The 63,695-nt window shown below is 52.5% G+C and overlaps 5 protein-coding genes across 5 annotated transcripts; 3 read left to right on the top strand and 2 right to left on the bottom strand.

Annotated features, from left to right (window-relative positions):
* Positions 1–2,978: 2,978 nt before the first annotated feature.
* On the bottom strand, positions 2,979–3,293 carry LOC128978499 (feather keratin 1-like). Its single transcript, XM_054396443.1, has one exon. The coding sequence runs from the start codon at positions 3,291–3,293 to the stop codon at positions 2,979–2,981; it is 315 nt and encodes a 104-aa protein (XP_054252418.1).
* Positions 3,294–22,943: 19,650 nt separating this feature from the next.
* Positions 22,944–32,483, bottom strand: LOC128978498 (feather keratin Cos1-2-like). The gene is made up of 4 exons (XM_054396442.1): positions 32,453–32,483; positions 23,604–23,700; positions 23,486–23,502; positions 22,944–23,278 (listed from the first exon to the last, which is right to left on the bottom strand). Exons 1-4 carry the CDS (start codon positions 32,481–32,483, stop codon positions 22,944–22,946), a joined length of 480 nt encoding a protein of 159 aa, XP_054252417.1.
* A 67-nt stretch (positions 32,484–32,550) lies between these two features.
* Positions 32,551–33,368, top strand: LOC128978497 (feather beta keratin-like). Its single transcript, XM_054396441.1, has 3 exons — positions 32,551–32,720; positions 32,825–32,841; positions 33,049–33,368. Exons 1-3 carry the CDS (start codon positions 32,551–32,553, stop codon positions 33,366–33,368), a joined length of 507 nt encoding a protein of 168 aa, XP_054252416.1.
* Positions 33,369–49,678: 16,310 nt separating this feature from the next.
* On the top strand, positions 49,679–49,993 carry LOC128978496 (feather keratin 1-like). The gene has a single exon (XM_054396440.1). The coding sequence runs from the start codon at positions 49,679–49,681 to the stop codon at positions 49,991–49,993; it is 315 nt and encodes a 104-aa protein (XP_054252415.1).
* Positions 49,994–52,448: 2,455 nt separating this feature from the next.
* On the top strand, positions 52,449–60,230 carry GTSF1 (gametocyte specific factor 1). Its single transcript, XM_054396439.1, has 7 exons — positions 52,449–52,824; positions 55,232–55,329; positions 56,230–56,356; positions 57,216–57,293; positions 57,872–57,932; positions 59,633–59,718; positions 60,181–60,230. Coding segments are annotated over exons 1-7 (828 nt in total). The 3' UTR covers positions 60,183–60,230.
* Positions 60,231–63,695: the final 3,465 nt, after the last annotated feature.

The following is a 63,695-nucleotide window of genomic DNA, read 5'->3' as shown; positions in this document are numbered from 1 at the left end:
CAGCAATTTGTAATAAAATATATATTCATATTTTTTATAGTTAATATTTCTGGCAGTGGTATCTTCACACACCACTGGAACTTAATTCTGAAGTCTGTTTACAGGTTCTGTCATGCAGTTGTGAGTGATATTTTCCACATATGAAGACAGTGAAACGATGTAAGCGCGGGTCTAAGAATTTCCAATACTCTGATTCAAATTGGTAATAAAGGTTCTGTGATCTGTGGTTTCCCACAGATGGGATTCTGTAGCAGATTATCCAGGACTCACAGCTTGCTCCTTTGTCCTGTATCTTCCCAGATGATGTGACTATAGTTCAAGTGGCTCTTGGCTCAGAGAGGGCTAAGGGCCTCTCTCTCTTGTGTGCTCTGTCGCCGGGCTGCAGCCTTTCTGTGGCTCTTCTGGGATTCAATTCTCTTGGAGTTTTCCCCTTTCTGCCTTGGTCGAGGAGCAAGGCCCAGCTGTGGTTGGCCTGTTAGGACAAGCTCTTCAGCTGCTCCTCTGGCATCATTTGGCTCTTGTTGCTTTCTGGGTGAGAACAAGGCACACTGCCTACCTTCTTGGCTGGTGTAAAACTGTCCCAAGACAATGAATGCCCTTTGGTAAGAGAGAAACCTGATAGCTGAACCTATAGGATGGGGCATATCCAAACATGGGCAGGGGCACACAGAGTTCATAGATGTGTTACAAGGTCAGTCACACATGCTATGTGTTTACATGGACCATCTGGAACCCAGGAAATGTCCAGGTTTGTACATTCACAGGAGCTTAGCCCATTGCCTGGGTTAGGGCATGTTTTGGGGTTTGACTCTTCAGGACACAGTTAGAGGTGTCCCAGGCTCACCAAGGCAACCTTCCACATCCTGTGCCATCATGGTCAGCAATAAATGCTAAGAGAAAGCAGGAGATGAGAGGCTGAGGGACATTCCTGGTTAAGGCATTTGCCTTGCAAAGCAACCACTAAGTGTCTTGAGGTTCTGCTGCCCAGGAGTGGCTGCACAGCACCTGATGGTGGCAGGAAGAGAAGAAATCTTCTCATTTTGCTTCTGCAGGCAGCTCTTTGCTTTTCTTCCTGAAACTGCCTTTGCTTGACCCACCAGAATTGCATCTTATTTTCTCTTCTCTTTCCAGTTCAGGAGAGGAAGTGACAGAGTGTGGTGGTGGGCAGCTGGCCACCACACAAAGTAAAGCCCCCACAGCCTTTTTGGTGTTTTATGGGGGGCTGGAGCCAGTGTCAGCCTGAGCTGCTCATGTCCAGCTGCAGCAGTCCCTGGCTGGCAGGCTGTGGTGCAGCTCAGGCAGTCTGCTGGCTGCACTGCTCAGCTCTGCATCTGGCTGAGCCTGGCAACAGGCTCATAGAGCCGAAGGCTTTGCCCTGGCATTGAGGCCCTGCTGTGCTGCGGAGGGGAGGGGAGGAGGGAAGAAATCTCCCTCTTCCTTTCTGGGGCTGCTGTGGATGGTTTTGTTGAGCAGGTTCCCAAGGTCCTTGCTCTCCCTTGCATGAGCTGTTCAGTGCTGTTGATGAACACTCTTGGGCTGTTAGATGTTTGTGAACCCAGAGTCATGCTGGCTAAGGACTGTTGGGTGGGACAAGAGTGAAATGTGTCCTGAGGTGTGCAGACCCTGGGTTGCTGCTTTCAGCATCTTCTCAGGGTTTCAGCTGTGTCTGTGTAGCCACAATTCAGTACTGTCAGAAGAACCTCTGTAAAACAGGAACCAAAAACACCACTGTGAGTGCCATGATTGATCCAGGGATCCACACTGGAGTGGAGAACACCATAATTGAGGCAGAGACCCAAAGCTATATGAGAGCACCATGGTTCAGCTGGCACCCAAACACCACCTACAGGAATGGCCCCGGGAATGCAAAAGAAAGAATGGATAAGAGGCAAGAGGCAGCTCTGACAGCTTGCAGGGGACAGGTGTGATGGCAACAGTTGAAAACCTGCTGTAGCCTGTACCATGCAGGCAGATAAGCAAAGGACTTCAGGGCAGAGCATTATGGCAGAGGAACCTTCCCAAAGCAGCAAAATCACAGCAAAGACTGAAGGTAAAATCCCAAGAGAGCGAGAGTCTCTCCCCAGCCCTCACCGAGAGCAGAAAGACTGTGAGCTCCTGGCAAGAGGCAGCTCTGGCTCAGCATGGTTGGGAACAAAGGTGACAGTGGCCAAAAACCTCACATACAAGAGCAGAAGCCAGGGAGCACAGTGAATGGGAAACAGGGTTTGGCAGATAGAATGGTGTGGCAGATATACGAGTGTGGCACAGGAAAGGGCAGGACGTGGCAGGTGGTGCTGTAGAAGCCCTTTTGGGCCACAGGTGTCTGGGGAACCAGCTACAAAAGGATGAGAGAGTCAAAGAGTGCTTGGGAGGTTTCCTGCATTGTTCCAGAGATTGCACCAGAGTGCTGCTGACCAATAATTGCAGACCTTCTGAAAGCAGAATTGGACACAAGCAGAGCAAGCTCAAAGTATTTCCACATGAGATGAACTTTGCGGAAGCAAAAGCGCAAAGTGGATGTTGTCAGCTCCTGACTCAGACTGCTCAGTGAGGTTGCTCTTGCAGTTTGTGAAGAGCATCTCCAGGAGAAAGGATGACAAAGAAACATGGGATGGGATGCAGCAGAACTTTAATGAGTCACATCTTGGAAATAGGCTGGATAGGGGTGAACATCAGAAAGCAGGGGCAGGAGGGACTCTGTGCTCCATGGCTGTGGTGGAGCTCCCAGCAGGTATCCATGTTCCTGCCCCATAGGGAGGCAGAAGAAAAGACGGAGGCCACAGGAGGGCCAGGAGAGAGTGTCAGAGGGCAAAGGCAGGCATGGCCAGCACTGTGCCAGAGCCCAGGCTGGCCCTGTCCTTTTGCAAGGGCTGCTGGGGTTGCTCAGCCCCTCGGAAAGCAGCAAGCGGATGCTGTGCCCAGGGCAGAAGCAGCTGGTGGGGCCCTGGGGGCCTTGCCCGGGGCCATGGGCAGCAGCTCTAGCAGGGGAGGCAGCTCCTGCCGCAGGAGCCACGGCCCAAGCCAGAGAGGCCAGAGAGGCCAAAGCCCCCAGAGCTGATGGGCACCCCCTGAGAGCTGAGGATGCTGCCAACGGCAGCGGAGGTGGAGGAGCCCACGGCGGTGTTCTGTGGGAAGGAGCTGAGGATGGGGCCAGGCAGGGTCACTATCACAGGGGAGGGCTGGATGGCAACGGTGGAGTCCTGGCACCTCACACAGCAGGGCTCATTGCAGCTGTTGGCCAGCGGGGTTGGGCCGCAGGGCTGGCAGGGCAGGCAGGGGGTGTAGCAGGACATGGCTTGGGCTGGAGCTGAACCTGCAGAGAGAGCAAGGGGGAAGCAGAGCATGAGGGCTTGCTGAGGACAAGTCTGAGAGCCCGCTGAGGACAAGCCTGAGAGCCCATCAAAAGAAAGAAAAGTTATGAGTTGGAGGTGAGGGCTGGAGGCTGTGTAAGGAATCCCACCAGCCTCACCTCCCCTCAGCCTAATCCAGCCCTGACAAGAGTGACCAAACCAAGGGAGGAGACTCAGGCATGCACAGGGTTACCCCCTTCCCCATCTCATGCCAAGCAGGCACAAGAACTCACATGGGACAAAGGAGCAACTATGGGCTCAGAAATCCCAAAGGAAGAAAAGTAGAAGAGGAAGGAAGACAAGAAAGAGCTTCTACTCACCTTGTTCCAAGGAGATGGAGGCCAGAGGAGTGGATGAGAGAGTGAGCAGAAGGAGTCTCTTTTATGCTGCTCCTGCACTGCCCCAGGCCCACAAGCACTGCATGTGAGCAGTCATTTCCCAGCAGACTCAGCTCCAAAGCCAAACCTCCCAGCCTATGGCACAGGTTGGCCTTTGGCTTCCTCCACGCTGCCATTTCACTTCCTTGTGGCTGAGGTGACCACTGGGCCACAGAGGATTCTTTGAAGTCCCAGGATGAGACATGCAAGGATTTACACTGCAGGAATGCATCACTGCAGGCAGAAGCTGTGCTCCAAGTGCTGGAGGGCAGTGTGTGGGCAGGGGACATGGGTGTGGGCAAGTCTGGTGAGGTTGTTTTCCATCACTCTTAAGATTGCACAGATCCCCTGTCAGGGAGGATCATCCTGGGCACACAAATGCTCCCAGGCCTGATGGCACCATGCCTCCTGCTCCCTTTACCCTTTCCTGCTTGGTGGGACAAAGTCATCCCCTCTGGTGGCAGTTTCTGTGGGTATCCAATGCCACCTTCAGGAGGCTGGAAAGGGAACACATCTCAATTACTCAACCAGCCTGCTGGAGTCAGGTCCCTCCTCCCTACACGAGAGCTGTGCTGGGGCTCAGGTCAGCCTCCTCACACCCCCATGCACTTGGGCCACACACTTTGGCCCCTGACCAGGAGCAGAGACTTTCTCAACACATGCGAACAACCCTGCAAGGCCCTTGGGTTGTGGGAACACTTGCAAGGAGGTCATGCCAAGGGCAAAAGCCATTTGGGCTGCCTCAAGTTGTGTACTCAGGTTCATCCCAGAGCTTGGAGCAGTTTTCCTGGGGTATGGCTGGAGCTGCCCTGGCCACACGGGATCCAGCCCTTCGTGGGACAGTGTGATAGTTTGAAACTGTCTCTTTAATTTTTTTTTTTTGCAAAGTTCAGACAGAGAAAGCAAAAGAGTGTAAATAAGTCATTATTGGGTGTAAGAAAGTAAAATAATGATTGTTCTAAACACTTCCATTGGATAGATAGAAATGTTTAAGAACTATTACTCAAAAACAAAGTGGGGCACTCCGCACTCTGCATTTGGCAGTCGGGACAGTTGCTGGGCTGTTTGGCTGCTGTTTCTTCTTCTCTTCTGGATGAAGATAACACACTGACCATGGCGAGCTAAGTTAACAACTTCTCTGCTTTAGCTAACTCTGCTTTCTGCCAGGGGGGCCTGGGGGGGAAGCGCCTGGGAGAGAGGCCCCTGGAAAAGGTCCCCTTTGGGGCCAAGCAAATGGAGCTTGGTTGTGGTTTTCTGTTGATTGTATATATTTGTAAATGTTGTGAATTTTGTATATTTGTACATAATCACTGCATTTCATCATAGATTGTAGATTTTGCTTGTAAATACAGCTTTCATTTGCTTCCAGACTGAGCTAGCCTGGTTATTGTCGTTGGGGGGGAAATTTCAGCTCACACTGACACAGACAGGAGCCTGCAGACAGTTGAGAGTGGGAGCAGCCCTGGGCAGGGAGAGGCTGTCCCTCAAGCTTGGCTGCTGAAGGCATTCCCTTGGCCTCCTGGGACTTGTGCCAGGGGCCTCCATGCCTGCAGGGCAGGGAAGTGAATCTCCTCCTTGATGTGCTCTGAGACTTCTTGTTCCAAGGGTGCTGCTGAGCACGTCACCTCCCTCAGCATCCCCAGGCATGTGCAACTCCCAGAGCCTGCTCTCTCTCATTTACTGGGGAGTTCCTTGCTTCCCTAATGCTTCTGCTTTGTGCTGCAGGCTGAGGAGGCCTTTGTGGCCTTGGCATGATGAAGCCCTAATGCCAGGACAATACCAACCAGATGAGACCCAGGGATGAGTCCCAGCCTATGTCTTTGCAACCTTTTCCATCACTCCATGGAGCATCCAGGAGAGCTGCTCAGCACAGCCTGGTCTCTTTGGCTAGGAAGATGAGGCCTGTGGATCTCTACCCTTCCACTCTCCAGGTTTCTCTCCAAGGCTCCCCCCCTCTCATCACCAAGGAGAGCTGAGGCCTCTGAGACTGCAGCACAGTTCAGTCTCCAGTCCTTCCTGTTACAAGCGGTTCTTCCTTTCCTAGTGGAGCACTCATCCATTCTCCTTTATCACACTATAATACTCCAGGGGCACAGCCCCTTTGCCAATCTTCCTCCTTTGCTCCCGGACTTCTGCATAACGTGGTTAAGCGCTACCGGCCCCTCTCTGGATCCCTGCAGTGTAACAGGGGTGAGTGCCTGCCAGATGGACTTTGTGGCTCTCATCACTGCCCATGCAGAGCAGCAGTTCTGGCAGATTTCACTCCCCTGTATTGCCTCTTCCCCAGCCTGTGTCTCATCCCTTGGTCTTGAAGCATTCTTACAGCAGACAGCACCAAAAGCTATGCTCAGATGAGAGGCACAACATTTGCTGACTTCCCTCACCCACCGGACTCAGGCAGGCAGCACTAAGACCATGAGGTTGCTCCTGCTCTCCCCTCCATAGATCCATGCTGACTTCTCACAGTCTCCTTCTTGTCCCTTCATGTTGGGAAATGGCTTCCAGGATGATTTACTTCATCATCTTTGAAGGGACCAAGGTCAGACTGATGTTGCTGTCATTCTCCAACCTCTCCCTCATGTCCTTCATGAGGGTAGGAGCCCCACTGCATTTCTTCCCCCCACTGCATTTCTTTAGCCCTCAGATGCATTCCCCAATTATGGTGATTTTCAAAGGGCATTGAAAGTGGCACTGCAGAGACACAGATAACTCTCCTGAGGACATGGTGTTAGATCTCACACACTCCTGTCTGTGCAATCTATATCGAGGATCCCACACCTCAGTCTCCTCTGCTCCAGGTAAGCCTTTCCTATTCTGAACTCCCAGAGAATGTCAGGAGCCTGACCACTTGGCATCACATTGTGCCAGTACAGAACAAGGCCAAAAGCCCTTGGAGTATCTGCACCTTTCCTGCATCTCCTCTCCCCAGTACAGCCTCCTTGTTCAACTTTTCTTCTCAACCTGCATGGAAGAGGAAGTTCTCGACCCCCATGTCAGCAGAGCACTCAGAGACCAGGTGTGCTTTGCCTTTCCTAATCCCAGCCCTGCAGACTCAGCATGACAAACATTCTCCCTAGAGCAAAGGGGAACAGACCAGAAGCCACTGGCACAGCCAATCCCTTGGCGTCTCAACCAAGCAGATGAAAGGAGCTGGCCTGGCCAAGCAGGCATCTGAGACATGAGGAAGTGAAATGGCAGCGTGGAGGAAGCCAAAGGCCAACCTGTGCCATGTGAACCCAGAGTAAGGACTCCACACCTGCTCAAGGAGGCATGTCTGAGGTGTGGTCTGCCTTGGAGGTGGGTAGGCTTAGGCCAGGAGGTGTTTTCATATTATAATGCCATTATAATGAGAAGAGTTCACTACAGTTCATGGTTCCCTTGGCAACACCAGGCCCTTAGTCTCTCTTAACTGCCGTTCCGTTTCTCCATTCCAAAGTGATCATTGCACACAGAGGGTCGTCCATCAGACTTGGCAGGGACAGACCCCTGGTACCATCTAGGTCTCTCCCACAGAACCTGCACCTGGAAAACCATGGAGACTGCATTCCAATGCACAGGCTCAGTCACTTAATCAGTAACATATTATGGAGTGAATGCAAAACTCATGCTAAGAGCTTAGCCTGAATTTCAGTCCTTCTCCTTGGGGCAAGGGGGTCCCGATTCCTGATGTGCTGGGTTACACCCATCCTGGATGGGGATGAAAGAACCCAGCCCCCAGGTGGACAAAAGAAACTTGATCCAGGTGGGACTTGGTTCCTCCCTCCCAGGAGGAGGGGTCCCCTGGCTCAAAGGTGGTCTACTCCACTCCCCCTTCCTGTCCAGCAAGCCTATCAAAGGGTGGACATCTCACTGCTTGCCTCATCTGCTTGAAAGAACATCGCTGCTGCTGCTGCTGCTGCCTCCTGCACTGACCATGTGGCTGGGGCCTACTTCTTCCAACTGAATCCGCTCACATCCAGGGCAATACAAAGCCATCCAGGCTTGGCTTTGTATATTTTCCCATTTACCCTCATCCCTTACCTTTGTGAACCCTCCCTGTTAGTGATTTTTTTTTTTTTAATGTACCTCTTCCGCTTCCAAACCAATTCCAGACTATTTCTTTTGTGAATTTACCTCTCCCCTCCCCTACCCCTTTTTTTTCCTTTCCTCCCTCTCTACCTTGCCGGGAAAAAGGGAGGGGGGAGGAATCTCAATCTCTTATCATTTGAGCTCCTAAACTCCAGTCAGAGCTCAAAACAGCACAATATTTTTGGCAGCCAACATGGGGCTTGAAAAATAATATTTTGTTTGAAAAGTAATACTTGATTGGGAAAGAAAGGTTTGGAAGTAGAGATGTTAATTTTACAGACTCTTATAGTTCAAGTTTTTGGAAGGGCTGTTGGCTGGATCTTTGGGACACGTGTATATACTACTGATTTACCATGTGATGTGGTTAATGATAGAGATGCTGCTCGACTGGGTAAAAGCCTTACCCATGCAGTTTTGCCTGTACCTCCTGAATTCCATCAACTTTATTGGCAGAGGGAACTTCTCAAACTTCTCTGACAGAAAGAACTTTTCTGAAGCCTATTATGAAACTAACCGTGTAGATCAGAATGTTTTTGAAGGACAATGGCACTCTATAACAATATGTTCCATAGGCTTAAATGTAATCTTGATAATCAGATCAGCTCTGGCCGCATGGGGAGGGGGAGGTGCTAACCCATTAAGAGCTCTCTGTAGAGGGACAATAGGCTCAAGGAAGTCTTTTGTAAGCCTTGATGGCTGAAGGGTGGAGAGCTGCAAACACTCTAGACACTGTGATACTGTTTACAAAAACCAGAGGGAGGGGTCTGGCTGCAGTGACTGCTGTCCAGCCCGACTGGGGCTGGCCCAGCCCGAGCCCCAGCCCGAGCCCCAGCCCGAGCCCCAGCCCGAGCCCCAGCCCGAGGGTTTGACCCCCCAACAACAACTTCACACCTAACCCCTGATGCTCCTACACACAGTTTCTCCAGCACCGGTCACCACACGCAGGAAAAAGGTGCAAAAATCAGCTCCAAACACGAATGGTGAAGAAGGCACCTCAGCAGGACTCAGCACATCTCAGAACCCACCAGCAGATGAGGAGGACTCAGATCAGGAGATAACAACCATCACATCTCTGCCCAGAAAAGAATTAAGGCAAATTCGTCTGGACTACGCACAGAAAGAGGGTGAGACAATACTAAACTGGACCCCGAAATGCTGGGATGAGGGTGCAGAAACTGTAGAGCTAGATAAGAGGGAGGCAAAGCTCCTAGGCTCCCTGTCTCGTGATGCTGATCTGGACAAAGAGCTAGCAAAACTCAATGGAACACACACTCTCTGGGCCTGGATTATTGATGCTATAAAGGTATCCTACCAGAGAGGATTTGCCCTGGGCCCCAGTTAAATGGATAGCTGTGGAACAGGGCATTCGGTACCTGAGACAGATGGCTGTGCTGGAGCTGGAGCCAGCTCCCCTTGGATCCAGATGAGGTGCTCATGAAATGGTCCTTCGTAAAGAAACTCACCCAGGGTGCCCCTCAAAGATATGCACACACACTAGGAGGGATGCTCCTGACTGGGCAGGATGGAAGTCCTAAAACTGTGTGAGTTTGCTAGTGACCTGAGGGAATATGAGGACAGTGTCAATCAGAGGCCCATAATCTCAGTCATAAAGACACTGTCAAAGAGATTAAGGCCTCCATGTCTGAATTGCAGAAGGGGGACGACACCTCTTTTCCCCCTTCCCCTTCTCCTTCAGAATGGATCCATGTTTCAGCCATCAGGAATAAACGTCCTTCTCCTCCTAGGAGATCACCCCAAGCTGATCAGGGGATGTCAAGGGGGTCTCTGTGGAGAATTTTCTGTGACCATGGAGAAAACATGGACAGCTGGCATGGCCAACCGATCTCTGCCCTCTGGGCCAGAGTACAGGAACTGCAAGGTGGCCACAATGGGAATAGCTTGCCCAGGAGAAGGGCAGCCCCAGTTTCCCAGGGTGGTTGTTCTCGTTCAAGAGACTCTTCTCCCTGTGACAAGTGTGGGCATGGCTGCCAGCATTAGAGGTGCCATGCCTCCAGCCAGCCAGAGGTCAGGGACAACAGAGTGTACTGGGATGTGTTTGTGAAATGGCCTGGCACTTCAGAAGCCCTGAAGTACCGAGCTCTGGTGGACACAGGGGCCCAATGCACCCTGATACCCTTGAGCCTCAGAGGGACCGAGCCCATAACCATTCAAGGAGTCACAGGGGGCTCACAGGATTTGACTGTACTGCAGGCTGAGATAAGCCTGACTGGGAATGAGTGGGGAAAACACACCATAGTGACTGGTCCAGATGCACCTTGCATTCTTGGCATTGACTTTCTGCAGGAGGGATGTTTTAAGGACCCTAAGAAGCACAAGTGGGCATTTGGGGTAGCAGCTGTAGGGACTGCAGACAGGGAACAGCTCTCTGCTATGCCCGAGCTGTCAGATGACTCCTCCGTAGTTGGCAGCCATAAGGTGCAGGATTTGAAGTTACCAACTGCTCCTCACATAGTGCATCACAGGCAATACAGGACCAACTCTGCACCCAATACATCAACTGATTCAATGACTGGAGAGCCAGAAGGTCATCAGCAAGGCTCACTCACCCTTCAACAGCCCAATATGGCCAGTGTGGAAGGCAAATGGGGAATGGAGATTGACTGTGGACTACCGTGGCCTGAATGAAGTGACTCCTCCCATCAGCACTGCTGTGCCAGACATGTTGGAGCTCCAGTACGGATGGGAATCAAAGTCGGCCAAGTGGTATGCCACAAGAGACATTGCTAAGGCTTTCTTCTCCATTCCCATTGCAGAAGAATGTAGGCCACAGTTGGCTTTCACCTGGAGAGGTGTCCAATACCAGTGGAATTGTCTCCCCCAGGGGTGGAAACACAGTTCTACCCTCTGCCATGAGGTGATCCAGACTGCATTGGAGAAAGGTGAAGCCCCTGAGCACCTACAGTTCATTGATGACATCATTGTATGGGGTGAGACAGCAGATGAGGTCTATCAGAAGGGTAAGAAGATAACTGATATCCTGTTGGAGGCTGGCTTTGCCATAAAGAGAAGCAAGGTAAGGGCCTGCCAGAGAGATCCAGTTTCTGGGAGTTCGATGGCAAGATGGCTGTCGCCACATCCCTCAGGATGTGGTGAATAAGGTAACCACTATGGTGCAACACACTAGTAAGAAACAGACACAATCCTGCGTGGGGCTTGTGGGCTTCTGGAAAATGCACATTCCCTGGTGCAGTCAAATAGTGAAACCCCTCTTCCATGTAACATGGAAGAAAAATAGTTTTGTGTGGGGATCTGAGAACAGGTAGCATTTGACCAGATAAAACGAGAAGTGGTCCATGCTATGGCTCTGGGACCTGTTCGAAGTGGGCCAGAGATCAAGAATGTGCTGTATACTGCGGCTGGTGAGAGTGGTCCTACATGGAGTTTGTGGCAGAAAGCTCCTGGTGAGACAAGGGGCAGGCCCCTAGGTTTCTGGAGTAAGGGGTACAAAGGTTCCGAGGCCAACTACACTGCAACAGAAAAGGAGATCCTAGCTGCCTATGAGGGAGTCCAAGCTGCTTCTGAGGTGATTGGGACTGAGTCACCACTCCTTTCAGCTCCAAGGCTTCCAGTCCTGACTTGGATGTTTAAAGGGAGGGGCTCAACCCCACATCATGCCACAGATGCCACCTGGAGTAAATGGATGGCCCTGATAACTCAGTGAGCTTGAATGGGGAACTTCAAACGCCCTGGCATAGTAGAAGTGATCACCAACTGGCCAGAGGGTGCTGACTTTGGGATGCCACCAGAGAAGACAGTGACCTGTGCTGAGGAAGCTCCCCCATATAATGACCTCCCTGATAATGAAAAGGGCTATGCTCTATTCACAGATGGATCTTGCTGTCTTGTAGGGAGCAAGCGGAGATGGAAGGCAGCTGTCTGGAGCCCAACAAGGCAAGTGGCAGAAGCAAGGGACGGAGAAGGCGAATCCAGTCAGTATGCAGAGGTAAAAGCTGTCCAGCTGGCCCTGGATATAGCAAAACGGGAGAACTGGCCGGTGCTTTACCTATATACTGACTCCTGGATGGTGGCAAATGCCTTATGGGGGTGGCTGAAGGAATGGCAGAAGAACAGATGGCAGAGGAAAGGAAAGGCTGTCTGGGCTGCAGACCTGTGGCAAGACATTGCTGCCTATCTGGACAAGCTGCCAATAAAGGTACGGCACATCGATGCACACATTCCCAAAAGCAGAGCCACTGAGGAACACCAGCACAACCACCAAGCAGATCTGGCTGCTAAAATCTCCCAGATAGACTTGGACTGGGAACACAAGGGTGAGCTACTCCTAGCTCGCTGGGTCCATGACACTTCAGGTCACCAAGGGAGAGATGCCACATACCGGTGGGCTCAAGACAGATCAGTGGACATATCCATGGTGGCCATCTCCCAGGTTATTCATGAGTGTGACATCTGTGCTGCCATAAAGCAAGCTAAGTGCCTGAAGCCTTTGTGGTATGGGGGGAGATGGTCAAAGTATAAGTACAGAGAGGCCTGGCAGATCGACTACATCACCCTTCCTCAACCTCACAGTGGCAAGCAGTACGTACTGACCATGGTGGAGGCAAGCACAGGGTGGCTGGAAACCTACCCAGTACCTCATGCCACTGCCCGCAACACCGTCCTGGGCCTGGAGAGGCACGTCCTGTGGAGACACAGCACCCCAGAGAGGATCTAATGGGGCAATGGAACCCATTCCAAGAACCATCTCATAAGGGTCTGGGCAAAGGAACATGGGATTGAATGGATTTACCATATCCCATACCATGCACCAGCTGCAGGGAAGGTTGAATGCTTCAATGGCTTGCTGAAGGCCACCCTGAAAGACATGGGGAGTTAGATATGTGGGAGCAGGCCTTACAGACCCCCCCAGTTGAGGGAGGCAACCCCTCAAAACAGGGAGGAATGGGTACAGGTCTCCGTTAGGAGAAGCATGGGGAATCCGTCCCAGCCCTCTTCACCTTCCCATTGCCCTTGCACAATAAGTATGAGGCCCTGCAGGTTGAGGGCAATGTGGACAAGAAGACAGAACAGGAACCATCTGAGGGGATGCCTAAAGCAAATCAGTCCCCACCAACCATCAGGACCAGTTCCATAAAGAAAAAGAGGAGGGTAATTGTTGTTGGTGACTCTTTCCTGAGGGGAAGAGAGGGTCCTATATGTCGTCCTGACCCATCCCACAGGGAAGTCTGCTGCCTCCCGGGGGCCCGGGTTAGGGACATCACCAGGAGGCTGCCAAAGCTAATCCATCCCTCTGACTATTACCCATTGCTGGTAATCCAAGCTGTAAGTGATGAGATTGATAAGAATGGCACCAGGACAATCACAAAGGAATTCAAGGGTCTTGGACAATTGATTGATGGGGCAGGAGCTCAAGTGGCGTTCTGCTGAGTTCCCTCAGTGGCAAAAGTATACACTGAAAGGAACAGGAGAACCCATGCCATCAACAGATGGCTCAAGGGATGGTGCCAGCAGAGGAATTTTGGGTTTTTTGATCAAAAGACAACTTTTACCACACCTGACCTGCTGGACCTAGATGGGGTGAATCTATCTAGAAAGGGCAAGAGGACTCTAGCATAAGGGTTGGCAGGGCTCATTGGGAAGGCTTTAAACTAGGTTTGAAGGGGGTGGGTGATCTCTGGAGAGGAGAGAGAGGGACATAAACTAGAGTTAGTCAAGAAATCAGCAGCCCAGCTGAAGTGCAGGTACACCAATGCACGCAGCGTGGGTAACAAACAAGAGGAACTAGAAGTCTTGGTTCACCAGCAAAACTATGATGCAGTTGCCATTACATCTTGACATGCTGTTCTCAACTAGAGAAGGGCTGGTGGGAGACGTAATAGTAGGATGCTGTCTAGGGTGCAGCGACTATGAGGTAGTGGAGGTTTCAATATGCAGGGAAGTAAGGAGGAGCAATAACAGAAGCTTTATTTTGGACTTCCAGAGGGCAAACTTCACCTTATTTAAGCAACTAATTCAGAGAGTACCCTGGGTAGCAGCCCTTAAGAACAAAGGAGGCCAGGATGGCTGGACCTACTTCAAACAGGAGCTCTTGAAGGCACAGGAGCAGGCCGTGCCCATGTGCCAAAAGGTGAGCCCAAGGGGAAGGCGACAGGCCGGGGTGGGCAAGCATCTCTGGAAGGAATTAAGGGGGAAAAAAGAGGAGATATGGCCTCTGGAAAAGGGGGAGGCAACTCCAGATATGTTTAAGGATGTTGTTAGATCATGTAGGAGAAAAATTAGGGAGGCAAAAGCCCAGGTAGAACTCAAACTGGCCACTGCTGTGAAAGATAATAAAAAGCATTTTTATGAATATATGAATGCCAAAAAGAGGGCAAGAAAAACGTCCACTCTTGATTGGACCTGGAGGGGAATATTGTAACCAAAGATGAGGAAAAGACTGAGGTACCTTTTTTGCCTCCATTTTCAACAGCAAGGCAGGAGGACTGCAGGATAACTGGCCTGCTGAACCAGTTGATGGGGTAATGGAGCAGTATAATCCCCCTGAAATCCAGGAGGAAGTAGTTAGGGACTTGCTGAGCCCCTTGGATCCTCACAAGTCCATGGGACCAGATGAGATCCATCCAAGGGTGCTGAGAGCGCTGGCAGATGAGCTGGCCAAGCCCCATGCTATCATTTACCACCAGTCCTGGCTCATTGGAGAAGTCCCAGATGACTGGAAGCTGGCCAAGGTGATGCCCATCCACAAGAAGGGCTGGGTGGAGGAACCTGGAAACTCCAGGCCTGTCAGCCTGACCTCAGTGCCAGGCAAGGCTGTGGAACAGGTCATCTTGGGGGCAATCATAACACACCTGCAGGATAGCCAAGGGGTCAGGCCCAGCCAGCATGGATATAGGAGGGGCAGGTCCTGCCTGACTAACCTGATCTCCTTTTATGACCAGGTGACCCCTGGTGGGTGTGGGGCAGGCTGTGGATGTAGTCTGCCTGGACTTCAGGAAAGCCTTTGACACCATCCCCCACAGCAAACTCCTGGTCAAGCTGGCAGCCTGTGGCTTGGACAGGAGCACTCTGGGCTGGGTTAGGAACTGGCTGGAGGGTCAGGCCCAGAGAGTGGTGGTGAATGGTGCCCAGAGAGTGATGGTGAATGGTGCCCAGAGAGAGGTGGTGAATGGTGCCACTGCCAGATGGCATCCAGGCAGTAGTGGTGTCCCCCAGGGATCAGTGCTGGGCCCAATCCTGTTCAATATCTTTGTTGATGATCTGGATGAGGGGATTGAGTCCATCATCAGTAAGTTTGCAGATGACACCAAGCTGGGGGCAGGTGTGGATCTGTTGGAGGGTAGGAGGCTCTGCAGAGGGACCTTGCCAGGCTGGACAGATGGGCAGAGTCCAACAGGATGGCTTTTAACAAGTCCAAGTGCCAGGTTCTGTACTTTGGCCACAACAACCCCAAGCAGTGCTACAGGCTGGGGACAGAGTGGCTGGAGAGCAGCCAGGCAGAAAGGGACCTGGGGGTGCTGGGTGACAGCAGCTGAATATGAGCCAGTAGTGTGCCCAGGTGGCCAAGAAGGCCAATGGCATCCTGGCCTGCATCAAGAATAGTGTGACCAGCAGGAGCAGGGAAGTCATCCTGCCCCGTGCTCAGCACTGGTCAGGCCACACCATGAGTGCTGTGTCCAGTTCTGGGCTCCTCAATTTAAGAAGGATATTGAGACACTTGAACATGTGCAGAGAAGGGCAACAAGGCTGGGGAGGGGTCTGGAGCACAGCCCTGTGAGGAGAGGCTGAGGGAGCTGGGGGTGTTTAGCCTGGGGAAGAGGAGGCTCAGGGCAGACCTCATTGCTCTCTACAACTCCCTGAGGCGAGGTTGTTGGCAGGTTGGGGTTGGGCTCTTCTCCCAGGCAAGCAGCACCAGAACAAGAGGACACAGTCTCAAGCTGTGCAGGGGAGGTTTAGGCTGGAGGTGAGGAGAAAGTTCTTCACAGAAAGAGTAATTGGCCATGGGATGTGCTGCCCAAGGAGGTGGTGGAGTCACCATCCCTGGAGGTGGTCAAAAAAGGATTGGATGTGGCATTTGAAGCCAGGGTTTAGTTAGTCATGAGGTGCTGGCTGATAGGTTGGACTTGATTATCTCTGAGGTCTTTTCCAACCTTGTTGATTCTATGATTCTATGAACCTTTAGGAACGGGGGTAAACACCTAGCTCAGGCCACTTGGTTAGTGAATAGCAGAGGGTCTGTAAAGTGAGCTGGTCTTGCCCAGTGCAACCTGCTGCAAACAGTAAATGGAGATGGAGTTCTTGTAATCTATGAGAAAAACCTACTTGGGAAAATCAGTATGGGTTTTCCCTGCTGCTGGTGGGGGCCTGGTCACACACACTGGGTCATGCTAGAGACTGGGGATATTCAATGTGTCCCACAATGAAACATGACTTTGGCTGAAAAGGTATAGCCTGAGAGGGTGACACTGATTCATGTAACATAATCACTGTATATTAGTTATAAGTTGTGAAAAGTTTTCTTTCCTAGTTTGATAACAACCTGGCATCCAGGATCCAACATGAACCCACCACACACAGGCACCAGCCTGGAGGACTTCTGCATCATCTCACCTGCACCTGTTCCTACTCCCCACAGCAAAAGACTGTTCCTGTTTCTCCACAGCAAGACTGTTCCTGATCCCCCTTGTGATGGTTTGAAACTGTCTTTTTAATTTTTCTTCGCAAAGTTCAAGCAGAGAAAGCTAAAGAGTGTTAATAGGTCACTATTGGGTGTAAGAAAGCAAAATAATGATTGTTCTAAACACTTCCATTGCATAGAGATGTTTAAGAACTAATACTCAAAACAAAGTGGGGAGTCTGCAGTCTGCAGTCAGGGCAATTTGCTGGGCTGTCTGGTTGCTCTTTCTTCTTCTGTTCTGGCTGAAGATAACACACTGACCTTGGTGAGCTAAGTTAACAGTCCTCTTTGCTTCTATCTAACTTACTGCTTTCTGCCAGGGGGGTCTGGAGGGGGGGAGGTGGCCCCTGGGAGAGAGGCCCCTTGGGAAAGTCCCCTTTGGGGGGAAGAAAAGGGAGCTTGGTTGTGCTTTTCTGTTGATTGTATATATTTGTAAATGTTGTGAATTTTGTATATTTGTACATATTCATTGCATTTCATCATAGATTGTAGATCTGCTTGTAAATACAGCTTGCATTTGCTTCCAGACTGAGCTAGCCTGGTTACGGTTGGTGTGGGGGGAATTTCAGCTCACACTGACACACCCCTTCAGAGACCAACACTTTTTCCTGTTTTCCTTATTCTTCTCCACATTCCTGCCCAGCTCAACACCACCTGCATCAACTGGCACCGGAGAGAGAGACTGCCGTGAGAGAGAGAGAGAGACAGATGGGATAAAGAAGGACTTGCAACAAGAACTCTAACTCAGCACAATTCATGACTGGCTAGAGACTGTGACAGGAAAGTGGAAGTAGAATACAGGGGTGGACTGTGCTGGGTTACACCCATCCTGGATGGGGATGAAAGAACCCAGCCCCCAGGTGGACAAAAGAAACTTGATCCAGGTGGGACTTGGTTCCTCCCTCCCAGGAGGAGGGGTCCCCTGGCTCAAAGGTGGTCTACTCCACTCCCCCTTCCTGTCCAGCAAGCCTATCAAAGGGTGGACATCTCACTGCTTGCTCTCTTTCTTGCCTCATCTGCTTGAAAGACCATGGCTGCTGCTGCTGCCTCCTGCAGTGACCACGTGGCTGGGGCCTGCTTCTTCCAACCGAATCCACTCACATCCAGGGCAATACAAAGCCATCCAGGCTTGGCTTTGTATATTTTCCCTTTTGTCCTTATCCCTTACCTTTGTGAACCCTCCCTGTTACTGATATATATATTTTTTAATTATTATTTTTTGTTAAAAATGTACCTCTTCTACTTCCAAACCTATTCCAGACCATTTCTTTTGTGAATTTACCTCTCCTCTCCCCTATCCCTTTTTTTTTCTCCTTTCCTCCCTCTCTACCTTACCGGGAAAAAGGGAGGGGGGAGGAATCTCAATCTCTTATCATTTGAGCTCCTAAACTCCAGTCAGAGCTCAAAGCAGCACACTTGCTGACAATGGTGAGACAAATGAGCCTCTTCCGACCTCTCCTTACACTGGGTAAGCTCAGGGCTGGATGCAAGGAGTCAGGAGTGAAGATGACATTGGCAAGAGAGAGGCATCAACTGCCTGGCAGAGGCCAGGAGAACCCATCCTGCCCACATTTCACCAAGAGAAGCCCTGAGTGTCCTGGGCTGCCTGATAGAACCATGGGAGTGACCCTGGCTTAATTTTTGCAGCTGCTGTTCTGAGGGCAGCTACTGGACGTGTGCAGAGTGCAGGATTCCCTGGCTGACCAATTGCATGCTGTAAAGAGCAAAACAAGAACCTTCCATGTGTGCCAAGAACAACATCCTGACATGCTGGCACCTCTCACTGGAGAATGGGTTTAGCTTATATTCCTGGTTGGACTCTATTGGTTCAGTGATACAAAGAGTATGCAAACAGCCACTGCAAGCTGTAGCACACACTGGGGGTTGGGGCTTCTCTAGGGACTTCTGTTAGCAGTTTCTTCTGTTAAGGGCTTCTGGGACTTCTTCTGTAAGTGGGACTCTGAGACTCTGCAATGATGAGGGTTCAAGAATGCAGTAATAGAGGACTACTGAGAGGACTTCTGAGGGTCTCTGCTCTCTGCATTTCTGGAATCTCGTTATGCAGCAAAGGGGTTCATGCCTCATTCATCACCCAATGGCATCCCAGTACCAGGGGCTGATAGGACTACAACAGCAGCCCAAAATGGGGATGAGATACTTGATGTCAGCTGCTCACCTGTCAGGACTTGAGTTGAATCTGCTGCTGGGTCATGGCAGCTTCAAAATGAATGTGCTGGCTGGAGCAAAGCATCATGGGGCTTATAACATGAGAGCCTTCCTTTCTCAGAGTCTGCTTCTGGTTTCTTGTTTGGGCTCTTGGGACTTTTCTGCTGGGCTGGCTGTGGGCTGGGGTGTGGGAGAGTCCTTTTGTTGCTGTTTCTGCTGCTTCTGCAAACAGGCTAAAGCCACTGTGCATTGGATCAGCTCAGTGAACTCACTAGCTCAGCACGGGCGTTTTGTGCTACTTTCCCACCTATCTTAAAGTGGGAAGAGCTTGTTTGTGAGAGGATACTGTGTGAACTCAGGACAATCCATTTTGGTGCCCAACATGGGGCACAAAAAAGGTTGAGGTAAAGAGAAGCAAGATAACAAGAAGCAAGATAAGGAGAGGATTCTATTAAGGCTTGCTAAGAGAATTCTGCACATCTTGCCATGGTGATGCATTTGCTTTCCAGGGGCAGCTGGGGCCCAGCCCTGGTTACATCACTGTGATGGTTTAGAACTGTCTTTTTCATTTTTCTTTGTAAAGTTCAAGCAGAAAAAGCTAAAGAATGTAAATAAGTCACTATTGGGTGTAAGAAAGCAAAATAATGATTGTTCTAAACGCTTCCATTGGATAGATAGAAATGTTTAAGAACCACTACTCAGAACAAAGTTGGAGCAGTCGGAGTCTGATCTCTCAGCTCCCTTGCTGGGCTGCCTGGCTGCTGCTGCTGCTTCTCTTCTGGCTGGAGAGAACACACTGACCCTGGCGAGCTACGTTAACAGCCTCTCTGCTTCCCTCTCTCTGCCTTCTGCCAGGGAGGTGTGGGGGGAGGCCCCTGGGAAAGAGGCCCCTTGGGAAAGTCCCCTTTGGGGGGAAGCAAAGGGAGCTTGGTTGTGCTTTTCTGTTGATTGTATATATTTGTAAATGTTGTGAATTTTGTCTATTTGTACATATTCATTGCATTTCATCATAGATTGTAGATTTGCTTGTAAATACAGCTTGCATTTGCTTCCAGACTGAGCTAGCCTGGTTGTTGTTGGTGTGGGGGGATTTCAGCTCACACTGATACAATCACATACAACCTCATGCACTCTTTGTGCTCTGTGTGCTCTTGATTCTGGTGGTGCTCAGCACGTCAGCACCTCAGGGGCATGGATTCGTGCTATCCTGTGCCTGTGCTGGATACTGTCACATTGTGATCACTCCACTGCTGCTTGGTGCAGCTATAATCTTACCCCATTAATGGGCCAGGTTTTGTCCAGAGAAACACAGGTCTCTCTCAAGAATACCACCTGGAGATCTGCACCAGGGCTGGATGATTGTGAGTGACAGGGACAGGGGGAGTATGGGCAAGTACCTAGGATAGTGGTCACCTCTGAGCTCCTGGAATTTCACCTCTGAACAACAGCAAAATCTTGACAAGCTGGAGAAATGTTTGGAAGAAGCCTTTTGTCAGTCTGGAAGTTCCCAAGAGATAGAAATCACTTCCATATGTGATCACCACAGCCGCTGACCCTCAGGCCCAGTCTCACTGAGATTCTGCCAGATGTCCCTTCATGGCCTCAGTAGACATCTGCTGAGATGAGATCAGAAGGCCTGGGATTTGGAAGGCCCTGGGAGAGCAGGAGCCCCACAACGTCCTGGGAAGCAGACAGGAGATAAGAGGAAGAGAGGGGAGAGGAGAGGTGGCAATTCCTCTGGCCCTAGCTAAGCCTGTGGCAGGGGAGGAGGCTCAAGCAGACAATGACCCCAGAGGACAACAGGAGAGGCAATGAGGGATCCCCAGCTGCACCAAAGGTGCATAGCAGCCTGAATGGTTCTGTGCAGAGAAGAGAGCAGAGCTGCAGCTCCTGCTGCTCAGGGCTTGGCTACCACTGAGGCCATCTCTGTTCCTCACTCTGCACACCCAGAGAGGTGGGCAAGCACCTGGAAGGAGACACAGCCAGGGTGGCTGACCTGGATCGACCGAAGGGCTCTGCCCTGCCATGGAACACGACACAACAATAAAACTGGGGATAGGCTTTCCAAAGTACCTGCTCCTCTGCATGTCATAGGATCATAGAATGCTCTGGGTTGGAAGGGACCTCCAAAGGTCATCCAGTCCAAACTCCTCTGCACGCAGCAGGGACATCCTCCACTAGATCAGGCTGCCCAGAGCCCTGTCCAGCCTCATCTTGAATATCTCCATAGATGGGGCCTCAACCACCTCCCTGCACAGCCTGTTCCAGTGTTCCACTACCTGGTGGTGCAGATCTTGTCCCTAACATCCAATCTAAATCTAAACCTGCTCTGCTCTAGTCTGAAGCCATTGCCTCTTGTCCAGTCCCTGCAGGCCTTTGTCAACAGTCTCTCTCCATCCTTCTTATAGGCCCCTTTCAGGTACTGGAATGTCTCCTCAGAGCCTTCTCATTGCTGCTCCCCTTCCCTACCTTTGCCCATTGATTCCTGGCAATTTTTCCAGGGTGAGGGATTCAGGGAGTGGCACAGGGCAGGAAGAGGCAGCGAGCATGAGCTGAGTGTCTCAAAGGTCCAGGACCTCTCCAGAGCAGCAGGTTGACCAGCAGCAAAGACTACAGAGGCAATTGCACTTGAGGCTGTGGAGCCACTGAGCTGCTGCAGGACATAGCTGGGCAAGATGAGACTTGGCCACTCAGAGCCCCATATGTCAGCTGGCTGGGTGCCAACTGCCACTGCCTCTCTGCACGATTCCACAGTGGGCAAGGAACAGCCCAAAAGCAGGGGCAGAGCAAGCTGCTTCTGCACTATCATCAGAAGAGGAATAAGTCGCAGCAGTGTTCCTCCACATGAAGGCCTCAGCACAGTCCTGGGTTGTATGAACAGAAGGGTCACCAGGAGATCAATCCTACTCTCCTCAGCACATACCTGCTGGCACCTGGAACGTTGTGCTGACTTTAGACTCCCATGCAGTAAACAGTTGGAACAAGTGCGAGGGTTCAGTGGAAAGTTGTTGCAATCCCCCTGATTCAGGGGCCATTGGCTGACAAATTTACAAACCCCATTAGTGCTCTAGCAATGGGATTCCAGAAATGCAGAGAGCAGAGAATCTCAGAAGTCCTCTCAGAAATCCTTTAATACTGCATTGTAGAATCCCCAGCATTAGAGTCTTAGAGTGTCCTTAACAGAAGTCCCTGAAGCCCTTAAGAGACAAAGCAGTTAAATAACAGAAGTAGAAGTCCCCAGCAGCCTTAACCCCCCAACTCTGCTCTATTGCTCAGAGTGGTTGTTTTCTGTACTCTTTGTTAGCAATCACTTAACCAATAACACCTTACCACATACATAAGCTAAAATCTTGTCCTAATAAGAGGTGCCAGTGTGTCAGGGAGGTGGCTTCTGCAGCATGTTCCAATCATGTCAGGATGTTGTTCTTGGCACCCATGGAATGTTATTGTTTTGTTCCTCACAGTGTGCAGTTGGTCACCTAGAAAGTATTTCCCAATCCCAAGCACTCTGCATGAGTCCCAGCTCCTGTTTGCAGAATAGTGACTGCAACAGAAAGTGGCAAGGATGGTGGGAAGGCCTCAGCAGTACGTTAGGCTGGAGAAACTGAGAGCACAGGAATTGCTGAGCATGGAGAAAAGAGAGAGACCAAAAATCATCTGGGAAACCAAAAATCAGCTGTGGAACATCTCTAATGATTTAACCTGGAGCCATTCGACCCAGCCACGGATAGGTAGAAAAGCTTAGAAAGCAGAAGATCACCCAACATGTGCTAACATAATCCAGTGTCAGCAGTCAGTGCAAACTATCCCTAACAAAACACTCCACAAATTCGCAAGCAATATCTCTGCATCTTGGCAGAGCATCTACAGGGAAAAGGATGGCACAGAGACATTGGCTGTGATGCAGTAGAACTTTAATGGGTCCAAAAAAAAAGGGAAATTAAATTCTCCTGAGTGGAGGCCACGGTGCAGGGAGCAACCAGGACAGAAAGGAGTCTGCAGCTCATGGCTGTGGTGGAGCTCCCAGCAGGTGTCCATGTGCCTGCCCCACAGAGGGAGCAGGACCAGCAGGGCCTCCTAGGCTGCCTCTGTGGTGCTTCCAGGCCAGGACAGCAGAAGAGAAGGAGGCCACAGGAGGGCCAGGAGAGAGTGTCAGAGGGCAAAGGCAGGCATGGGCAGTGCTGTGCCAGAGCCCAGGCTGTTCCTGTCCTGTTGCAAGGGATGCTGGGGTTGCTCAGCCCCTCGGAAAGCAGCAAGCGGATGCTGTGCCCAGGGCAGAAGCAGCTGGTGGGGCCCTGGGGGCCTTGCCCAGGGCCATGGGCAGCAGCTCTAGCAGGGGAGGCAGCTCCTGCCACAGGAGCCACGGCCCAAGCCGGAGAGGCCAGAGAGGCCAAAGCCCCCGGAGCTGATGGGCACCCCCTGAGAGCTGAGGATGCTGCCAACGGCAGCGGAGGTGGAGGAGCCCACAGCGGTGTTCTGTGGGAAGGAGCTGAGGATGGGGCCGGGCAGGGTCACCAGCACAGCAGGAGGCTCAATGGCCACAGTGGAGCTCTGGCACTGCCTGACACAGGGCTCATTGCAGCTGTTGGCCAGTGGGGTTGGGCCGCAGGGCTGGCAGGGCAGGCAGGGATTGTAGCAGGACATGGCTTGGGCTGGAGCTGAACCTGCAGAGAGGTGAAGGGAAGCAGAGCACAAGGGGTAGGTGAGCAGCAATTTTCACCTCACTGTGATGGAGACAAGTCACGAGAGGAAGACTTTGGGACATTGAAGTCAGACCCAGGGCTTTATCCTTCCCTTTGGCCCATGATCCACCAAGCACACTGAGATCCTCACCCAGCTCAGAGCTCAGCTCACCCAAGTCCCTGCCACACCATCTGCGTCCTTCCCTCTGCCATATCATGGAACCTAGCAGCCCAGCCTAGGTCAGGCTATGCACTTGGGAATCCAGAGGAGGACAAGAAGGAGAAGAAGAAAGTGTTCCAAACTCACCTTGTTCCAAGGAGATGGAGGCCAGAGGAGTGGATGAGAGAGTGAGCAGAAAGAGTCTCTTTTATGCTGCTCCTGCACTGCCCCAGGCCCACAGGCACTGCATGTGAGCAGTCATTTTCCAGCAGACTCAGCTCCAAAGCCAAACCTCCCAGCCCATGGCACAGCCTGGTTTTTGGCTTCCATCAAGGCTACCATTACATTTCCTCATCTCTCAAATGCCCACTGGGCCAGGCAGGGTCCTTTGAAGTGCCAGGATGACTTGCCCAAATCTTTCCAGTACATGAAAGATGACTACAGGTAAAAGCCAAGGCCCAGGTGGAGCTCTGTGGATTGGGCATTTAGGAATGTGCTTATGGATCAGACAACTTTTTGTTCCTCCCACTGTCTGCATTCCACCAGGACATGGCCACACTATTTGGTTTCAGATGAGCAGGAGCACACAAAAAGGCTGCTCTTCAAGCCCCCCTGGCAGTGCTGGGTATGTAGGTCCTTGCAGCATACAGTGGCTCTTGGGTGTCCCTGGAGCTGTGTGCTCAGGCACAGCCCTGTGCTCAAGGCTCCTTTTCCTCAGGCTGGGATGGAGCTGCCCTGGCCACAGGGGATCCAGCCCTGTGTGGGACAGGAGCCTGCAGACAGCTCACTGCTGGCTGTGCCTCATGCCAAAAGGCTGCCACATGGCCAGGCCAAACTGAGACTGAGACTGGGACTGGCCCTGGGCAGGGAGAGGCTGTCCCTGAAGCTTGGCTGCTGAAGGCATTTCCTTGGCCTACTGGGACACGTCCCAGCTGCCTCCATGTCTGCAGGACAGGGAAGTGAATCTCTTCCTTGATGTGCTCTGAGACTTCTTCTTGTACCCAGGGGTCTTCTGAGCTCCTACCTGTCCTGAGCACCCTCAGGCATGCAGCACTGCAGTGTCCTGCCAGCCTCCACTCCTTGGGGAGCTGCAAGACCTTTCCTTGTGCCCCCATGGTGCTGATTTGTTCTGCAGGCTGAGGAGGCCTTTGGCACGTGGAAAGTGGAGGTGTGCTAGGGTCCTAATGCCAGGATAACGTCTGTCGCATAGGACCCTGGGATGTGTTCCAGCCAGTGGGAAGATGTCTTCTGGAACCCTTTCTTTCCTCACTGGAGTACTTAGCAGAGCTCCTCAGCACAACCTGATCTCATTTGCCAAGACCCTCCCCCACAGGCTGATCTATACAGAGGTGGTCTGTGGGATCTAAGAGCATAGCATAGCTCAGTCCCCAGTCCACATCACTGTAAGAGGTTCTCCTTTGCCAGTTGCAGGACTTCCCTTTTGTCACCTTATTGAATGCCACAAGGCTTCTCTGGGTCCATTCTTCAAGCCAGCCTGGGTCTGCTTGTACATCAGCTCTGTTCTGGAGGACATTTTCCTCCATCAGTCTTCAGCTGCTCTTGTTCAGTTCTGTCTTGCTCCTCGTGCCTTTTGCCTCTTTCTCAGAATGTTTCTTGCAAGAGTCAAGCCCAGCTGAGCTTTGCTTTATTGTTCTTTGCTCAGCCATGTGCCCCTTTGCTGGACACCGGTTTGATGATGCCTCTCTTACAAAAGAGCCACGAGTCCAAACCATTTCATTGTGCCTGTGGTCCCAGCAGTGCTGAGCAGAGGAGAGGGATCACCTCCTGCCACCTGAGAGCAGCCCTCACGACAGGGAGGACAGAGCCAGGCTCTGCTCAGGGATGTCCAAGGACAGCACAAGGGGCACTGGGGGCAAGCTGAAAGAGGAGGTACCAGGAGAACAGAAGGGAAAACTTTGTCACTGTGAGGGTGCTGGAGGCCTGGAGCAGGCTGCCCAGAGAGGTTGTGGAGTCTCCTGCTCTGGAGACTTTCAACCCCACCTGGATGTGTTCCTGTGTGACCTGCACAAGATTCTATGGTCCTGCTCAGCTGGAGCTTTTTAGTAGGGAGAGGAGAAGACTGAGAGGGGATTTAATAAATGTTTATGAATATCTGAGGGCTGAATGTCAAGAGGGAGGGGACAGGGACAGGCTCTGCTCAGTTGTGTCCTGGGATAGGAAAAGAGACAATGGATATGAACTGCAGCACAGGAGGTTCCACTATAAGGAGGAGCTTCCTCAGCACGAGTTACTCTCTCCTCTGGAGGTTTTGCACAGCTTGTGCCTTCTGGCCAGTTTGTGATCACCTCCACCAAACCAGGCCTTTCGAGATTTCCCATTTGAGCTCTCTGTGTTATCAGAGCCATCCACTTAGACCAGGTAGCATCTGTTGCATGATGTGGTGAAGAACCTTTGCCTTTGAACATGCAATTCACAACTGGCAATCTAGGAGCTAGAAGAAGTTGTGACTCAGTTCCAATCACTTCAGAAGCAGCTTTCACTCCTTCATAAGCAGCTAAAATCTCTTTCTCTGTTGGAGTGTAGTTTACCTCTGAGCCTCTGTAGCCACGACCCCAGAAACCAAGAGGACGTCCTCGTGTCTCCCCTGGAGCTCTTTGCCATAAGCACCAGGTTGGACCATTGTCACTCGTGGCCGTGTACAGAATGTTCTTAATGTCTGGACCAGCTCGGACAGGTCCCAGACCCATTGCTTGGACTACCTCTCGCTTGATCTGGTCAAAGGCTGCTTGTTGCTCAGGACCCCATTGGAAACTGTTTCTCTTTCGAGTCACATCATAGAGAGGTTTCACAATCTGACTGTATCCAGGAATGTGCAGTCTCCAAAATCCCACTATGCCTAAGAAACGCAGAGTTTCTTTCTTGTTGATGGGATTTGCCATGGTGGAGCCTCTGTTTATCACATCCATTGGGATGTGACGGCGACCATCTTGCCACCGCAATCCCAGAAACTGGATTTCTCTGGCAGGTCCTTTCACCTTGTCTCACTTGATACTGAAACCAGCTTGCAAGAGAATGTCAATGGTTTTGTTACCTTTCTCGAAGACTTCTTCAGCAGTCTCACCCCAGACGATGATGTCATCGATGAACTGAATGTGTTCTGGAGCTCCACCTTTCTCCAAAGCATCATGGATCACTGCATGGCAGATGGTTGAACTGTGAATCCACCCCTGGGGCAAACGATTGAATGTGTACTGAATGCCTCTCCAGGTGAAAGCAAACTGAGGCCTGCATTCCTCCGCTATGGGAATAGAGAAGAAAGCATTAGCAATGTCTATGGTAGCATACCATTTGGCCTGCTTGGATTCCAGCTCATATTGGAGTTCCATCATGTCTGGCACAGCTGCACTCATGGGTGGAGTTACTTCATTCAAGGCACAGAAATCAACTGTCAGACGCCACTCTCCATTCTGCTTTCTCACAGGCCAGATTGGACTGTTGAAAGGTGAATGAGTTTTGCTGATGACCTTCTGAGTCTCCAACTGACGAATCAAGTTTTGAATGGGCACCAAAGAGTCACGGTTGGTTCTGTATTGTCTGTGATGCACAGTTTGAGAAGCAACCGGCAGCTTTACATCCTCTATCTCATGTTGTCCCACAACTGCAGATTCATCTAAAAGCTCAGGTCTAATGGACAACTTCAATTTCCCTCCATCAATTTCTACAGTTGCTATTCCAAAAGCCCATTTGTAACCCTTATGGTCTCTGAAACACCCTTCTCTCAGAAAATCAATTCCTAAAATACAAGGTGCATTAGGTCCTGTTACAATAGTATGTTTCTTCCACTGCTTCCCAGTTAAACTTATGTCAACCTCTATCTTAAATAATTCTTGAGATCCACCAGTGACTCCCTGAATAGTTATAGATTCTCCCCCTTGATAATTTGATGGTATTATGGTGCACTGAGCTCCTGTGTCAACCAAGGCCCTGTACTTCTGAAATTTTGAAGTGCCAGGCCACTGGATGTACACATCCTAATAGATTCTGTTATCTCCATTATCCCTTACCTCCCCCTGGCAGAAGGCAGGGCACCCCTAATGGTGGGGATTACCTCCACATGTACAGCTGGCACCATGTCCAGCACCAGAATTAGGATCACTGTTGGAGCTATCAGAGTTGTTCTGGGAAACTGAGGAAGCGACAGCTACCCTCCTGGTATTGCTACCTCGGGATCTGCCCCTCTGCAGCTCCCGTAACCTCTTGAAAAGATCAGAAGTTGGTTGACCATCCCATCTGTTCATGTTCTCACCAAACTGATCACGCAGAGTTATCCAGATACTGCCACGTGATTGCCTCTGCTGTCTGTTTTGGTTTGACCTATTCTGGAATGGCCTTCTTGGAGCACGTCTGTTCCTAACAGCTGAAACTTGTATCCATCTGGAGGAAGAGGAATCAGCATCATCCCCCTTCATCAAGTTGGATGTGGAGGTTTTAAGTTCCTCCTTCAGCTCTTTATTGCAATTCTTTATCTCTCCAGTCAGAGTTTCAATGGCTGAAACCAAAGAAGTACGTGCAAGACTATCCTCCAATTGCCTCATTTGGTCAGCGAAATGGCCAACAGTGGGAGGCACTCCACCATAATTTCTTGCCACAATCCTGCTTGCCAGAATAGTAGCATAATTAGGAGGAGCAAGCTTAATGAGCTTTTTGGCAAGGCCTGTTCCAACAGGAATTTCATCAGGATTCAGAGTCTTATGATCTCCATACATTACTTCTCTCACAGCAAACTCTCTCAGACGCTTGATTCCCTCATCTATTGTGGTCCAAGGCTTAGGGTTCCATGGTAAATCATCTCTGCTGGGGTACCTCAGCGAGACTGCCAGTAGGAGGCGTGCCCACAGAGAAACTTTACCAATGCACTTGCCCAGATGCCTGTCTATGCCAGTATCCTTTGAGAGCATCCCCAACTGACTTGTCACCTACCACCAACGCTGGAGCTCCTATATCAAAGCACCTCACCAGCCAAGACAGGACTGGCTCAGTGTCTCCTCTGATGTAATCCTTCCTCACATGTCCTGGCAATGTTCCCGGAGCTACTGGCAGACTTCCTGCATCTGCTGCTACTGGCTCTGAATCAAGGTTATTGGCAGCTTTCTCATAGGCCTTCTCTTCCCTGCACTTAATTGTGATCTCCTGGACACTGTAATCAGAATCAGAACCTAATTCTGAATCTCTCTGAGCTTTTCTATGTTTCCTTTTACGTCTACACAAGCTGCTAGAGCAAATAGCTCCATGTCTTTCTTGATACAGTGCTACCAGTAGCCATATAAATACTACAACAAGAACCAGATTCAAGCTTAGCATAAAAATCAATTTAGGGTTCCATTGGTTCACATAACCCTCTGCAAGAGGAATAGCAAACTCAAATGCTTCTGCTGGCAGATTTGTAGTTGAGTTGCCATAACTTCCTAGCCCAATAAAACCAGAACAGAACTCAACAACTTTCAGTAACTTGTTCTTACCCCAAAGAAACAGCTTATATGCCACATATCTCACAATCTTATCTGTCATGGCAGAAACGGCCCATTTATAGATCATCACACTGATAACAGAGTAAATAAAATGCCAAAGAATCCAAAACATCTTCATTTTGCTTCCTAATCTGAGCAGAAATAAATCACACAATCAATTGCCCCACCTTGGGTGCCAAAATAATGACTTGTAACAGTGTGAGAGCTGAAATCCCCATCCCACACCGACAATAACCAGGCCAGCTCAGTCTGGCAGCAAATGCAAGCTGTATTTACAAGCAAATCTACAATCTATGATGAAATGCAATGAATCTACAAATAGACACTATCACAACATTTACAAATATGTACAATCAACAGAAAAGCACAACCAAGCCCCCATTGCTTCCCCCAAGGGGCCTTCCCCAAGGGGCCTCCCCCCAGCCAGAAGGAATCCCCCCAGACCCTGCTGGCAGAAGGCAGAGAATCAAGAAGCAGAGAGGCTGTTAGATTCAGCTTGTCAAGGTCAGTGTGTTATCTTCAGCCAGAAAAGAAGCAGACAGACAGAAGCCCAGCAAGCAAGCCGAGACTGCCCAATTCCCCAACCTTGTTTTGAGTAATAGTTCTTAAACATTTCTACCTCTCCAATGGAAGTGTTTAGAACAATCATTATTTTGCTTTCTTACACCCAATAGTGACTTATTTACATTCCTTTCTCTGCTTGAACTTTGTGAAGAAAAATTAAAAAGACAGTCTTGAAACCATCACATCCACCTCAACATGAGGAGGAACTTCTTCACTGTGAGGGTCACAGCCCTTGAGCAGGCTGCCCAGAGAGGTTGTGAAGTCTCCTTCTCTGGAGCCTTTCTAGCCCTGTCTGGATGTGTTCCTGTGTGACCTGTGCTGGATTCTATGGTCCTGCTCTGGCAGGGGGATGGACTGGAAGATCTCCAGAGATTCCTCTGTGATAGGACGGGGTTAATTTGTGTCTGATCAGAAGTACCCAGCTGGCTGATAAGAAAGGCTAAAGCTATGAAACACAAAAGGCTGCAAGTTCTCTGTTTTATAAAGAAAGTAGGGCTAGGTATTAATTATTCTGCTTCTCTACCCCAAATGCCCTTCAAACGCCTGGCAGAGGGCAGAAGGACCTGGAGGAAGATGAAGACAAGTGTTTAATTGGGGTTAAATTAAGGAGGTGGGAATTATAAAAATATATTTATCTTTTATTTTCCCAAGAACCCTGCTCCAAAATGCTGTGCAAAACTGATGAAGAACATTCACAAGTTGTATTCGGTCGTGAATTCTGCCACGATGCTTATAGATAGTTTAGTACAAGGTGGAGAACTCAGAAAATGGAAAAGGCTAATCCACAAACAGCTTCACCCCACTTACAAATCAGAGGCCAGACAAGAACTGTAGGGAAATTATGAGAATGCTGCTTTCACTCACAAGACTGGAGTAGGAATTTGAAGAGGGTCCCTAGGTCACAGGCTTCAGAAACTGCAGGGTTTGTCATCCAATTTGTGGGTAACCATGGCTCAGATCCAAAAGGGGACCCACCAGAAATCAAAGTGTCCACAGATACAGCTGCCACAGTTAGCACTGTTTGAACAGTGCCAGGAAAAGCCACAGGATCACTTCCGGCAGGCAGGATCGCTCCCAGGCAGGCAGGATGGCTCCTGGCAAGCAGGATGGCTCCCAGGCAGGCAGGATGGCTCCCAGGCAGGCAGGATGGCTCCAGGCAGGCGGGATGGCTCCCAGGCAGGCAGGATGGCACCCAGGTAGGCAGAATGGCTCCCAGGCAGGCAGGATGGCTCCCAGGCAGGCAGGATGGCACCCAGGCAGGCAGGATGGCTCCTGGCAGGCAGGATCGCTCTTAGGCAGGCAGGATGGCTCCCAGGCAGGCAGGATGACTCCCAGGCAGGATGGCTCCTGGCAAGCTGGATGGCTCCCAGGCAGGCAGGATGGCACCCAGGCAGGCAGGATGGCTCCCAGGCAGGCAGAATGGCACCCAGGCAGGCAGGATGGTTCCTGGCAGGCATGATTGCTCCCAGGCAGGCAGGATGGCTCCTGGCAGGCAGGTCTGGGGAGAAGCTTGGTCAGGGTGCCAAGCTCCAATTTCACCATGAATCCAGAGCAGAGCAAGTGGAGTCCAAAGTGAGAGCCCAAATAGCTGAGCCAAAATGAGCAGGCCCCCAAAATGAGCGAGAGCAGCAAAAAGTGAGAGCACCAACTGATTTCTGCTCACTCTATTTAAGATATTCCTAGAGAACTGTCCAGGCCAATATGTGAAGTACCCTGCTGATCGTATTTCCAAATCCCAGCAGAATTCCCCATTGGTAAATAGCTGTGAGGGGCCTCTGCCCTGGCAGCAAGAATGGGCAAAATTCCCTGTGTCCAGGGGGAGAGGAAGGCAATTTTGTACCTTTGTCCTCCCCCATTCAAACCTCTGCTGATGGAGGTGGGGTAAGGGGGTTTGGAGCACCCTGAACAAAGAGGAAGGCAATTGTTGCGCAGGGGGTGCCATGACCCCCGGGCGGGCTGCGTGCATGAGCAGTAAGGGACGTAGGCCTCCTGAGACTTCTTGGCCTGACCTCACCAGATGCTGGCCCCATTTCACCCAGGGTACCTCCAGTGGCAGTGCTGCTGGCAGATGCACCAATCCTCCATTGAGCGGCAAGGACTCCTGATGGGATTGGGCTGCTGGTTTGGAGTGGTGGTAACGTGAGTCTGGCTCTCTGTTTTGTGCCTGGGTCTCTGTTTGTGCCTCTTTGGAGTGGTGGCAATGTGAGTCTGGCTCTCTGTTTTGTGCCTAGGTCTCTGTTTGTGCCTCTTTGGAGTGGTGGTAACGTGAGTCTGGCTCTCTGTTTTGTGCCTAGGTCTCTGTTTGTGCCTCTTTGGAGTGGTGGTAATGTGAGTCTGGCTCTCTGTTTTGTGCCTGGGTCTCTGTTTGTGCCTCTCAGAGCCCTGGGTAACGCAGGTCTGGCTTTCAGTTTGTGCTTTGCTTTCTGTTCAGTGTCGTGCTCCAACGTGACACAACCTCCCCTGCCTTTTAATAAAAGGAGCAGCCTGCTCCAGGGCTCCAGCACCCTCACAACAAAGAAGTTTCTCCTCATGTTGTGGTGAAATCTTCTCTAGTCAAGTTTGTTTCCATTGTTCCTTGGATTATTGCTGTGTACCACTGAAAAGAGCTTGGCCCCTCCCCTTGCCCCCACCCCTCAGCTATTGATAGACATTGATCAGATCCCTCTCAGCCTTCTCCTCTCCAGATTAAACACCCCCAGGGCTCTCAGTCTCTCTTCACAAAGGAGATGCTCAAGTTCCCTAATCGTCCTCGTGGCTCTCTGTTGGATTCTCTCCAGCAGATCAGTTGTGCTGAGGAATGACAGGAGCTCAACTGACTGGCATCAAATCCTGCCAGGCAAGAGCAAGGCCAAGAAGAAGGAAGCAGCCCAGCAGACCTTCTTGACGTCCATGTGGTTTGCCTGATCCAATGCCAAGAAGGCTTTGGCTTTCCTAACCTCAAACCTGCATACTCAGACAGCCTTGGTCTTCCCATCTTGGGACTTCAAAGGACCCTCTGAGACCCAGAGGTCACCTCAGCAATGAGGAAGTGAAACGGCAGCATGGAGGAACCCAAAGGCCATGGGTTGAGAGGTTTGGAGCTGAGTCTGCTGGAAAATGACTGCCCATGTGCAGTGCCTGTGGGCCTGGGGCAGTGCAGGAGCAGCATAAAAGAGACTCCTTCTGCTCACTCTCTCATCCACTCCTCTGGCCTCCATCTCCTTGGAACAAGGTGAGTTTGGAACACTTTCTTCTTCTCCTCCTTCTTGTCCTCCTCTGGATTCCCAAGTGCATAGCCTGACCTAGGCTGGGCTGCTAGGTTCCATGATATGGCAGAGGGAAGGACGCAGATGGTGTGGCAGGGACTTGGGTGAGCTGAGCTCTGAGCTGGGTGAGGATCTCAGTGTGCTTGGTGGATCATGGGCCAAAGGGAAGGATAAAGCCCTGGGTCTGACTTCAATGTCCCAAAGTCTTCCTCTCGTGACTTGTCTCCATCACAGTGAGGTGAAAATTGCTGCTCACCTACCCCTTGTGCTCTGCTTCCCTTCACCTCTCTGCAGGTTCAGCTCCAGCCCAAGCCATGTCCTGCTACACCCCCTGCCTGCCCTGCCAGCCCTGTGGCCCAACCCCACTGGCCAACAGCTGCAATGAGCCCTGCTGTGTGAGGTGCCAGGACTCCACCGTTGCCATCCAGCCCTCCCCTGTGATAGTGACCCTGCCTGGCCCCATCCTCAGCTCCTTCCCACAGAACACCGCCGTGGGCTCCTCCACCTCCGCTGCCGTTGGCAGCATCCTCAGCTCTCAGGGGGTGCCCATCAGCTCCGGGGGCTTTGGCCTCTCTGGCCTCTCTGGCTTGGGCAGGAGCTGCCTCCCCTGCTAGAGCTGCTGCCCATGGCCCTGGGCAAGGCCCCCAGGGCCCCACCAGTTGCTTCTGCCCTGGGCACAGCATCCACTTGCTGCTTTCCGAGGGGCTGAGCAACCCCAGCAGCCCTTGCAACAGGACAAGAACAGCCTGGGCTCTGGCACAGCACTGCCCATGCCTGCCTTTGCCCTCTGACACTCTCTCCTGGCCCTCCTGTGGCCTCCTGTGGCCTCCTACTCTTCTGCCTGGCAGCACCACAGAAGCAGCCTAGGGAGGCCCTGCTGGTCCTGCTTCCTCTGTGGGGCAGGCACATGGACACCTACTGGGAACTCCACCACAGCCATTGGGCTCAGCCTCTTTTTTGTTCCCTGCTGCTCCATGCTCTGGGGCATCTGCTCTTGTTTCCAATATTTGCTTCATTAAAGTTCTGCTGCATCCCAGCCCTTTCCTCTGTGTCATTATTTCCCCTGCAGATGCTCCCAAGTCTCCCAGGGAGGCAGCAAGTGCCCAGCACTTGGCACCTGGTTGCTGGGGATGCTTCTGCTCTGACTCCTCCCACAGGTGCATCTCTCAGCACTCTCAGCCATGCTCAGGGTACCTCTGCTCTCTGAAGCTCTCTCCCCATTTGGGGCTAGAGAGAATTCACCACCACACTTCACAGAATGGTTGGGAGGGAGCTCTGCAGACCATGGAGTGCAACTCCCCTGCCAGAGCAGGATCCCCTAGGGCAGGTCAATACCCTGACTTACTCCAGGCATGAGTGAGGTCTCCCCCCAGAGCATTCTCTGCTCCACACTCAGCAGCCCCACACCCTCAGACTCTTCACCAATGGCTCCAGACCCCTCACCATCCTGGATGCCCTCTGCTGGCCTTGCTTCCCTTGGCCAAAGCCTTCAACAGATTCATAGAATCATCAGTTCACTGAGGTTGCAAGAGACCTCCAGGATCATCTTGTCCAACTGTCAGCCTGAATCCTGCTGGCTCCAGCACTGAAACCTGTTCCTACCTGACACAGCTCCAGCTCTTGGAAACCATCCAGGGATGGAGACTCCACCACTACCATGGGCAGGCCTTGACAACCGTTCTGTGGAAGAAATTATTCCTCAAGTCCAACCTAAACCTCCCCTGGAACAACTTGAGCCTCTCATCCTATCACTTGCTAATAGATAATAATCACTCATGTTGCACACGTTGCTCGTGTTGCACCTGTGTTTGAGTGGTTCTTTGGGGTTCAGGAATTAGCACAGATACCACAGGTGCCATCCAGGCACAGATTTCTTTTATTGAAAAGGCAGATGAGCTTATGTGAAATTGTAGCAAGGCACAAACAGAGAGCAAGGCACAAACACCCTGGTTGGAGTCTGTTATAGACCACCCAAATAGGAAGAAGAGGTCGATTTATTATTCTTCAAGCAGCTGGAGGCTGCCTCAAGATCTCTTGCCTTTGTTCTTGTGGTCAACTTTAACCTGCCAGACATCTGCCTGGAATTGTACACTGCAGAGAAGAGGCAGTCTAGAAGGTTCCTGGAGTGTATGGAGGATAAGCTTCTTATCCCAGCTGTTACATGAGCCTACCAGGGGTTCAGCCCTGCTCGATTTGCTGTTTACAACTAGAGAAGGGCTGGTGGGAGGTGTGGTGGTGGGAGGCTGCCTGGGGTGCAGTGACCATGAGATGACAGAGTTTTCAGTATAGGGTGAAACCAGGAGGGGCAGCACCAAAACCTCCACCCTGGACTTCTGAAGGGCAGACTTTGGCTTATTCAGGGTCCTTGGGAAACAGCCCTTAAAAACAAAGGGGTCCAGGAGGGCTGCACCTACTCGAAGAAAGAACTCTTGAAGGCACAGGCACAGGCTGTGCCCATGTGACTGAAGAGGAGCCAACAAGGGAGACATCCTGGATGGGCAAGGAACTTCGAAGAAATTAAGGGAAAAAAAGAGGGATATCGCCTTTGGAAAAAGGGGAGGTATCCCAGGAAGAGTTTAAGGAGGTTGCTAGGTCTTGTAGGAAAAATATTAGAGAGGCAAAAGCCCATTTAGAACTTAAGACTGGCAACTGCTGGGAAGGACAATAAAAAATATTTTTATAAATATATTAATGGCAAAAGAAGAGGCAAGGACAACCTCCACTCCTTGTTGGATGTGGAGGGGAATATAGTAACAAAAGATGAGGAGAAGGCAGAGGTACTTAACACCTTCTTTGCCTCAATCTTTAATAGTAGGACAGGCTGTCTTCAGGACAACTGGCCTCTTGAACTGGCAGATGGGGCCAGGGAGCAGTATAGTCCCCCTGTAATCTAGGAGGAAGCAGCAAGGGACCTGCTGACCCACTTGGATCCTCACAGATGGGATCCATCCTAGGATGCTGAGAGAGCTGGCAGAAGAGCTGGCCAAGCCACTCTCCATCATTTATCAGCAGTCCTGGCTCACAGGTGAGGTCCCTCATGGCTGGAAGTTGGCCAAGGTGATGTCCATCCACTAGAAGGGCTGGAAGGAGGATTCTGGAAATTCCAGACCTGTGAGCCTGACCTCAGTGCCAGGCAAGAGTATGGAGCAATCACACAGCACCTGCAGGATGGTCAAGGGATCAGGCCCAGCCAGCATAGATTTAGGAGGGGCAGGTCCTGCCTGACCAACCTGATCTCCTTCTAAGAACAGCTTGATGGAATTGATTTAGGGACCAGAACTCCAGACATTGCTTTATTAATAGAAGATGTTTTATCTTTGGTGGGTCATAAACCCTGGGAGCAGAATGCAGCTGTGTGGAAAGTAAAACACAGATAGGTGACTCCTAACGGTCACTGTGACCTGAGGGAGTTACGCAAGGACCTGATAACAGGAACTTGGTAGAAGTTGTAACAGCGCAGATGCAGAGCCGCAGAGTCGTTTATCTCGTCTGACCTTTGTCTAAGCCTTGGTCAAACAAATGCTTTCATGTGATACTTTATCTCTGTAGCCAATCATGAGTTTACAGCTGTCGCCTGGACATACTAATGACCAATTGCAAGCTGCCTTCTGATTATGTTAACCTATATAAAGAAAAAACTTTATACAATAAACAACACTTTGCTTGTATCAAGCTGCACCCTGTCTCTTAGTCGCGGTACAGCTCACCTCAGTGTTTCCAGTCAAGATGAAGATCAGAGTTTGTGAACACTTGAGAAACTCTTGCAGCTAGATCTGCCTGATGGCTGTGTTGTTCCTCAGTATCTTTGCTCTTAGTGTCACGGTAGGGCCATGACATGGCCCAGTACAAACCCAGACAGGCCTTAAGATGTCTCTACAAGGTCCCTTTCTCTCCCCTCCTTCCTGCAGAAAAACAGGGCAACACAGGAAAAAGAACAAAGGGGACAGGACTCCTGCCTGGTAAACAAGCTGTTTGTCTGGGGTGAGAGCACGTAAGCTGACCACTGCTCCCCCCCAGGCTTCTGCCTTTTATGGGTATAGCCTGGCAGAACACCTTTCCATTGGGCAGCTACAGGTTAGCTTCAGTGTCCCATTGGACCAACCGATCTCTGGCAAGATATATATATACAAGTGCCTTGGTAGCCAGCCTTGCCTTGCCTTGCCTTGCTTCAAACCTTGCTTCAAGCCTACTTGGACCCATCTTGTAGAAGCTGCCTCAAGTGCCTGGTCCAGAGCCTGGGATACAGCCATGAGCCATACACATGCAAGCTGGAGAAGCCACAAGCCTAGAAGCCAGATCTGCCCAGCCTGCTTCCCCTTGCCACCAGCATCGTGCCGTGCCTCAGTTTACCCAGGAACCAAGCAAGCGCCCGACACGAAGAGCGTTGTTAGCTGCCCACCGTCTGCTGAAGCTAGATCAGCCTGGGACCACGTGGTGAATTCTCCCTGCCGGCAATCTGCCCTGCCCACGCTGTACGAGAGTACCCCAAAGCTAACACAGCAGTAGCTTACCAGTCACGTGAAAACAAATCCACTTACCCGTCACACGAAAGCAAATCCAGTTACCTGTCATGCAAAACCAAATCCACTCACCTGTCACGCGAAACCAAATCCACTTACCCGTCACATGAAAGCAAATCCACTTACCCATCACATGAAACCAAATCCACTTACCCGTCACATGAAAGCAAATCCACTTACCCATCACATGAAACCAAATCCACTTACCTGTCACATGAAAGCAAATCCACTCACCTGTCACGCGAAACCAAATCCACTCACCCATCATGCGAAACCAAATCCACTCACCCGTCACATGAAAGCACATCCACTCACCCGTCACGTGAAAGCAAATCCAGTTACCTGTCATGCGAAATCAAATCCACTCACCCTTCATGCGAAACCAAATCCACTCACCCATCACATGAAAGCAAATCCACTCACCCGTCACATGAAACCAAATCCACTTACCTGTCACACGAAAGCAAATCCAGTTACCTGTCATGCGAAATCAAATCTACTCACCTGTCACGTGAAACCAAATCCACTTACCCATCACATGAAACCAAATCCACTTACCCGTCACATTGTGATGGTTTGAAACTGTCTTTTTAATTTTTCCTTGCAAAGTTCAGAACAGAGAAAGTGAAAGAATGTAAATAAGTCACTATTGGGTGTAAGAAAGCAAAATAACAATTGTTCTAAACACTTCCATTGGATAGATAGAAATGTTTAAGAACTATTACCCAAAACAAAGTGGGCACTGCACATTCTGCGTTCGGCAGTGGGGGCAGTTGCTGGGCTGTCTGGCTGCTGTTTCTTCTTCTCTTCTGGCTGAAGATAACACGTACTGACCTTGGCAGCTAAGTTAACAATTTTCTGCTTAACTAACTCTGCTTCTCTGTCCAGGGGCGTCTGGGGGGAAAGCTCCTGGGAGAGGGAGGCCCCTTTGGGAGGGTCCCCTTGGGGGGAAGCAAAGGGAGATCGGTTGTGCTTTTTCTGTTGATTGTATATATTTGTAAATGTTGTGAATTTTGTATATTTGTACATATTCATTGCATTTCATTGTAGATTTTAGACTCTGCTTGTAAATACAGCATTCATTTGCTTCCAGACTGGGCTAGCCTGATTATTGTCAGTGGGGGGGGAATTTCAGCTCACACTGACACACTTTATATATTTTTGGCGCTCCAACTCGGGGCTCGATTGCTTGTTTCATTTATTTCTGCTCAGATTAGGAAGCAAAATGAAGCTGTTTTGGATTCTGAGTCATTTTATTTCATCTATTATCGGTGCAATTGTCTACAGATGTGCCATTTCTTGCATGATAGACAAGATTGTGAGATATGTGGCATATAAGTCATTTCTTTGGGTTAAGAACAAGTTACTGAATGTTGGTGAATTCTGTTGTGGTCTTATTGGGCTAAGAAGCTATGGTAACTCAACTATGGATCTGCTAGCAGACACATTTGAGTTTGTTACTCCTCTTACAACTACAGAGGGTCCTTGGAACCAGTGGTACCCTAGATATCTTGTGCTAGCCTTAATCTTAATTTTGTTGCTTCTGGGAATAATCATATGGCTACTGATAGCACTGTGTCAAGAAAGACATAAGGCTACTTGCTCTTCCAACTCTGCTGTGAATGTGAAAACCAAGCCAGTAAATTTGGTGGCCACTGTAAGCAGAAAGCGTAAAGGAGCTGCAGGAGGAGATGCAGATGCTGCAGGAGATGGTGCAGATGGAGATGAGGGTCCTTCTACTCAGGGTCCCTCTGTTAAGAAAGATCCTTCTGGTGAGGAAGAGAGGGTTAGCCTTAAACCTCTGGTAGATCTCTTGAGACCCCACATGGATGATGGAGATGTAGGTCAGGATGCAGACCCTAGTAGATTAGCAACTGCTGGCAGTGCCTCTGAACTCAAGGAAATTCAACAGAGGATTACAACAGGATTATGGGGACAGCGACCTCAGGATGATGATGAGGAGGAGGATGACATACAGTCAGCTAATGCACCCAGACAGGAAATTAGACATGTGAGGAAGGATTACATCAGAGGAGATAATGAGCCAGTGCTGTCTTGGCTAGCCAGGTGTTTTGATAAGGGAGCTCCAGCATTGGTGGTAGGTGACAAGTCGGCCTCTCAGTTGGGGATGCTCTCAAAGGATACAGACATAGACAGGCACCTAGGCAAGTGCATTGGTAAAGTTTCTCTGTGGGCACGCCTCCTACTGGCAGTCTCGCTGAGGTACCCCAGCAGAGATGATTTACCATGGAACCCTAAGCCTTGGACCACAATAGATGAGGGAATCAAGCGTCTGAGAGAGTTTGCTGTGAGAGAAGTAATGTATGGAGATCATAAGACTCTGAATCCTGATGAAATTCCTGTTGGAACAGGCCTTGCCAAAAAGCTCATTAAGCTTGCTCCTCCTAATTATGCTACTATTCTGGCAAGCAGGATTGTGGCAAGAAACTATGGTGGAGTGCCTCCTACTGTTGGCCATTTCACTGACCAAATGAGGCAATTGGAGGATAGTCTTGCACGTACTTCTTTGGTTTCAGCCATTGAAACTTTGTCTGGAGAAATAAAGAATTGCATGAAAGAGCTGAAGGAGGAACTTAAAACCTCCACATCCAACTTGATGAAGGGGGATGATTCTGATTCCTCTTCCTCCAGATGGATACAAGTTTCAGCTGTTAGGAACAGACGTGCTCCAAGAAGGCCATTCCAGAATAGGTCAAACCAAAACAGACAGCAGAGGCAATCACGTGGCAGTATCTGGATAACTCTGCGTGATCAGTTTGGTGAGAACATGAACAGATGGGATGGTCAACCAACTTCTGATCTTCTCAAGAGGTTATGGGAGCTGCAGAGGGGCAGATCCCGAGGTAGCAATACCAGGAGGGTAGCTGTCGCTTCCTCAGTTTCCCAGAACAACTCTGATAGCTCCAACAGTGATCCTAATTCTGGTGCTGGACGTTGTGCCAGCTGTACATGTGGAGGTAATCCCCACCATTAGGGGTGCCCTGCCTTCTGCCAGGGGGAGGTAAGGGATAATGGAGATAACAGAATCTATTGGGATGTGTACATCCAGTGGCCTGGCACTTCAAAATTTCAGAAGTACAGGGCCTTGGTTGACACAGGAGCTCAGTGCACCATAATACCATCAAATTATCAAGGGGGAGAATCTATAACTATTCAGGGAGTCACTGGTGGATCTCAAGAGTTGTTTAAGATAGAGGTTGACATAAGCTTAACTGGGAAGCAGTGGAAGAAACATACTATTGTAACAGGACCTAATGCACCTTGTATTTTGGGAATTGATTTTCTGAGAGAAGGGCGTTTTAAAGACCCTAAGGGTTACAAATGGGCTTTTGGAATAGCAACTGTAGAAATTGATGGAGGAAAATTGAAGTTGTCCATTAGACCTGAGCTTTCAGATGAATCTGCAGTTGTGGGACAACATGAGATAGAGGATGTAAAGCTGCCGGTTGCTTCTCAAACTGTGCATCACAGACAATACAGAACCAACCATGACTCTTTGGTGCCCATTCAAAACTTGATTCGTCAGTTGGAGACTCAGAAGGTCATCAGCAAAACTCATTCACCTTTCAACAGTCCAATCTGGCCTGTGAGAAAGCAGAATGGAGAGTGGCATCTGACAGTTGATTTCTGTGCCTTGAATGAAGTAACTCCACCCATGAGTGCAGCTGTACCAGACATGATGGAACTCCAATATGAGCTGGAATCCAAGCAGGCCAAATGGTATGCTACCATAGACATTGCTAATGCTTTCTTCTCTATTCCCATAGCAGAGGAATGCAGGCCTCAGTTTGCTTTCACCTGGAGAGGCATTCAGAACACATTCAATCGTTTGCCCCAGGGGTGGATTCACAGTTCAACCATCTGCCATGCAGTGATCCATGATGCTTTGGAGAAAGGTGGAGCTCCAGAACACATTCAGTTCATCGATGACATCATCGTCTGGGGTGAGACTGCTGAAGAAGTCTTCGAGAAAGGTAACAAAATCATTGACATTCTCTTGCAAGCTGGTTTCGGTATCAAGCGAGACAAGGTGAAAGGACCTGCCAGAGAAATCCGGTTTCTGGGAGTGCGGTGGCAAGATGGTCGCCGTCACATCCCAATGGATGTGATAAACAGAGGCTCCACCATGGCAAATCCCATCAACAAGAAAGAAACTCTGTGTTTCTTAGGCATAGTGGGATTTTGGAGACTGCACATTCCTGGATACAGTCAGATTGTGAAACCTCTCTATGATGTGACTCGAAAGAGAAACAGTTTCCAATGGGGTCCTGAGCAACAAGCAGCCTTTGACCAGATCAAGTGAGAGGTAGTCCAAGCAATGGGTCTGGGACCTGTCCGAGCTGGTCCAGACATTAAGAACATTCTGTACAGAGCTGCGAGTGACAATGGTCCAACCTGGTGCTTATGGCAAAGAGCTCCAGGGGAGACACGAGGACGTCCTCTTGGTTTCTGGGGTCGTGGCTACAGAGGCTCAGAGGCAAACTACACTCCAACAGAGAAAGAGATTTTAGCTGCTTATGAAGGAGTGAAAGCTGCTTCTGAAGTGATCGGAACTGAGTCACAACTTCTTCTAGCTCCTAGATTGCCAGTTGTGAATTGCATGTTCAAAGGCAAAGGTTCTTCACCACATCATGCAACAGATGCTACCTGGTCTAAGTGGATGGCTCTGATAACACAGAGAGCTCGAATGGGAAATCTCGAAAGGCCTGGTTTGGTGGAGGTGATCACAAACTGGCCAGAAGGCACAAGCTGTGCTAAACCTCCAGAGGAGAGAGTAACTCGTGCTGAGGAAGCTCCTCCTTACAGTGATCTGTCTGATGATGACAAGAGATATGCTTTGTTCACAGACGGTTCCTGTCGTCTTGTTGGGAACAAGCGGAGATGGAAATCTGCAGTGTGGAGTCCAATGCGCAGAGTTGCAGAAGCAAGAGATGGAGAAGGAGAATCCAGTCAATTTGCAGAGGTAAAAGCTGTCCAGCTAGCTCTTAACATAGCTGAACGTGAGAGATGGCCAAAGCTTTATCTCTACACTGACTCTTGGATTGTAGCCAATGACTTGTGGGGTTGGCTGAAAGACTGGAAGAAGAATGGCTGGCAGAGGAAAGGAAAGCCAATCTGGGCTGCAGATTTGTGGCAAGACATTGCTGCTCGCATTGAGAGAATCCCAGTGAAAGTGAGACACATCGATGCTCACATTCCTAAGAGCAAAGCTACTGAGGAACAACAACACAACCATCAGGCAGATGTAGCTGCAAGAGTTTCCCAGGTGGACACAAACTCTGATCCTGATCCTGATCTTGACTGGAAACACCGAGGTGAGCTGTTCTTAGCTCAGTGGGCCCATGACTCGTCAGGACATCAAGGCAGAGATGCAACCTACTGATGGGCTTGTGACAGATCCATTGACATTTCCATGGATGCTATCACACAAGTCATCCATGACTGTGACATTTGTGCTGCTATTAAGCAGGCAAAGCGGATCAAGCCCTTGTGGTACGGTGACCGATGGTCCAAGTACAAGTATGGTGAAGCCTGGCAGATTGACTACATCACTCTACCTCGTTCTCCATCTGGTAAGCAATATGTGCTGACTATGGTAGAGGCAAGCACTGGATGGCTGGAAACTTATCCAGTTCCTCATGCAACTGCACGTAACACCATTCTTGGTCTGGAGAGACAAATCCTGTGGAGACACGGAACTCCAGAGAGGATTGAGTCGGACAATGGAACTCATTTCAAGAACAATCTTGTAAAAAACTGGGCCAAAGAGCACGGCATCGAGTGGATATTCCACATTCCCTACTATGCACCAGCTGCAGGGAAGATCGAATGCTACAACGGTTTGCTGAAAACCACTCTCAAAGCCATGGGGGGTGGATCTTTGAAGAACTGGGAGAAACATTTAGCACAAGCAACCTGGTTGGTGAATAGTAGAGGTTCAATGAATCGAGCTGGACGTGCCCAATCAGATTTGTTGCGAAAGGAAGAAGGTGATAGAGTTCCTGTTATCAGAGAAAAGAATCTGTTAGGCAAAACTGTTTGGGTATTTTCTCCTTCAGGAGAGGCCAAACCTGTCCGAGGGGTGGTTTCTGCTGAAGGTCCTGGTCACACCTATTGGGTGATGCAAGAAAATGGTGAAATTCAGTGCATTCCACAAAGAAATCTAACTTTGGCTGAGAGAGGTTAAATTCAGAGTGTTGCGCAGACACAGCATCGCGCCCAAGAGGAGAGTTCATGAGATCTACGGTGCACAAACCCTGAGAGCCCTGAGTCACCTGAGAGTCCCTGTTCCTTCCTTCGCTCCATCTGCGAGGAAACAAGCTGTTTGCTGTTTTTCCTGTGATTTGACTCTTTTGAATCATCTACATCCGAGATAGCTGGAATGGACTATGGTCTTTATTCACCTATTGTTGTAGATATTATTTTAGATTAGATAAATGGTAGTAGCAGCCAATGGAATTGTTTAGAAGGGGTGGACTGTGATGGTTTGAAACTGCCTTTTTAATTTTTCCTTGCAAAGTTCAGAACAGAGAAAGTGAAAGAATGTAAATAAGTCACTATTGGGTGTAAGAAAGCAAAATAACAATTGTTCCAAACACTTCCATTGGATAGATAGAAATGTTTTAGAACTATTACCCAAAACAAAGTAGGCATTCTGCACATTCTGCGTTCGGCAGTGGGGGCAGTTGCTGGGCTGTCTGGCTGCTGTTTCTTCTTCTCTTCTGGCTGAAGATAACACACTGACCTTGGCAGCTAAGTTAACAACTTTCTGCTTAACTAACTCTGCTTCTCTGTCCAGGGGGGGCTGGGGGGAAGCTCCTGGGAAAGGGAGGCCCGTTTGGGAGGGTCCTCTTGGGGGGAAGCAAAGGGAGCTTGGTTGTGCTTTTCTGTTGATTGTATATATTTGTAAATGTTGTGAATTTTGTATATTTGTACATATTCATTGCATTTCATCATAGATTTTAGACTCTGCTTGTAAATACAGCCTTCATTTGCTTCCAGACTGGGCTAGCCTGGTTACTTGTTGGTGGGGGGGGAATTTCAGCTCACACCGACACAGCACCATTCACCACCTCTCTCTGGGCACCATTCACCACCACTCTCTGGGCACCATTCACCACCTCTGTCTGGGCACCATTCACCACCACTCTCTGGGCACCATTCACCACCTCTCTCTGGGCACCATTCACCACCCCTCTCTGGGCACCATTCACCATCACTCTCTGGGCACCATTCACCATCACTCTCTGGGCACCATTCACCACCACTCCCTGGGCACTGTTCACCACCTCTCTCTGGGCACCATTCACCACCCCTCTCTGGGCACCATTCACCACCTCTCTCTGGGCACCATTCACCACCACTCTCTAGGCACCATTCAGCACCACTCCCTGGGCACCATTCACCACCTCTCTCTGGCACCATTCACCACCCCTCTCTGGGCACCATTCACCATCACTCTCTGGGCACCATTCACCACCCCTCTCTGGGCACCACTCACCACCACTCTCTGGGCACCATTAACCACCACTCCCTGGCACCACTCACCACCCCTCTCTGGGCACCATTCACCACCACTCTCTGGGCATCGTTCACCACCTCTCTCTGGGCACCATTCACCACCACTCCCTGGCACCACTCACCACCACTCTCTGGGCACCATTCACCACCACTCTCTGGGCACCATTCACCACCACTCTCTGGGCCTGACCCTCCAGCCAGTTCCTAACCCAGCCCAGAGTGCTCCTGTCCAAGCCACAGACTGCCAGCTTGGCCAGGAGTTTGCTGTGGGGGATGGTGTCAAAGGCTTTCCTGAAGTCCAGGCAGACTACATCCACAGCCTGCCCCACATCCACCTGTTGGTCCCCTGGTTAGAAGGAGATCAGGTTGGTCAGACAGGACCTGCCCCTCCTAAATCCATGCTGGCTGGGCCTGACCCCTTGACCATCCTGCAGGTGCTGTGTGATTTCACTCAGATGACCTTTCCCACAGCCTTGCCTGGCACTGAGGTCAGGCTGACAGGTCTGGAATTCCCTGGCTCCTCCTTCCAGCCCTTCCTGTGGATGGACATCACCTTGGCCAGCTTCCAGCCATCAGAGACCAAGATCCAAGTGGCTCAGCAGGTCCCTTGCTGCTTCCTCCTGGATTACAGGGGGACTATACTGCTCCCTGGCTCCATCTGCCAGCTCAGGAGGCCAGTTGTCCAGCAGACAACCTGACCAGCTATTGAAAACTGAGGCAAAGAAGGTGTTAAGTACTTCTGCCTTTTCCTCCTCTTTTGTTATTCTATTCCCTTCCATGTCCACTAAGGAGTGGAGGTTGTCCTTGCCTCTCCTTTTGCCATTCATATATTTATAAAAACATTTTTATTGTCCTTCCCAGCAGTGGCCAGCCTACATTCTAAATTGGCCTCTGCCTCTCTAATCTTTTTCCTACATGACCTAGCAACACCCTTAAACATTTCCTGGGTCACCTCCCTTTTTTTCCCAAGGTGATACCTCCTCTTTTTTCCCTTATTCCTTCAGAAGCCCCTTGCCCATCCAGGCCATAGCCCAGCAGCTCCTCTGTGGGCACATGGGCACAGCCTGTACCTTCAAGAGTTCTTTCTTGAAGCAGGTGCAGCCCTCCTGGACCCCTTGTTTTTAAGGGCTGCTTCCCAAGGTACTTTCTTAGTTCCTTAAATAAGCTGAAATCTGCCCTCTGAAGTCCAGAGTGGAGGTTCTGTTGATGCCTCTCCTAGTATGACTGCATATTGAAAACTCAGGTACCTCATGGTCACTGCACCCCAGGCAGCCTCTGACCACCACAGCTCCCACCAGCCCTTCTCTAGTTCTTAACAGCAGGTTGAGCAAAGCCTCACCCCTGTGGGTGTCACAGCAGCTGTGACAAGAAGCTACCCTCCATACACTGTAAGATCCTTCTGGACTGCCTCCCCCCTGTTGTGGTGAGTTCTCAGCAGATGCCTGGCAGGTTAAAGTTGCCCACAAGGACAAGGGCTGGAGATCATGAGGCAGCCTCCAGCTGCTTATAGAATAATTCATCAACCTCTTCATCCTGGTTGGGTGGTCTGTAACAGACTCCCACCAGGCTGTCAGCCTTGCTGGCCTCCCCTCTAACTCTCACCCACAGGTACTCAACCTGATCACCTTTAATCTCTAGTTCCATTCCATCCAGAGCCTCCCTCATGTGCAGGGCCACCCCTCCACCCCTGCTCCCTGGCCTGTCTCTCCTGAGGAGCCTGCAGCCATCCATTGCAGCACTCCAGCCATGAGTCACTGCACCACGTTTCTGTGATGGCAACTACATTACAGCTTTCCTGCTGCACCAAGGCTTCCAGCTCCCCACACTGTGTGCATTAGAGCACCTCAGCCTGACCCTCACTTACCACCCCCAGTCTCCTGTCTGGACAGCCTGGTTTCATCCCCTCCCCCTTTCCTTTTCCTCTGTCCCAGCTCACTCTGACAGTCCATGGTACTCCGTCCTCAGGCTGCTGGGCTGTGCTTCTGCTTTCAGATTCTCTTTCTTCTCAGACTGTTTGGTTCAAGGAGAAATTTCCCCACGTGTCCTGGCCTCCTCTGCTCTGGTCTCTGTGTGTGCAGCCCAGCCTGGGACATCCAAGTGCCTGCAGCATCTAGAATTGACAGGATTCTCACTTCCATATCTCAGGGACGGGATAAAACATCTTTGGAATGGAATCAGCAGGATGATGACCTGCTTCTTGGAGGCTCTCAGCAGCTCCAAGCCAATGGATTCACCTGGGGGTGTGGGTAGTGATGTGTCCAGGGTTGTTCAGGGACCATGGAGGAATGAGGCAAGAGGGGATTCAGTCGTGGGTGATCATTTGTGCAGTGATTAGAGACATGGTAAGGAGCTCACTCAGAACAGCCCAAGGTGAAATGCAGAGAAGTTTCTTGCAGAAGCAGCTCTCACCAGGCAGAGCATTGCCCTCTCTCCTGCCTCTCTCCTTCTTCTCACTGCCAACAGCCTCTGAGGTAAAGGTGACAGCAGCAGCACTTGGGGAGCGTGGCCATGAATCAGAAGGTCCTTCCCTTCTCCCAGTTCCTGGCAGAAGAGGATTTCAGCATTGGACATAAAAGCTCTGTGTGGCTGAAGACCAAATGAGCTGGTAGCTGCCTGGCTCTGCCTTCAGTCTAGACTGTCCCCCTGCCAAACCACAGTGACTCCAGGTCACCTGCCCTTCTGCTTGCTATGACTCAAGGTCTCAGCCTCTCCCAACTCAATCTCAGGTCAATTAGCTGCAGAGGTGTCCATGAGATGTCAGCTGGATGGGGCCAAGCTGTTTTCAGCGGTGCACAGCAATAAGCCAAGGAGCAGCAGGTACAAGCTTGAACACAGAGGATTTCACTTTGACATGAGGAGAAACTTCTCTGGTGTGAGGGTGCTGGAGGCCTGGAGCAGGCTGCACAGAGAGGTTGTGGAGTCTCCTTTTCTGGACACATTCCTTGTGTCCTTGGCTTTGACTTGGACACAAGGGGCTGGGCTCTGACATCTGAGAGCCTTGGAGAAGGATGAGAAGAAAAAGCTCAGGAGACAGCTGCTGTGTCTCAGTACCAGCAGCTAGGGCAGGTCCCCACCAGGTCCATGCCACTGGAACCTGCTGCTCTGTGGTGCACACAGAGAGAGGAGTGAGGAGTGCCCCTGCCAGGAGCAGCACAGCCCCTGCTGAGGAACAGAGGCATGCAGGGAGCAGGCCCAGGTGCTGTGCACACCCACGAGCAGGCACACAGCAAGGTGCAGGAACACCTCAGAGGGGACAAACCCTTCTGATCAGAGATGAATGCTGGGAGCACAGACACAGGTGTGACCTGGCACAGGCTGTCTGCACACATGCTGGGCAGAGAGGTGAGCCCAGAATGCTGAAGGCATTGGCTGGAGCCCCCAGGAGATGGCTCAGAGAAAGGAACTGGCAAAACACACTGGCAGGTCTGTGCCACAGCAACAGCACCACAGAATCACAGAACATCAAAGGTTGGAAGGGACCTCCAGAGCTCATCCAGTCCAACCCCCTGCCAGAGCAGGGGCACCCAGGGCAGGGCACACAGGAACACATCCAGGTGGTGTTGAAATGTGTCCAGATAAAGAGACTCCACAACCTCTCTGGGCATCCTGCTCCAGGCCTCCAGCACCCTCACAACAAAGAAGTTTCTCCTCATGTTGAGGTGAAATCTTCTCTGTTCAAGTTTGTATCCATTGTTCCTTGGCTTATTGCTGTGCACCATTAAAAAGAGCTTGGCCCCCCTGCCCTTGCCTCCCACCCCTCAGCTATTGATAGACATTGATCAGATCCCTCTCAGCCTTCTCCTCTCCATACTAAACACCCCCAGGGCTCTCAGTCTCTCTTCCCAGGGGAGATGCTCAAGTCCCCAAATCATCCTCGAGGCTCTCCCTTGGACTCTCTCCAGCAGGTCTCTGTCTCTCTTGAACTGAGGACCCAAAACTGGACACAATACTCCAGCTGTGCTCTCAGCAGGGCAGAGCAGAGGGGCAGCAGAACCTCCCCAGCCCTCTGGCCACACTTTTCTTGCTGCAGCCCAGGACCCCACTGGCTCTCTTGGCCACAGGGACACATTGCTGTCCCATGGGGAACTTGCTGCCCACCAGCACTCTCCATGGAGCTGCTTTCCAGCAGGGCAGCCCTTAAACTGTCCTGGTGCCTGCTATTATTCCTCCCCACATGCAGGACCCTGCACTTGTCCTTATTGACCTTCATGAGCAGGAGGGGATTCAAAGTGAGCAGTGCAGCTCCCACACTGGAGAGCAGAGCAGCACCCATGGGAGCAAGCTGCAACCCTTGCTTTGATCAGGGTGACAAAGAACCCCACAGCAACATCTCAGGCCATCTTCACCTGCCTCTACTGGATCCCCACACAGCAACCAGGTCAGACCTGCAGCCCAAGATGATGCATTCCTGACCTGACAGCCCTTAGGTCTCTCATCTCAGCACTTGAAAAGAGCCTCAAAGGGAAATGCTCATGGCATAAATCACGGCATGGAAGCATCGAAAGGTGGAAAACCAAAAGTGCCTCTGTCTTGGCTGGGATGCCCTCAATTAGAGACTCTGCTGCAAAATTACCACTAATGAAGCTGTCTGTATCTGCCTGACTACAGGCCTGGGGCAGTGTGAGCAGTATAAAAGCCAGGGCAAAGCCCTGCTCTTCATCCACTTCTCTCACCTCTTTCTCCTTGAGCACAAGGTGAGTCTGAAGCCCTTTTTCCTCCCATCCCTCCTCCTCTGAGCACCATTCAGCTCCCCACCCAGCACCTGTTTTATCTCCCTTGTAGTGGGGGGATCAGGATGTCACTCACCCATTCTGCTCTGCTTCCCCCTTGCTCTCTCTGCAGGTTCAGCTCCAGCCCAAGCCATGTCCTGCTACACCCCCTGCCTGCCCTGCCAGCCCTGTGGCCCAACCCCACTGGCCAACAGCTGCAATGAGCCCTGCTGTGTGAGGTGCCAGGACTCCACCGTTGCCATCCAGCCCTCCCCTGTGATAGTGACCCTGCCTGGCCCCATCCTCAGCTCCTTCCCACAGAACACCGCCGTGGGCTCCTCCACCTCCGCTGCCGTTGGCAGCATCCTCAGCTCTCAGGGGGTGCCCATCAGCTCTGGGGGCTTTGGCCTCTCTGGCCTCTCTGGCTTGGGCCTTGGCTCCTGCGGCAGGAGCTGCCTCCCCTGCTAGAGCTGCTGCCCATGGCCCTGGGCAAGGCCCCCAGGGCCCCACCAGCTGCTTCTGCCCTGGGCACAGCATCCACTTGCTGCTTTCCAAGGGGCTGAGCAACCCCAGCATCCCTTGCAACAGGACAGGAACAGCCTGGGCTCTGGCACAGCACTGCCCATGCCTGCCATTGCCCTCTGACACTCTCTCCTGGCCCTCCTGTGGCCTCCTTCTCTTCTGCTGTCCTGGCCTGGCAGCACCACAGAGGCAGCCTAGGGAGGTCCTGCTGGCCTTGCTCCCTCTGTGGGCCAGGCACATGGACACCTGCTGGGAGCTCCACCACAGCCATGAGCTGCAGACTCCTTTCTGACACTGCTGCTCCCTGCACCTTGGCCTCCACTCAGAGCAGCTTCATTTCCCTTTTTTGATTCATTAAAGTTTTCCTGCATCCCAGTCCATGCCTCTGTGCCATCCTTTTCCCTGCAGATGTTCTGCCAAGATGCTTAGTGAGAAAGCTGCTGTGTGGGGCTGGCTCTGCAGTGGGGGGTGGCTGTGCAATGCCTGTTGACTCTCCCTGCAGGGTCCTGCCCTCTGTGCTCACTGCAGACACACAGGCAGGACAAAGGCCATTTCCCTGGGGATGTTAGGGGCACATGGGACACAGGGAGAGCCTTCACCACTCCGAAAGGAGGAGAGGGTGGGAACACAGTGCAGTGGGCTCCCATCTAGCACCGGCAACTGCAGATGAGAAAGGCTTCCATGACTTCTCCTGAGCCCCTGGGTCAGGCCCAGCTCTGTTGAACCCTTGCCCAGCTGTGCTGTGGCAGGGTGAGGTGTCCACTCCCAGCCCAGCTGAGGAGTTTAGGCCATAGACAGCTCTGGGAGGGCAGAGCTGCCCCTCAGGGCCTTGAGGCGGGGAGGAAAGGGAATTGCTTTGCCCTAGCTGCTGCTGTGCTGTAGTGGGAAGGTTCAGGTAGAAAATGTTCCCTGAGAATAGAAGCCAGAATGGGGTGAAGAGGCTTCCAGTGCCTGTCATCCTCCTACTGCGTCATGGGTTTGCTGAGGAGCTTCTGGAAAGACACTGAAGGTAATGAGAGAGGCAGGTGGTCATGGCCAGTCACTAAGAGACATCAAGAAGCTCTCCAAAGCTGTGCTGTCACCAGCAGGAAAGACTGCAGGGAGAGCTGCAGCTGAGGAAGAGTTGCTGCCAACCTGCTTCTGGACATTCCTGAGCATGATGGTGCTGGAGCCCTGCAGCACCCTGGCAGCTGGGTTGGTAGCAGACCCACTGTCAGCTTTCTCTACAGACATTTCCCAGCCTCTGCTAAGCTAAATGGAAGTCAGGAAAACGTTCTGCTGGAGAACTCCACCAACTTCAGCAGGCACCCCAGAGAGACCTTCCCACCGGGGCCAGCTGCTGGGCAGTCCAAGGAGGACAAAGACACAGCTCAGTGTCCTTGACAAAGAGGATCAAGTTCACCATGTCCCTTGGACTCACAACACTGACTCCTGAATTTGGGAGTCTCCTCACTGCCCCTGTGGTTGGAAAACAGCACAGTGTTGGGTGGAGAACACAGTGATGGAGCACAGCACACAATACTGGGTGGAGAGCAGCACACCGTGTGGGTTGGAGCACAGCACACGGTGATGGAGAACAGCACACAGTACTCAGAACTTCAAGGCCTGTCAGGATGGATTGTCAGCAAGCAAGGACCTGCTCTCCCTTCTGCTTGCCTTTCTCAAGAAAAAAGAAGAGCTGAAGATCAAAACACAAAAGGAGAAGGGAAGGTTCAGTGCTGCTCAGGGGAGGTCTGCAGAAGCCAGGTGTGCTGTCACCAAGTGACCTGTGACAGTGAGAGAGCTTCCTGTGAGCTCTCCCAGGTACCTTAGGAAGGGACCACAGCCCACAGCCCATCCTTGTGTCAGCCATCACAGAATCCCAGCACGGTGGGGGCTGGAGGGACATCTGGAGGTCATCCAGTCCAAACCCCCTGCTAAAACAAAGGCACCCACAGCAGGTTGCCCAGAATTGCAATGTCCCAGCCTGTCCCCACAGCAGAAGTGCTCCAGCCTCTGATCATCTTCGTGGCCACCTCTGGTGAGGTCTCCCCAGAGCAGAGCAGAGGGGCAGGATCCTCTCTCTCCAGCTCTGGCCACACTGCTTTGGATGCAGCCCAGGCTGCCCTTAGCCTCCTGTGCTGCCAGTGCCCATTGCTGGCTCCTGTCCAGCTTCTCCCACCCAGCACCCCCAAGTCCTTCTCTACAGGGCTGCTCTCAGTCTCATCACCCCCAGCCTGCATTGATACTGAGGTCTGACCCAGGTGCAGGACCCTGCACTTGGCCTTGTTGAAACTCACGAGGTTCTCCTGTGCCCACTTCTCTTCCCTGTCCGATCCCTCTGGATGGATCCAACCCCTCAGGCTCCTCAACCACACCCCGCAGGCTGCTGCCATCGGCACTGCTGCAGAGGGTGCCCTCGATGTCGCTGCCTGTGGCACTAATGATGACTGAGCACAGATGTGGCGCTGAGGGACAGGCGCAGCGGTGTCCTGGCACCGCTGGGTTGCAGGTCGGACTCCATGAGGGTCCCCTGCAGCCCAAAGGCCTCAGCGACTCCCTGAGAGCCTCCGCCCCGCCCCCGCCGCGGCCGCACCAGATGGCGCCGGGCACAGCCCCGCGCGCAGGGTTGCCTCGGCAACGGCGCGCGGCGAGAGGCGCGGCCCCGGGCCCGGCCCCGCCCAGCCCAGTCCGGCCCTGCTCTGCCCTGCCCTGCTCAGCGCAGCTCAGCTCGCCCCGGCCAGGCCTAGGCCAGCCTCGCACGGCCCTGCCCGTCATGGAGCTGGAGGAAGACTTCGGTGAGGCGCGGAGAGGCTCTCCAGGGAAGGGGGAAGCGGCCGCCCAGCTCCGCTGAGTGCCGGCCCCGTCCGGGTCTGTCTGCCGGCTCTCTGTGAGCCCAGGGCTTGCTGAAGCTTGAACGGGGCCGATGCTACCCACACCAGGCCTGCTGCTGTGGGTGAGGTCTGGCCTGTGGGGTGAACCCTCGGTGACAGCCGCGGCTGGGGGTGGTGAGACTGAGAGCAGCCCTGCAGAGCAGGACTTGGGGTGCTGGGGGGGAGAAGCTGGACAGGAGCCAGCAATGGGCACTGGCAGCACAGGAGGCCAAGGGCAGCCTGGGCTGCATCCAAAGCAGTGTGGCCAGAGCTGGAGAGAGAGGATCCTGTCCCTCTGCTCTGCTCTGGGGAGACCTCACCTGCAGGGCTGGGGCCAGCTCTGGAGCCATCAGTGCAGGAAGGACCTGGAGCTGCAGGAGAGGGTCCAGAGGAGGCCACAAAGATGATCAGAGGGCTGGAGAAGCTCTGCTATGGGGACAGGCTGAGGGAGTTGGGGGTGTGCAGCCTGGAGAAGAGAAGGCTTCAGGGAGACCTTAGAGCTGCATTTCAGTACCTGCAGAGGACCTGCAGGCAGGCTGGGGAGGGACTGTGCAGAAGGACCTGTGGGGATAGGATGAGAGGCAGTGGTTTGAAACTGGAGCAGGGCAGGTTTGGGTTGGCCATCAGGAGGAAGTTCTGCACAGTGAGGCTGGGGAGACACTGGAACAGGCTGCCAGGGAGGTGGTGGAGGCTCCATCCCTGCAGACATTCAAGATCAGACTTGGTGTGGCCCTGGGCAGCTTGCTCTAGCTGGAGGTGTCCCTGCTGAGTGCAGGGGGCTGCACAAGGTGACCTTGGAGGGTCCTTCTCAACCCAGTGCATTTTGTGATCCCAGGTAACTGAATGACTTCATGTGGTTGAAGTGTTGCTCTCAGCTGACTCCAGATGCAGGCTCACAGGGCTGCTGTGGGCAGGGGCTCAGGACAGGGCTCCCCTGTGCACATGGTGCTGCTTTGGAGGCCTTGCTCATTGCAGCCTTGGGCTAAGTGCCTGCTGAGCAGCCCCTGGCATTTTGATTTCTGGTTTACAGTACCACAGCTGTGGGGAAAGTTTTCCTCTTCCTCTGGGACAGTTTCTGTCTCCTTCCTTTTTTCTGGGAATGCACTTGGGCTGCTCTTGAGTTGAGCCAGTTCACAGAGAGAACCCAGCCCTGATTGCTCTTTCAGGGTCAGGTGACCAGTGCAAAGCTTCTCAGTCCTCCTGCAGGAGCAAGTCTTTAGTTTTCAGCTGCTGTAGTGACCCAGACTGGCTGATGGAGCTGAGGTGGAAGGAAGGATTAGCTCCATCCATCCTTTCTTCCCAGTGGCTCACAGTACTCATTGTAAGTTGGGGAGCAACACCTTAGCTAGCTGTGGGCTGCTGCAGCTCCTGACCTGGCTGCTGAGCCAGCAGAGCACCAATGCACCTATAAGGGAAGGGGCAGCAGTGGCAGGGGAGAGGCTGAGCAGCAGCAGCCCAGGCTTGGATCTGTTTAAGCTACTGTGGAATCAAAACCCAAATGTGTGAAATGGCTGAGCAAAAAGAGAGGATGAAAGAAGCCAGGTCTGGTTCCATGGGGTGCACCCCACAAACAGTTCCCCAGGCAGCAGGGGGGTCCTGGCTGTGTCTCCTGGCTGCTGCTCTTCTTCCCTAAGAACATGGGAATGTGGCTGGTAGAGAATCATGGAATGGTTTGGGTGGAAAGGGGCCTTTAAAGGTCATCTAACCCAGTGCCTGCAGACAGCAGGGGCCTTCTGTTTAGAGACAAATAGCCAAGGTACATCAGGTATGCTTGCACTGAGGCTGCCTCATTGATGGCTGCCTGGATTCTCAGGGGTTGCAGCCAGGTTGGTAACTCCTCAGCTCCTAAATATTGCCATGGCTTATGAGATGTTCCTCCAGAGCTCACAGACACCATGCTGGACATGCTGCTTCCTCAGTAATCAGGCTAAATTACCTGGCATCTGCCTCCAGCCAAAGCAGCTGTGGGTGGAAGGAGCTTTGGTTCAGGCTGAGGATGCAGCTGAGGGCAGTGGGGGTGTCAGCATCCCCCTGACTCTCCTCTGAGATAGCTGGAGAAGTGCTGCCTTGGTCACTGTGGTGACCTCCCTCGTGGCAGCTCCAGGAGCTGCCCTGCTGGGTGCCTCCGCCTGCTCCCTGCCTTGACTCACAGCCCAGTGCCTCAAACGTCACAAGGGCTGTTTGGCTGTGCAGAACCTGCCCTGATGAATGCCTGCAAACAAAGGGCAGCTGGCTCAGCTCCCTGAGGGCACAGCCCTGACTGGGGGGTGGTTTTCTCCCAGCTGCCATGCTGGTGGTGCTAACCAGGGCTGTCTCCTCTCTGTCCTGCCAGATGTTCAGGATCCAGAGCGGTTAGTGCAGTGTCCTTACAACAAGCAACATCAGATCAGAGCCCGTCGCTTCCCCTACCACCTGGTGAAGTGCAGGAAGGTAAGGTGCAAAGGAGGCATCCTGAGATGTGTGACCTCATCCTTGGGGTAAGGTTCTGACAGTCCATCCCAGAGCCACAGAGCTGCTGCAGGCAGTGGAACATCTCCTGGGAGGCTAGGCTGAGGGAGCTGGGGCTGGGAGCCTGAGGGCTGCCCTCATGGCTGGGGATAAAGATGTGCAGGGCTGGAGCCAGGCTCTGCTCAGGGATGTCTCAGAATTCTCAGAATTACAGAAGGGTTTGGGTTGGAAGGGACCCTCAAAGGTCATCTTATCTGCTCTACTACAGTCAGCAGGGACATCCCCAGCTAGAGCAGGCTGCTCATGAAGCCTGACCTTGAATGTCTCCAGGGATGGGACCTCCACCACCTCCCTATGCAACCTGTTCCAGCGTTCCACCACCCTGGTAGCCAACTCCTGAGCCAGAGCATTGGTGCAGAACTTGTTCCTCTCATCCAATCTCAATCTGCTCTGCTCTACTTTGAAGCCATTGCCCCTCCTCCTGTCCCTGAAGGCCTTTGGGATCAGTCCCTCTGCAGCCTTCTTGTAGCCCCTTCAGGTCCTGGAAGGCTGCTCTAAGGTCTCCCTGGAGCCTTCTCCAGGCTGAACAGCTCCAACACTCCCAGCCTGTCCCCATAGCAGAGGTTCTCCAGCCTCTGATCATCTTTGTGGACTCCTCTGGACCCTCTCCATCAGGTCCAAGTTCTTCCTGTGTTGAGGGCTCCAGAGCTGAACTGCAGGTGGGGTTTCCCCAGAGCAGAGGGGCAGGATGCTCTCTCTCCACCTGCTGCCCACCTTGTTCACTCTCCTGAAGCAGCATCACAACCCTCCCTGGGTGTTTGTGTGTTAGGAAGGCAGGGGGAGGTGTGGAGCTGTGGCCATGGTTTGTTTTGCTCTGTGCAGAGCCACCCCGAGGTAGCCAAGCAGTTGGCCACCTGCCCCTTCAGCGCTCGCCACCTGGTGCCACAGCCACACCTGGGTGACCACATCCTGAAGTGCACTGACAAAGGCTTTGTGGAGCAAGACATAGGTAAGAGCCCCCTGGGCACCTCGGGCACCTTTCTGCCAGGGGAGCTCCCAGAGCAAGGCAGCCAGCAGTCCTGGGAAGGCTCCAGCCTCCTGAGCTTGGATTTCTGGGGTGGGCTCAGGAGGGTGTTGCAGGTGCTCCTGAGGGGCCCTGCAGATTTTGTTAGCAGCCTTTTTATCTGTGCCATGGAAAGGTTGTGCCCTGGCCTGTGCAGGCTGAATTAGCTGCAGCAGCAGCTGGGCTGCTTTCCTGAGCAGGGGCACAGGCTCCTGTCCTGGTGGAGCTTCTCCCCTCTGAGAGGCCTGAGCAGTGCTGCTGTGTGCAAGCTGAGCTCTGCCAAGCAGCTGCCTGGGCTCTGGAACCCCTCAGCTCTTCTGCTCCAGGGCAACCTGAACAGGTCCCCCCCACCAAGAGCTCCTCTTCCAGGCTGCTCTGCTGCTGCACTCACTTCACCAGCAGTGCAATTAAGATTTCAGACTCCTGACCAGAGGCAGGGTGGGAGGGGACTGTCCAACACCCCAAAAGCACTTCAGAAGGCATCCTGTGCTGTGCAGAGTCTTCTCCATCCCCTGCAGTGGCTCCAGAGGTGCCTGTGCTCCAGAACTGCCCTCAGGCCAGCAGAGATCCCTGCAGTCTCTGAGCACTGCTGCTGCAGGGGCCCAGGGCAGAATCTTGCCCTGCTTGGGGGAAAAGATGAATTCCAGGCTGTTGGATTGCAGAGCAGTGCCTGGCTCCTGCCTGCACCTGGCCCCTGTCTGGGCTTTGCTTTACAGCCAGGAGATGTTTCACAGCTTGATGCAAAGCTCTCCATGCCTCTGAAGCAGGGCTGCAGCTCCTGCCTGAGCTTTCTTTCTCCCTGCAGTGACTCAGTCCTGTGGCTCCCAGCAGATGGCTGTCAGCACCTGGCAGGCTCCTCCGTGTGACGAGGACTGGGAAGCAGGTGAGGACCTTCCCAGCTGCCAGGCTGCTGCCTTCTGCCTGAGCCTGTCCTCCAGCTCTCCTTGGGGCAGTGTGAGCCCAGAGGGGCTCTTCACTGGGCTTGCACTGGTGGGACACCTTGCTCATGCTCACTCCTAAACCCCCCGCACCCAGCAGGCTTCTGTGGCACAGAGCTCTGCCCACCCTGCTGGGAGCAGCATGGAGATTCATCTCCAAGCATCTGCTGCTTCCCACAGAAGGTTTTGCACCTCCTGTGGAGTGATGGCAATGGGAACCTGCTGACTTTAGTCTTCCTCAGTTAGGTGACAGTGCAGCAGACACAGTCATCATCAGATCAAATTCTGCTCCCTCTGCAGCGTGCAGAAATGGGAGCAGGCTGCCCAGGTGGAGTCCCCAGCCCTGGAGGGGTTCAGGAAACGTGGGCTTGGGGCCATGGTTGGATGGCCATGGGGGTGTTGGGTTGAAGGCTGGGCTCTGTGAAGGCTTTTCCACTCCTAACAGTCCCACAAGTATGGCAGAGATGTTCCTGACCTGCCCTTGGTTCTTGGCCATGACCCACAACCTCTCTTTCCTTTGCAGAGCTGCAGGAGCAGTCAGAGTCTCTTTTTATCTGGGGTGAGACCAACTCTGACATCAGCAGGTAGTGATTCCTTCCTGACAGCAGTGTCCTGTGTGCAGGGGGCAGCTGCAGCCTGCTTCCAGCCCAGTCTGGCTGCCTGGGGCTGACTGCTGCTGCACAAACCTTGGCAGGAGGAGGCTGATGAGCGGTGAACCTTCCCAGGGTGCTGATTCTGGGTTGCTTCCTTTCTCCTGTGTCTGGCCCACACAAGAGGAGGCATCCAGTGGGACCAGAGCTGCTGTGCTCTGGTGTGCAGTACAGGCTGCTCCTGCCTGTGCTCAGGTCCTGCTGGATCTCTGGCCAGTGTAGAGAGGACAATCAGAACAGTGGGGTTGGAAGGGACCTCTGGAGATCATCCAGTCCAAACCCCCTGCCAGAGCAGGGGCACCCAGGGCAGGTCACTCACAAACACATCCAGGAGGGGCTTGAAAGTCTCCAGAGACAGAGACTCCACAACCTCTCTGGGCAGCCTGCTCCAGGGCTCTACCACCCTCACAGTGCAGTAGTTCCTCCTCCTGTTCAGATGGAGCTGCCTATGTTCAGGATTATGCTCATTGCCTCTTGTCCTGTCACTGGAGACCACTGAGAAGAGTCTGGCCCCATTCTCCTGACCCCCACCCCTAGATATTTGTAAGTATTGATCAGATCCCCACTCAGCCTCCTCCTCTCCAGGCTAACCATCTCCAGCTCTCAGCCTCTCCCTATGAGAGCTGTTCCAGTCCCCTTAGCACCTCAGTGGCCCTGTGCTGGACTCTCTCCAATAGTTCTTTGTCCTTCTTGAGCTGGAGAGCCCAGAACTGGATACAGTCCTGCATGTGAGGCCTCCCCAGGGCAGAGTAGAGGGGCAGGAGAAGCTCCCTTGCCCTGCTGGCCACACTCCTCTTCATGCACCCTAGGATGCCATAGGTGGAAGGTGCTGAGCCTTTATGCTGACATTGGAAATGTGGCCATGTGCCTCCCTCTGGAGCCTTCCCAAGCAGTTGCTGAGCTCCTGTGGAGCTAAGGGATACTGTGTGGCAGCCCCTGTGCCCTCCTGTCACCGTAGGCTGAGTGCCAGGAGATTATCTCCCCTCCTGCCCCTTGCAAAGGACAGTTTGGGGTTGGTGCAGTGGAGTTGGAAGTGGCTGGAGCTGCCTGGACTGGTTTCACTGATCAGAGGATTGTGGCTGGGCTGTGCACAAGGTGTGAAGGTGCCCCCAGAGCTGCCAGAGAGTCTTTTGGCTGAGCCCATGGAGCAGCAGTCCTGCCCTGGGCAGCTCCCTTCCCACCCACGCTGAGGGCAGTGCTGTCTTGTGGCACTTGTGAGAGCTCTGGGACAATGTTGCTGTGAGCAGCACTCAGAGCTCCTCAGAGCTGCACCACCTCCCCGGGCGGGGCACTGCCCCTGCTGGCCCTGCTCCGGTAAAAGCAAAGAGCAAAGAGAGGAGAGTTGTCATAGAGACATGAATGGGTTGGGCTGGAAGGGACCTCGAAGCTCATCCAGTTCCAACCCCTGCCATGGGCAGAGACACCTCCCACCAGCCCAGGATGCTCAAGGCCTCATCCAGCCTGGCCTTGAACACCCTCCCAGGGCAACCTGTGCCAGTCTCTCCCCACCCTTACGCTAAAGAATTTCTTCCTCATCTCCACTCTCAATCTGCCCTCTCCCAGCCCCAGGCCATTGTCCCTTGGCCTGGCACTCCCAGCCCTTCTCAAAAGTCCCTCCCACTTCTCATTTCCAGGGTCACCTCTGAAGAGAAGAACCAGCTGCCCACCAGAGTTCGTGCCCCCAGGACCTCCCCATTCCCCCAGGTGCCATGGAAAAGCTGTGAGTAGGCTGTGAGTGGCCCTGGCACTGTCACCTCTGCACTGCTGGCAGCTGCTGGCAGCTCTGGCTCCAGCAGCACTGTGTGGCCACCACTGCATGGGCAGGAGGGGTGGGGGTGGGATGCAGCTGCTGAGGGAGGTTGGTGCTGAGGCCATCCTCTGTGTCCTTGCCCTGTGGCCTTCAGGCCATGCTCTTGGCAGCCTCTTCCTTCAGTGGTGCAGCCCAAGCAGCCCTGTGCTGCCCCAGCCCCTCTGGCCCTGTCTCTGCATGACCCCTCCCAGGCTTTCTGCACCTTTCACTCCCCCTGCCCCTAGACTTCAACCAAACCATTTCCTCCCTTTGTGCCCCTCTGCTGGCAGCTGCTGCCAGGCCAGGGCTGGGGGCAGGGGGAGCCTGCCAGATCCCAGCTGGAGCTGGGTGGGAGGGAGCCTCCTGGCCCTGACAGAGACTTCTTCTCCCTAGGAAGTGCCTTAATGCCCTTGGAGCCTTTGTGAGTCACAGCCAACAAGGACTCCTCTGCCAGCTCTGCACAGGGTGCATGATCCAGCAGGTGAAGTTCAAAGCCTGTACCTGAGTGCTGCTCTAGTTCCTGCTCTAGCTCCTGTGGTTTTCTAACACTTCAGAGATGTTGAGAGCTCCACCACAGCTGCTGGTGGTGGGGGCAGCAGGGAGGGAGGAGGCAGCAGGGGATGGAGTCACTGAAGCTTGTCTGGGCCTGTGGGAGGGCTTGGATCCAGCAGCACACTTCTGGACAGGGATGGGAAGTACAAAATGGGATCTAAATGTACAGAGAGCAAAGGAGTCAGGCAAGGTTTGTGTCTAGAGAGCAGCTGGTGCCTTTATGTTTTGGAAAGAGTTTTCCTCACCTCCTGAAGCCCAGCTCTGGCTCCCAGCCATGGACATCACCCACAGCTGGGCTACCAGGTGCAGAATGGGGAGGGTTAAAGTTTGGTTCTGGCCAGGTTCTTGTTGGCAATTTAGAGTAAAAAGGTTCTGAAAGTTTTTGGGCTCCCTTGATGTTTTCAGAGGCCTCTGCAGGGATTTGTTACCCTCTGGGTCTGTTGAGTCATGTCAGGGGGCAGGGCTGGGCTGGCCACCTGCAGAGTGCCGGAGGCTCTCCATGGATTCCTCTGCTTCCCAAGGGGAAGAAGGGAGAGAGACTGATGGGGAGGAAAAGGAACTAACCTGGCTGGGATGGAAATGAGGACAATGCCATGGGACAGAGACACAAAGCAGTGTGGAAGCCAAGCCCTGATGGCATCATTGGCACCACAGCTGCTGGGGGCAGGCACTGGGCAAGTCCCAGCCTGGACCTAGCAGCAGATAGGAACTGGATTCAGGAACGCAGGGATGGGGATGGAAGGCAGAAGGGAGAGAGTGAAGAAGAGGCCTGACCCTGGGGATCCCTCAGCTCTCTCCTGAAGATGCCCTCCATGGGCTGCAATCCCCTGGTGGGCAGTTGAGGGTCACCTGTCCTGGCTGCTCCTCTCCACAGCTGCCACCTCTGCCTTCCTGCTCCCCAAGATGGGGCAGAAGCTGTGGCAGTGCCCTTGGTGTGCCCAGGACCAAGTCCAAGCCAGAGCCTCTCTGCAGCCAGCCTTTGGCAGGAGCTGTCCCCACAGCTTCTCCCTGCCAGCAGCAGCCCCTGGCAGTGCCAACCTGCCATGAAGTGCAGAAGGTGCTTCAGTGAGCAGAGCCTGAGCTGGGCAGGGACAGCAATGAGCAGCAGCAGCTCTGCTCTGGCTCACAGCAGGACAGTTCAGAGCCTGCTGACACTCTGAGCCCTCCCTCAGCCTCTCTTTGATTGTTGCTTTCTCACTTGGCCTGGAAGTGGTGACAGCTGTCAGCTGCTTAGGTGTTTGTGGCTGGGCTGCAGAAGCTGCTTGGCAGGGGCTGTGGGGCAGAGCATTCTCATGGCCTCCTGCAGCTGACCACAGCTGGGGCAGAGCTGGGCAGGGCCTGGCTGCTCTCTGTTGAGTCCCCACCTGGCTGCACCACAGGGGAGGTGACCTTGAGGACACTTGCTCCAGGAGGACCTTCTCCAGGCCTCAGCTCCTCCTCAGGGTGAGACTGGGGAGAGCTGTTCTGCCTTCCTGGAGAGGAGCAGAGGGCCTTGGCAGGTCATGGCTGTGACTTCCAAACATCCTCTGGCCAGAGCAGTCAGCACAGGGAGCAGGAGAGGAGGCTTTGTCCTGCAGGCTGTGCACAGCCAGCACACAGCTGGGACTGGGCCACGTCCTCAGGCATGTCCTGCTCCTGCCCCTGCCTGTGAACAGCAGAATGTGGCTGCTCCCTGCAGTGCCTCAGGGGCTGTGGGGATGGAAAGCCCAAAGCTGACCCTCCCCCAGCATCCTGTTTCCAAGCCCAGCCCTGGGCTTTGGCTCCTCCTGGTCGTTTCATGCTTGCCACAGGACAAAGCCCTGTGTGGCACATGGCATCTGCTCCCAGGTGGCAGTGAGGGCTTGGGGTGGCTGCCACTGAGGTCACAGTCACAGAGTGCTTGTGACAGCCTTGGGCTCTCCTGTGAAGCAGCAGCTGCAGGTGTGGGACAGGGTGGCTGGAAGCTGCCTGATGCAAAAGGACCTGGGGGCGCTGGGTGACAGCAGCTGGAGATGAGGCAGCAGTGCCCAGGGGGGCAAGAAGGCCTCCAGCAGCCTGGCCTGGAGCAGCAATGGTGTGGGCAGCAGGAGCAGGGCAGGGATTGTGCCCCTGGACTGGGCACTGGGGAGGCCACAGCTTGAATCCTGGGTTCAGTTTTGGGCCTCTCACTGCAAGAAGGACATTGAGAGGCTGGAGCAGGTCCAGAGAAGGGCAACAGAGCTGGGGAAGGGTCTGGAGAAGAGGACTGGGGAGGGGCTGAGGGATCTGGGGGTGTTCAGCCTGGAGAAGAGGAGGCTGAGGAGAGACCTCATTGCTCTCTACAGCTGAGAGGAGGCTGCAGTGAGGTGGGGGTTGGGCTCTGCTCCCTAGTAACAAGTGACAGGACAAAAGGCATTGGCCTGAAATTGTGCCAGGGAAAGGTTAGGTTGGAGATGAGGAAAAACTTCTTTGATGCAGGAGTGGTCAGGGATTGGAAGAGGCTTCCCAGGGAGGTGGTGGAGTCCCCATCCCTGGTGGTGCTCAAGGCAGGTGTGGCAGTTAATAAGATGCTTTGCTGGTGCTGGCATCTGTGAGAGCAGCTGGAGGGCTGTGTATGGGCACCAGGTGGGTGATAAATGCCAAGAGGCCTTGCAGGGCAGGGGAGGGTTAGGTTGGTATCAGAAGAAACTTCTTCACTAAAAGGGTTCTCAAAGCCTGGCACAGGCTGCCCAGGGAGGTGGCTGAATGCCCATCCCTGGAGGGGTTTCAAAGAGGCAGAGATGTGGTGCTGAGGCCATGGCTTAGCACCAGGCTTGGGAGACTGAGAGAATGGTTGGGCTGGATGGCCTGAAAGGTCCAACCCAAACCATTCCATGCCTCCAGGCTGTGCAGTGCTGGAGCCTTCAGCCCTTCCCCAGAGGCTGGATGTGTCCCCTGGCAGGAGCAGCCGATGGGACGCAGGGAACCATCAGCCTGGGAGGGACAGGGGCAGGTGCTGGAGTGGCTCTGTCCCAGCCCAAGTCTGCTGGCAGCTCAGCAGAGCCTGCTCTCACCCCAGGGGTGCCTCCTGCCTGCTGGGCCCTGCTGAGAACCAGCAGCCTGTGGCAGTGTGAGCAGGGAGGCCGGGGCAGAGCTGGGCCTTGTGGTTGTGTCTGTAGTGGCAGTGCTGGCGCAGGGGGAGCACAGGAGGCAGCTTTGGCCTCATGTCATGGCCTGACCCCAGCCAGCTGCTGAGCACCTCCTCTGCTGCACCTGGTGGGGTGGGGAGGAGAGCTGAGAGGAGAGAAAGCTGATGGGGAGGGGTGGGGTGGGGAGAGGTGAGGTAGGAGCAGTTAATCGATGAAACACAGGAACAACAAAAGTGATAACAGCAAGGAGAGGAACACACCAAGGGGAGA

Source organism: Indicator indicator, chromosome 37, assembly GCF_027791375.1.
Source record: "Indicator indicator isolate 239-I01 chromosome 37, UM_Iind_1.1, whole genome shotgun sequence".
In the NCBI taxonomy this organism is placed as follows: Eukaryota; Metazoa; Chordata; class Aves; order Piciformes; family Indicatoridae; genus Indicator; species Indicator indicator.
Note: the sequence above shows the minus strand (reverse complement) of the source record. Positions and strands in the feature narration are given on the sequence as shown.

Bases quoted from the DNA above. Each gene is read 5' to 3' on its own strand.
- LOC128978499 (XM_054396443.1), bottom strand. From the start codon at position 3,293: ATGTCCTGCTACACCCCCTGCCTGCCCTGCCAGCCCTGCGGCCCAACC.
- LOC128978498 (XM_054396442.1), bottom strand. From the start codon at position 32,483: ATGGGAAGACCAAGGCTGTCTGAGTATGCAG. The intron at 23,701-32,452 runs GTTTGAGGTTAG...GCTCACATGCAG, and splicing joins AAGGCTGTCTGAGTATGCAG to TGCCTGTGGGCCTGGGGCAG.
- LOC128978497 (XM_054396441.1), top strand. From the start codon at position 32,551: ATGGAGGAACCCAAAGGCCATGGGTTGAGAGGTTTGGAGCTGAGTCTG.
- LOC128978496 (XM_054396440.1), top strand. From the start codon at position 49,679: ATGTCCTGCTACACCCCCTGCCTGCCCTGCCAGCCCTGTGGCCCAACC.
- GTSF1 (XM_054396439.1), top strand. From the start codon at position 52,449: ATGTCGCTGCCTGTGGCACTAATGATGACTGAGCACAGATGTGGCGCT. The intron at 56,357-57,215 runs GTAAGAGCCCCC...TTCTCCCTGCAG, and splicing joins CTTTGTGGAGCAAGACATAG to TGACTCAGTCCTGTGGCTCC. The intron at 57,933-59,632 runs GTAGTGATTCCT...TCTCATTTCCAG, and splicing joins ACCAACTCTGACATCAGCAG to GGTCACCTCTGAAGAGAAGA.